Raw genomic sequence first — 71580 nt, 5'->3', positions numbered from 1 at the left:
CCCACTGCTGGGTTTTTTTTGTTTGTTTGTTTTTAATCTTCCCAGTTTCATATAAACAAAAAAGAATGTTTCCTCAAAGAACCTTGTTTTTTATAAGAACAGAGATTTTCAAGAGAAGGTCGTGAATAAATGCGAACCTTTTGCCCATATAGGAAAAGGGGAATGGGAAAAGGACAGGGTTGGCAGCCGGGAGACCCGAGTTGAATCAGGTTTCTTGCACTTAACCACTTCTGCAATCTCATCAAGTAGCAACGTCTTGGAGGCTTGTTTCCTTGTCTAAACAATTCAGATAGGGGCGCCTGGGTGGCCCAGTGGGTGAAGCGTCTGACTCTTGGTTTCAGCTCAGGTCATGACCTCACCGTTCCGGAGTTCGAGCCCCAAGTGGGGCAGCGCGGGGCCTGCTTGGGATCGTGTCTCTCCCTCTGTCTGCCCCGCCCCTGCTTGTGTTCTCTCTCTCTCTCTCAATAAATGAATAAACTTAAAAAAATTCAGATGATAATTCATCTTGGAGTGGTTCTAGAGTTCAAAGAAAGTGATATAGGTAAAAAGGCTTTTCAAATTGAAATCGCTATGCAAATAAAAGTAAAGCATTATTATTATCTTTTGTATACATTTGCATAAATTACATCTTCTCTGGGCCTCCGTGAAATGGGGATAATAATAGTTATTACCTCCTGCCAGGATTACGGCAATACCCTCCTAACCGGTCTTCCTATTTCTATTTTTGCACTCTTAAAAGACATTCTTCACACAGCAGCTGGGCAATCTTTTTAATATGCAAATTAGGCCATGTGCCTCTCCTGTTTAAAATCCTCCAATGGCTTCATATTGCTCTGAAAATAAAATCCAGGGGCGTCTGGGTGGCTCAGTCGGTTGAGCGGCCGACTTCGGCTCAGGTCACGATCTCCAGGTTCGTGGGTTTGAGCCCCGCATCGGGCTCTGTGCTGACAGCCCAGAGCCTGGAGCCCGCTTCGGATTCTGGGTCTCCCTCTCTCTCTGCCCCTCCCCTGCTCACACTCCGTCTCTCAAAAATAAATAAACATTAAAATACAATTCCGTATCACCGTATCGGAGTCTACAAGGCCCTGCACTATCTGCCCCTTGCCTACAGCTCTGACCTTGGCTCATCTCCCTCCACTACAAACTCCCTGTGTTCTAGCCACACGGCCTTCTCTAGGTTCTTCTAAGCTCTTCACAATCCCAGGACATTTGCACTTACGTGGCTTATGGTTCCGGTCTCCGTTTGCGTGCCAGCCCCTGGCAGAGGTCTTCTCTGACCACTCTTCCTGAAGTGGTCCTCAACTCGTTATTCACATCACCCAATTCTAATGTATGGGCGGTGCTAATTATTTTCTAAAGTGATATCGTTTCGGGTTAACTTAGGCGTTCTCGGTCTCCTGCCACTAAAACGCAAGTGGCCGGAGAGCGGGGGCCTTGAATGCCCAGCATCGCACCTGACTCGCGCTTGGCCTCAATAAATAGCTGTTGAGGAACGGGTGAGTGAGAATTTCCGAGCCCCCTCCACCCGCCCCCGCCATGGCCTAGAAAGTTCACATCTGCTTATTGTTCTGTGGAGAAAACCCCGCGGGAGAAGGGAGTGTGGCGATGATTGCCTGAGATAGCGTTATCTGAACCAGATGTGAGAGCTTCCGGCCTAAACGCCACCCCCACGCTCTGTGGCAGGACCGCTCTCGTTGGCTGGGAGCACCCTTATCAGTGATCACGGCATCTAGCAGAAGTTTTTCAGCAACGCCCAAGCCTTCTCGGGGCTTCGGTGGCGATGGCCAATCTGCCACCGGCTTGTGAGTGGAACATGTGGCCGACTTAACGTTCTGGCCTCTGCCCAAGGCCAGAATTTCTTGCCCTTGTTCTAGCGCAGCGTACCCCTCAGAGTAATCTCTCCCGTGGATTTTTCCATGACATCCTTACAGTGGGGACAGGGCCCTGCTCCTCAGGACTTTGCTCGCCGAGGAGAAAATGGGTCAGAGAGGGAAGCGAATGTGCGTGGAGGGAGCGGGAGACTTTAATGCTCACACCCACCTGTAACTTCGGATACTCGTCAGCCTACACAGCTCAGGTGTCCAAAAACACATGGCCCGGAGCAGGGGTAATGCTACTTATCCGGGGGCCTGGTTCCCTTGTACAAAACCCTCGAGTATTGTCCTCAATCTCATGAAGCAGGTGGGGGAGGTGAAGGGCTAGCGTGTCCCTTTAAGGACAAAACTCAGAAATTGCTCTCCATTGGGGCACCTGGGTGGCTCAGTCGGTTAAGCTTCCGATTTTAGCTCATGATCTCAGGGTCCGTGAGTTCGAGCCCCGCGTCAGGCTCTGTGCTGACAGCTCAGAGCCTGGAGCCTGCTTCGGATTCTGTGTCTCCCTCTCTTGCTCTCTCTGCCCCTCCCCTGCTCGCGCTCTGTCTCTGTCTCAAAAATAAATAAACGTTAAAAAAAAAACCATTTTTAAAAAAAGAAATGGCTCTATATCCTCTCTGTTCTCATCCCTTTCGTGCAAACGTTATCAAAGGGCCGTACGTCATTGCAAGGAAGGTAGAGAAATGCCATCTCTAGATCGAGGGCTCTGAGCCCTGACAATGCCCAGGGGACTCCGTCATCAAGAGAAGGGCATGACTAAAAAAAATAAAAAAATAAAAAATAAAAAATAAAAAATAAAAAATAAAAGAGAAGGGCATGACTGTCGAAGGTCGATTACAGTCCCTACCGCACTCTCAGACGGTAGCTGCCCAGCCTTACAACGCCAAACTTCAAAGTCCCTGGTGCTGTTTTCAAACATACAGAGACTTTCATGAGTCAAGAAACCAAAGAAAAAGATAGGAGCGACTTTTAGAAAACAGACACAGTCAAGGTTTTTCGATGAAACTTCTCAAGACCACACAATACTTTTAAATACATATATATTTTCCTACCATGACAATTTCATTTCTCACTGCAATCCAGTCCATGCACAGGACCACAACCTTTTAAAAGGTTATCCTTTTTGGATTGAATTCTTACATTTTGGATTTTAGTCCCGAGGCATTTCTTTCTTTTTTTTTTTTTTTTTCTTTTTTTTTGTTAAGATAGAAAGTTTGAACAAGCGCCATTTGGCAGTTTCTAAAGCAGAGAAATAAAAATCTCTCTTACGTAACCATATTTTGGGATTTCTCCGGTTAACTCAAGAGCCGCCGCGTTGTTATGAATGTTTGAGGCACGGGGATGGGCGTGAGAGCGTGTGGCTCATGTTATGCAAACCCTCCCTACTAAGAATTTCTGAACAAAAGCCCCATCATTCTAAGAAACAACCGGGCATCATTTCAAACAGGAGGTCTCGCTGTTTCATTTAGCAGATGGGAGGGTGGCACGAAATGCCGGGAGCGTGCATCTGCATATGCCATGCCGTGTGCCATGCCCCGTGTAAACCGCCGTCTGCTCACACTTGGGGTGCTTTGCCCTCCCCTTTTTGGGGCCTCGGTTTCTGACTCTGTGCAATAAGGTTAGTAGCAACCAGTCCGGATGGCATAAACAGCTGCTGCTTGCATGACCTGGCAGAGCTCATTTTTCACCTTCGTAGTAGTGAGGGGAGGTCAGGCTGCATCAGAGGCTGCCGGACTATACTTTGGGGGTCCCCAGAGTTCCGTGGAGGTCCCCCAGTTCCGTCTGGTTAGCTGCGGGTCTGGGCCGGGGTGGGGGGGAAGGAGGATGGGGGCTCGAGCTTCACCTGAAACGGTTTGGCTTGTTGCCTCCTTAAGATCGTTTCCAATTCTGAAATTACAAGAGTCAGAAGGGTCAGGGAGGTGAGCCCGGCAAAGGTGATGTCTGCCGACAGCTCTGAAGTTCTCAAGGTGAGCAGGGAAAGTAACAGGCTGGGGACGGAGGGTGTGGGTGACGTGTGGATGGGAAGGTGGTGTCCTACAAGGAGCCGGGGGAGAGCAAATCATACGAGGCGGCCCTCCGGGCTCGTTTGAGAAGACACGGGCCCGGCATTAGAAGAACCTAGCCGGTCTTCCATGTGCCACGTGATCCCCAGTGAGCAGCTCGCTCCCTCAGTCTGGATTTCTCCCTCTGTGAGAGTTGAAGTCTGGAGACAGGGCTACTAGATGAGTCTGTCATACCCTATGCAGAGTTCTGAAATCCCCGAAACCAAGCCTTTCTCCATTTAGCACAAACTCATTTGGTGGTGAAATCTGACCTGAGCACACTTGAGGTTTTATACACACACACACACACGTATGTATATATATATATGCATACGTATATATATATACGTATGCATATATATATATACACGTATATATATGCATACGTATATATGTACGTACGTGTGTGTATATATATACATACATATATATACGTGTATATATGTACGTATATATGTACATACGTATATATTTGTATATGTATATATATATATGTACATAATATGTACATATATATATATACGTACATATATGTACGTACGTGTATATATATATTCTTTCTTTACTCCTCTTAATGCAAATACGTATCTCTATTGAGGTATCCAGCTGCTTACGTACGCTGTTCTGTTTCATTTCAGAAATGTTTGATGATGGGAGCTATCGCGGCCCTCTGGGTGTGTTAGATAGTATGTATATTCTTTTTAAAGCCTGAGGAATTCTGAAGTCCAAATGCATCTGTCCCCAGTAGTTAGGAAAAGGGACTACGTGCCTGGGACACTTCCCGATCTTCCCTTTACGATCACGTGGGCCCCTAGCCAGAGTGCATTTTGTGACCTGTGACCCTTCGCTGGCACAAAGGGCGGCCCTCCCCGGGCCTGCCGTGGTCGCTGTACCACGGCGAGTACCACAGACTGCACGGTTTAAGCCACAGAATTTTCTGGAAGCGCAAGTCTGAGATCAAGGCATTGGCAGGGCTGGTTCCTCCTGAGGCCTGTCCTCGCCGTGCGGATGGCCGCCTTCTCCCTGCATCCTCGCATGGTCTTCCTCCTGTGGGTCTTTGTCCGATTTGTCTCTTTTTATACGGACCAAGTCAGATCAGAGCCCACCTTCATGATCTCGTTTAACCTTGGTCACCGTTTTAAAGGCCCCCAGCTTCAAGGGCACCCGGGTGGTTCAGTCGGTTAAGCGTCTGACTCTTGGTTCCAGCTCAGGTCATGGTCTCACTGCTAGTGGGTATGAGCCCCGAATCAGGCTCTGTGCTGATGGTGTGGAACCTGCTTGGGATTCTCTCCCTCCCTCTCTCTCTCCTCTCTGCCCCTCCCCTGCTCATGCCTTTTCTCAAAAATAAACAAATAAACTTAAAAAAAAATGTATTAAAGGCCCTCGCTTCAAATATTCTCACGTTCTGAGGTCCTGGGGTGAGGACTTCGACGTAGGAATTTGGGACGCGGGGGACACGACTCGGCCCATCACGGTCACCCTTTAGGCCATCTCAACAGCCAGTGCGCTCCTGGCCTGTGTCTGAATCTGTGACTTTCCCCATTTCACGCGTAAAAACACACCCGAATCCGAGACTGAATTATAAACAGAGATGGGGATGCCCGCGTGGCCTGTCCCCCCTTCTCCTCACCCTACTTGTGCGATTGACCTGCCGGCGAGCTTCTGGACGTTTGCAGTGTCTCATCAGAAGAACTGGCTCCCGGTGAGAGAAGTTCTAGTAAATAATTAGAAGCACATCTGTTGACTCTGTGAAACTGTAGCCTGGGCCCCCTGCCAGGCCAGCGTGAAACTGGAGGCCAATAATCCGACACCCACATGGCGTTTCCCTTTGTCCATCCTGCCTCGGGTCAGGGGAGGGAGAGGGGAGAGGAGGGGAGCCCCGTCCCTGTTGCCCCGGCAGCCTGTTGGAGGCCGCTTACCCTGTCCCGCACCTCCAATGAAGGCACAGCTGGGAAGGGGCCGACCACATGGAGGGTGCTGTCGCTCCCCGGACAGACCATCCGTCTCCATTTATTGTCTCATGTTTTCTGACGGGGCCACGGGGGGGAGGGGAGGGCTCACCAGCAGGGACAGGCCTCCAAGGGTTTCTGTAATAAATAAGGCAAGAGTGGAGGCTGTCCGTCGACAACTATCTATTGACCTCCTGCGGCCACAGGGCCCTGGGCCGTACTCCGGAGGAGATACTCTGCGGCACTCACTGTTCATCATGACGAACCCCGAGATGGGGGAGGCCCTCGAGAAGTCCTTCCCTCACCTCCATCCAGGACGGGCGACGAGGCAAAACCACATCACAAGGTGGCTCCTTTCTTGGGCCTTCCGGGGGCTTCAGCTGTGCTGGGGCAGAAACCATGACTGATGAGTCACTTTAACATGTGTCTGGGGGCCTGGCACGGACCCTGGTTTGCCACAGCTATGCAAGAAACGAGCCAGCGCTTGTCAGCTGGCGGACGCCCCCTCTGCCTCTAAACCAGCCTTCGAGTCAGCAGATATTTCAAATGCTATACCCTCTCTTGGGGGCATGGGGCTTGTTAACAGCATCAAAACGCCCTGCTGGGGGGGCGGGGGGTCACGGCCAGAGCTCTTCGCGGGATCTCGGGCATGAGCACGAGGAATACTTTTCCCCCCGTCAGGGTTTTGCAGGCCCCGAGACACTATCACAGGCACTTAGATTGTTTTTCTTCCTAAGGTGTGGACTTCAGCGGTGCATTAGGGGAAGAAAGGATCTCTCAGCCCTGAGATAATTGCACACCGCCAGCTGCTTTCGGGGTGGCCGAGAGAGATAAGGAAGGCCTGGGGGAGAACAAGTCGCCTTCCCTTCACCTCGGCCACCCACCGCCCGGAATCGCGGCTTCTGGTTCCCCGAGCGATGCACTTTCCAGACAAAGGAAGGTGCTCTGTGAACGGACAGCTGGATACTCTTGGCTGCTCTGTGTCCTCACCCAGCCACCCTGGGAAAGTGAGCAGCTGTGGGGTTGTTGAAGACAAGCTCGGGAGGAAAGAAGAGCAACTTTCTGCCTTCCGAGAGTTTGGAGCCAGGGATGGAAAACTCGTGGCAGGTTTCAAGCTCTCGTCCCAAGGATCCAGCAGGAGACAGGGGAGCTTAGCAGCCCTGAAGCAGCACCACCCTGCCTTGTTGGGGCTCCTCTGGTTTCCTTAGTGCTGGGGGTACAGTCTCCAGGCCCCAGCTCCTGGGCAGCACGGCCACTGTCCTTCAGGTTGCTTTGTTGACTGGGATACCTCCTGTCTTCTCTTTGTCTGCGGGGACTTCCTCGTCCTGGGGAATAAGCACCACTGTCAGCTTCCCTGGGAGGACACCGGCTCTTCCCCCGGGGTTTCCAGGGAGCGGGAGTCAACCGTATAGACGGGAGGCGTGCGTGGCAGGATAAGAGGGAGGCTTGTGGCTGGGACCCAGACCCCACACCAGACAACTGGGCTTAAAGGGGAACTCCACAGTGTCCTAGCAGCGGCCCCACCCTGTATTGTCCCAGCGTCCCTTGGGACATAGACCACCTCCGCCGTCCCTCAACCATTACACAAAGCGGCCACTCGGGGACGCCTCTCGGGACTCATTTTCCTACTCAGGTCCTTACCATCCTGCCCGCCTTGCTTTATAATTCAAAGTCCAGCAGTAAACCCTCAACCAGGAAGTGCACATTCCATCCAACGGTTCTCACTCCAGCGATTGCTGATTAGTTTCCTGAAGCCCCAGATCTCACCTGCAGAAGTACGAGCAGCTGAGTCCTAAGTTGAGTCCTAAGTTGAGTCCTAACTCAACGGAGATCATACAGGCAAAACTACTTCTTGACTATAAAAATCCCTGGTCAGGTGTAACGTCAGAAGACCAACGTTAGCTCTCACTGCGGTCTCCCTAGCCTAACTCAGAAGTTGGGGAAAGCGTGAAAAGTCAAATGAGTTGTAAATCTCCCAAGAGGCATAATTCAGGTAAGAAACAAAGGGCAGACAAATTTCCCTGTCCTCAGGAACTTAAAACCTCAATAAGGACATTAGACACACACAGAGGAAAGATTTCCAGGAATGCCTGCGAAGCGTGGGTGGAGACAGCAGGCTACGACATACCCAGAGGGAAAGAGGACATTTAGAACCCAAGTGGTCAGCCGCGCTACCTGACGGAGGTTGGTGTTTGAAAGGGACCTTGAAGCATGAGACATCAGTGCCCAGAAGTCCCTATTTCTTTTAACTCTTAACTCTTAAGGTCCCAACACGTTTCCCATTTTTTGCGGGGGTGGATTCCGTTTCTTAGGCCAAAGCCCAAAGTATAAAACCACAAATTGATGTTTTAGGGGCATACACTTATGCTACTTGAAATTTATTAATCCCAGGGGCGCCTGGGTGGCTCAGTCGGTTAAGTGGCCGACTTCGGCTCAGGTCATGATCTCGCGGTTCGTGAGTTCGAGACCCACGTTGGGCTCTGTGCTGACAGCTCAGAGCCTGGAGCCTGTTTCAGATTCTGTGTCTCCCTCTCTCTCTCTCTCTGACCCTCCCCCATTCGTGCTCTCTCTCTGTCTCAAAAATAAATAAACGTTAAAAAAAAATTTTTTTTTAATTTGTTAATTCCAGATTCAATCGGCAAGTATCGTTAGGATCATTTTATTTAACAAACAGTTCAGAAATACTAAAAAAAAAAAAAAAAAGTCCAGAAATGCTAATAACAGCCCCACCAACTGATATATTACTATATATTGTTTTTAGTTTCAGAATATTGAGAAAGTTTTAAAGTTTGTTTGTTTTTGACAGAGAGAGAGAGAGAGAGAGAGAGAGAGAGAGCACAAGTGGGGGAGGGGCAGAGAAAGAGGGAGACACAGAATCCAAAGCAGCCTCCAGGCTCTGAGCTGTCAGCACAGAGCCTGACACAGGGCTCGAACTTGTGAACCGTGAGATCATGACCTGGGCCGAAGTCAGATACCCAACCAACTGAGCCACCCAGGCACCCCTCATTTTTAAATAATTTATTTTGCAGCTTCAGAGTGTTCTTTCATCAAATTCATGTAGATTGGAGGTTGGTAGAATTTTTGTAAAATTCTGAACAGTAAATAATTTGGGATTTCTGGGCCATCCGACCTCTGTTACAACCACTTTGCTCTGCTCCGTATCTCAAAAGCAGCTATAGGCCACGTGTAAATATTTATCGACATGGAAATTTTCATTTCACATAATTTTCACGTCACAAGATAGTATTCTTCTTTTGATTTTTTTCCAGTCATTTAGAAAAGGAAAAACCCTCTTAGCTGATGAGCCATACAAAATGGGTGATTTGGCCTGCTGTCTGCTAACCTCTGATGTAGATACTCAAGAGAATAATAGAACATTTTTGTTCCAGAGTTGAATCGCCAATCAAAAAAAAGTTCTAGCTGACTGTTTCAAATCATTAAACTAGTAAATATACAATTTGAGGAAATCAAAGAATATTTTTCCAAGTCTTACGAAAATATTTTTCTAACGATCCTTGAAACGTTTTGAATATTATACAGCGTCCTTTAAAAAAAAAAGTCTTCGATACCCCAATACCCATCTCTGGGAAATATTTAAGCAACGTTTTAAAAGAGTCGAATTTATTTAATTTTGCAGATTGAGTTCAGACTTTTCTTTGTTTCCTCATTGCCAACAATTTTCTGCAGTTGGAATCATCATAATGTTGTAACCCTCATGGCCTGAACTGAATTTTTTCCATTTCTTAAAAATATCAGCAAAACATGCAAACTAGAGCAACCACGTTATATCTGGCAGTGTTTAGCTGCGTAGAGTTTCTACATCAGTAAAAACAACACAGTTTATGTATATACGTATACACACACATATACACATATAATATATATGTGATTTTGTGTCTCATTTAAATATTCAGTATCATATCCTCTCTAGAGATAGACTTCAAACTTCATTAAGAAAAGTCAAGTTTTAGGGGCGCCTGGGTGGCTTGGTTGGTTGAGCGTCCGACTTCAGCTCAGGTCATGATCTCGAGGTCCGTGAGTTCGAGCCCCGCATCGGGCTCTGCGCCAACAGTTCCGAGCCTGGCGCCTGCTTCAGATTCTGTGTCTCCCTCTCTCTCTGCCCCTCCCCCGTTCATGCTCTGTCTCTCTCTGTCTCAAAAATAAATAAATGTTTAAAAAAAAAAAAAAAAGAAAGAAAAGTCAAGTTTTGGAGTGCCTGGGTGGCTTAGTCAGTTAAGTATCTGGCTCTTGATTTCAGCTCAGCCTATGATCTCACGGAGCCTGTTTGGGATTCTCTGTCTCTGCCCCTCCCCTACTCGCTCGTGCACACTCGAGTAGGTTGTCTCAAAATAAACAAGTAAACGTAAAAAAAAAAAAAAAAAGGCAAGTTCTTATATACCATTACAAATAACTGTTAGTAAAACTGACAACTTCTACATCATCATTCAATACCAGTTTGAAAGATCCCAGCAGAGTGTTTATCTACGCAACTTATGTCTGCAACACATTTCACCAAATCAGAGGTGCGTGAAATGTAAGCTAATGCCGTTGTCTTAAGCGCCACCAAGAAAGGAAAAACACTGCCACACAAAGACACAATGCTTTCTTATCTCTTGTAATTTAACTTTATAATTGTTAGTATTCTTTTTAACTTATTCATATTTTCATTTTTTTGAGAGAGAGAGAGAGAGAGAGCAAGTGAGCGAGGGGCAGAGAGAGAGAGAGAGAGAGAGAGAGAAGTGGGGCTTATGGGTTTTTTTTTTTTACCTGAATTAGGGCTCTAAGCTAACCCGAAGTGAGGTTCACACTCACGGAACTGTGAGCCGAAGTCAGATGCTTAGTGACTGAGCCACCCAGGTGCCCGCTTATTCATATGTTTAAAAAACACATAACACTCTTGCAGAAAACAAAAAGTATAAGTGGAACAAAATTGGTTATGATGACTGAGCCACCCAGGCGCCCGCTTATTCATACATTTAAAAAACACATAACATTCTGTCAGAAAACAAAAAATATAAGTGGAACAAAATTGGTTATGATGACTGAGCCACCCAGGCGCCCGCTTATTCATATGTTTAAAAAACACATAACATTCTTTCAGAAAACAAAAAATATAAGTGGAACAAAATTGGCTATGATGTGTATGAAGATTCACAAAGTTAGACCCCTCATTGTGTTTCTTGCAGAACGTTTTCAGAGCTGCCTGGATATGGGCGACTCAGCTCCGAAAAGGATGCTCCTCTCCTGTCCTCGAGACGTGGCAACACTGAGCTTTGTTGTGTAAGGGTGAGCAATGACAACTACCACCGGGCAGCAACCTGGCCCATGGGGATGGTAAAGTGCAAGCCCGCTTCACAGGTCTTAAAATGCGGAGAGGACACACAACCCAAGCCAGTAAAGTACAAGATGGCCATTTGGCTCCTCCTGGCCTGCCACACTGTGGTCACAGATGTCGCTGTGTGTTTTCTAATTTACCTCATGGTGTATTAAAAACCTACCTGAACGAGGGGTGCCTGGGTGACTCAGTCGGTTGGGCTCCCGACTTCAGTTCAGGTTTACGGGTTTACGGGTTCGAGCCCCTCGTCGGGCTCTGTGCTGACAGCTGGGAGCCTGAAGCCTGCTTCGGATTCTGTGTCTCCCTCTCTCTCTGCCCCTCCCCCCTCACGCTCTGTCTTCCTCTCCTTCAAAAATAAGTAACAAAACATCAAAAAAAAAAAAAAAATTAAAAACCTACCTGAACAGAATGGTTTCTTTGTGGCAGTTGTAAATGTGAGGTTTTACCTAAGACAACCCTTGCAAATATAAGTAAAATGAAGAAACCCGGAATGTGGGCACTCTTACCCAGCTGGCTGCACAATGCCCCTGACCTCACACTTTGTCCTCAGCCATCGAGTCAGGGCAAAGCTTCCCGGATCTGTCTCTGGGCTCTGTTACCAGATGGTGGCACGAATCCCGTTTCCCAAAGCCTGTTCGTTTTACACGCTTTATGTCAAGTGTCCCCATATGAGGAATGGTTTCCTCGCCTATTTTATCACTTCAGTCTCTTACGAGGAATAGAGGTAACTTCTTCTGCACATCCCTATATGTGTATTTTATCTTCTCATTTCATTTGTTTTTATATTTTTTTCAGTAACATTCAACTTGCACTGAAATAAGATGAAAACCATAGTTTCTCGTTTATCCTTCTCTATTTTCAGAAGATCTTAATTTGGCAGGAACAGCGTGAGCATACTAAGGGCACGAGAAGATCTTGTCGCAATAAGCGATGAACCTTGACAGCGGCTCCTTAGGACATCACCTTCTGAAACTGACTTCACCCTTCACCCTTCCTGACCTCCAGAGTTGTCAGTGTGGGTGGCACGGGGTGAGACACTGATTGGGAGATTGCCATGATGCCATTTTACCGCAGGCGTAGCTGATCTCTTTGCCCGTACCATGAAGTTCTTTTCTTAAGTTTTCATTTTTAACGAGTAGTCAAGTTCTGGTTTTTCTACTTGGCCTAAGGGGGGGGGGGGGGGGGAAGAAGCATTTATAGATGAAAAGGTAACACAAAACACATGCAAAACTCACAATAACCACAAAAACCACAGCCACGCCTTAACAGGACCATGTGCCTGGCAGACACATACTACAACGACAATAGCTGACAGTAATCACAGTCATTGCTTCCTAGGCCTTACTACGGGCCAACGCTGCCCGAAGTCTTTGCACGAACCGGCCCAGCTGGCCCTCACAACTACGCTACCTGGTGTCCATTTCACAGGCCAAGAAACCGAGGCAAGAAAGGTGAAGCGAGGTTGCAGAGAAAGGGGATAAAAGCACTGGGACCCACCCAATGACCTGGGCTTGGAGTCCAGGACTCTTGCTGTCCCTGCCACCTTTGTCCAGTGCTACAGACACCTTGAGTAGTTGTCCCAGACAGAGCCTTCCTCACCGTAGGCTCCTGTGGACTGAGCCCAAGTAAGCATGCAGAGGAGAGAGCTTAACTTAGAAGCTGGCACAATGGGGCGCCTGGGTGGCACAGTCGGTTAAGCGTCCGACTTCAGCCAGGTCACGATCTCGCGGTCCGTGAGTTCGAGCCCCGCGTCAGGCTCTGGGCTGACGGCTCGGAGCCTGGAGCCTGTTTCCGATTCTGTGTCTCCCTCTCTCTCTGCCCCTCCCCCGTTCATGCTCTGTCTCTCTCTGTCCCAAAAATAAATTAAAAACGTTGAAAAAAAAAAAATTAAAAAAAAAAAAAAAGAAGCTGGCACAGAACTAATCTACTAAGTGTGTGTACATTTTGTATATAGCCAGCCTGGGTGTGTGCTCCTTTTCATAATTAAAATACATATTAAATATATATATATATGTATATGTGTGTATATGTGTGCGTGTAAACCTGTGTGTGTATTTTTTTTTAAAGTTTATTTCTTTTGAGAGAGAACAGAGGGAGGAAGAGAGAATCCCAAGCAGGCTCCACGCCGGTGACTGGTGACTCGGGGCTCGATCTCACAAACCATCATGATTATGACCTGAGCCAAAATCAAGAGTGGGACGAGGGGCGCCTGGGTGGCTCAGTCGGTTGAGCGCCTGACTTCAGCTCAGGTCACGATCTCACGGTTGGTGGGATGGAGCCCCGCATCGGGCTCTGCCCTGACAGCTCGGAGCCTGGAGCCTGCTTCGGATTCTGAGTCTCCTTCTCTCTCTCTGCCCCTCCTCCACTCGCACTCTGTGTCTCTCTCTGTCTCTTGAAAATAAATAAATGTTAAAAAAAAATTTAAAAAAAAGAGTGGGATGATTAACCAACTGAACCGCCCACACACCCCACCTGTGTGCTATTTATCTGGATCCACACATTGAAATCTAAAGTTCTCTGAAATCAACATTTATAAAATCTGTTTGATGGATACGTGAATGTTTGCTGTATTTGTACTTTGCTATCTGGTTGAAGTATTTTCTTTAAAGATATCTTATAAAACACGAAATGCAAGGGGCGCGTGGGTGGCTCAATCAGTCGAGCGTCTGACTTCAGCTCAAGTCGTGACCTCGCGGTCCGTGAGTTCGAGCCCCGCGTCAGGCTCTGCGCTGACAGCTCGGAGCCTGGAGCCTGCTTCGGAGTCTGTGTCTCCCTCTCTCTCTGCCCCTCCCCTGCTTGCACTCTGTCTGTCTGTCTCTTTCCCTTAAAAATAAATAAACATTAAAAAAAAAAAAAAGAAATGCAAATCCCATGCTGGCAGGACCTGGGAAACCCTGCAGGGCCTGAGGTCACTCCCCCAGGAGCCCGGGATCCAGATGTGGGGAACAAAATGGACTGCCTGGAGGCCCCCTTTCCCTGGGCATCTCCCCACATCACTTCCTGGTGAGCTTCTCAACCCCAGGCCCCAGCTCCTGAAAGGCTCTGCCCACTGTGTTTCCTCCTTCCCTCCCGACCATGGTCCTCAACGTGTCCCATGTTTATTTACTCATCCACTGTGCTCTCTTCCGTGACAGGCCCCTGTGAGCCCACGTCCGGCCTGACAGCAGGGACCCCTTCCATACAAGCTTAGTGAATAAACCAATAAACGCGAACACAGCTGTCCCATCTTGGGGGCGTTCCTTCAGGTTCTGACAGGGGTCTCTGATTTCCCTTGACTTGCTCCTAAACCTTTGAGAATAGCTCGGCCAAGCTTGTTTTCTCCCCTCATGGTAAGAGGCTCTCGCTGAGGAGCGCCTGCTGGAGGTTCCCAGAGGACATGGTGATGTGGCACGGTGAGGTCCCTCCTGTTTGACTGAAGACCTAATTCCACCGGGCTCAGCACCAGGCAGGCGTGTGAACCAGTACTCAAGAGAGCAAGACACCCAGACCCAACCAACAAAGGGCAGGGCCTCAGCAGGGCAGTGATAAGGCCAGTGAAAGTGCTTAGAAAAGATAAGAAGGAAGCTTGTCACTTAAGGGACAAATAGTATCACGGTAGTGAACACATTCATGCCAAGAAGACAGAAGTTACAAAGAGCAGGGTTATGAAAGTGAATGTGGCCAAATGATTCTCAAGGCACCGGGAGAGTAGAAATAGGGTGACCAGGGGGGTCACCTGAGTACAGTGGAGGCCAGGCTAGGAGTGGTCTGTTCTAGATCGTTGAGACTCTAATACCTTAACATTTGAAAAGCACAAAGTATTTCCATGTTGCCTTATTTAATCCTGGCAGTGACCTTGTGGGGAGCGTCACTGCCCCCATTTTACAGATACTAAGGTCTAGACAAGCTAAGCTCAAATTCACATGAATCTGAATGGAAGATAAGTATTTTAACTCCAGGACCACTAGAGAAACATTCCTTCTCCTTTTGGTCTCAAATGACATTTTATAGCCCATCCCTTTCTCCTGTGAGGAGGGAATTCACTTTTGGACTTGGGTTGGGCACAGTCTTGATTCAACACAGTGACAAACTGTGACTCGGGAATCGGAGACTCTCTCAAATCAGAGACTCAAGAGTTGGCTCTGGCTATCGGACAGCTGGGGATGCCAGCCAGGTCGCCATTCAGCCTGAGACGAAACTTATGGGAAGTGCAGTCTGCTGAAAGTTTACATGCCCCCGGGTCCCACGGCAAGCAAAAGGTAAGTGTGAGCTGGGACAGAGTGTTTGTACCCCTCACAGTCTCCTCAGCCTTCTCCATCTGTCTGTGCTTGTCTCCCCCCACTTCCACCTTGGGGAGCACTGACCCCGACAGCGCTCATCCCTGATGGACAGTCAGAGGTCATGGCTCACCACCACATGAACTCTGCCTCTTTGGGGGGTGCCCCTGGTCAAGAGAGGTGCTGTGTATCAATACCGTTTAGTTTGGAAGTAAGGAGCCCTGGGCTGTGAATTCGCAGCCTCCACATGTGTGTACTTGGAAGGCATCTGACCCCCAAGATGTCGAGCTGTGCCTGGACAAAGTTAGTGAAGTCTGGAGGACCTGCCCCCATCATTCTCTCTGGTCCAGGAGAGCCTCAACATTCGCACAAGGAGGAGCTTACAAAGAATGAGGCCATGTTTAAGGAGCCAGTTCAGGTGGGGGCTGATGGCGGCCATCTTTTGCTTCCAGGCCGGAAGACCCTTAAGGTGGCATACGAGGCGGAAGGGAGAAATGATGCCAGTTCTACACAGGCATTCAGAAGGGGGTCTTTTCCTGCAGCCTCTGAAGAGACAGGTGCAAAAACCCCAGGAGTTGGGACGACATCGGAACTGTTGGGAGTGGTCACGCCTTGACACTTCTGCTGCTCTTGGACTCGGCAAGCACTGCAAGACTTCTCTATGGGATCCCAGTCAAGTGAACACCCTTCAGTTGAAAAATGGGGCAGGAGAATTGGGCTCAACTTCCTTCTTGCCTCATGACCTTTGCCGTGTCATTGTATGGCTTTCTATTTATAAAAAGGTAATTCACGGTGTCTTCTCGCTGTCTCCCATGCCTTCACTGGAGGCGAAGGCCTCCCCTCCTCCCCGAGTCGCCCCCTCCCTCACAGACCAGAGACCTCAGGGCGGGCAGAGGTTTCAGCAGACCCTTGCAGGATTTGGGCAGGGGGGTGGGAACCCACACCACTAGCTGGGAAGATTGGGGGTGTTGCACCACGGATCTCTAGTCATACATTTAAACATGTCTGAGGCTCCTTTTGAACAACCAATTTGCTGTCTCTACTCCTCACTGCCTATACCTTCCAAAACTTACCTTCCCCAATTTTAATCTTATGTGAAAAACATACCATTTTAAGACTTTTGGAATCGTCCTCCTTTAATTAAACAAGAGGAATATCTTCCTAGCTATCCACAAATGCAATTCCGGCAATTAATATATTTATATGAATTGTTTGCAAATATTACTCAACATTCAGTCCTTAGAAATCCCTACGTACCTGTTTTTTTTCCTTTCTTTTTTTCTTTCTTTTTTTTTTTTTTTTTGTTTCCTACCCACTTTCCTTTTGTTTTCAAACAGAGTTGAAAGTTTCAAGGACTTTTCCACTCTAACTCCTAAATCCCTTTTCCTGCTTATCTTAAGTAGGATTTAGATAATGTGTGGCTAAGTAGGCCCAAATACTTAGAAAAGAAAGGGGGAGGGGAGAGGAGGGAGAAAGGAGCAGGGAAGGTAAGGAACAAATCTACTAGACGTGAAAAACACCAACGCCCATCGTAAGAAAGTGAAGACACACATGCGCCCACAGAGCTCTCTTCCAAGGGTGGAAGGTGACGTGTGTTCTGCGTGTCTCTGAAAGATTCAACCAAGTCAAGCTCTTTCACAGGAATCTGAAGAGGGAGATCTCAGCCCCGGCATTTTACAGGACCCCTCTTTGAAGCAGGCTGGCTGCTGTCGTTAATCTCCACACACTTTGCCGAGAATACATAGTTTTTAGAAATAATGAAATTTTTGACGTCATGGTGAGTGAGTGATTGGGACTTCACCAGCTAACACTTTTTTTTTTTTTCATATAAACACTTAATAAAGCCATAAGAAACAAACCGTCCTCTCCAGAAGTTGTCACGCTTCCTCCCAGCTAGCCCCATCATGCCACCTTTCTATATGCAGGGCTCCTGGCAGGGTCTGTGGGAGCTTACCCAGGATGAGAAGGATCCAAGTAAGCAGTAGTACCCAAGGGTCTGCTTGACTCATTGAGTGGGGATGGGTAGGACTTTGTCCAAGTCCCCAGGTTCTGGGGCGAGCTCAAAGATCCCCTCGTCCCAAGAGTCTCCCTTCCCTTGTTGTCCACATTAGAATTCATTGCTTCCTCGGAGGGATTGCCATAGACCTATTTGTAATCTTTTTATTACACCTTCCTCTTTTTTTTTTAATATTTATTTATTTTTGAGACAAAGAGAGAGACATGGCATGAGTGGGGGAGGGGCAGAGCCAGAGGGCGACACAGAATCCGAAGCAGCTCCAGGCTCTGAGCTGTCAGCACAGAGCCCGACGCGGGGCTCGAACTCACCTGAGCCGAAGTGGGATGCTCAGCCGACTGAGCCAGCCAGGTGCCCCCTCTTGTTCCTCTTTCCGACTGCTTAGGATTGTGTACAGAGCAGACACCTAATACATGTTTGCTGTATTGCAAAGCCTATGTCTAACTTCTTCAATATCATAGGAATCTGAACTTGGCATTAGACCTGGGCAATTCCTACTAGCTACAGGGGTGGCCCTCCCACCAACCTGTTCTTAGCCTGTGACCTTTCTACAGCACTGCTGACACCCGGGGCCCTGTGCTTAGAAGGGCCCCACTCTTGGTTTGATGCTCTGCTATCACCACTTGAAACCCTTAATATTTCATGAACAAGAGACCCACAGCTTCATTTTGCATTTCTGTCTACAAACTATGTAGCCCGTCCTGATGTCTCCATTTATAAGTGGAAGGGTGTGCCGACTTCCCTAATTGTACTAATGGCAGGAAAGGACACATTTCAGCACAGGAGAGTTTTTTAAAAAGATGTGGCCATGTTAAAAAGATCATTTTGTACTCTTAAGGAAGTGATTCCAAAGAGCGGTCCTTAGGAAGCTGGTCATAATAGATTAAAAAGAAGGCTTGGCAGGGCGCCTGGGTGGCTCAGTTGAACATCTGACTCTTGATTTGGGCTCAGGTTATGATCTCACGGTTCGTGAATTTGAGCCCCGCATCCAGCTCTGTGCTGACAGCTGAGAGCCAGCTTGGGATTCTCTCTCTCCCTCTCTCTGCTCCTCCCCGGCTTGTGATCATGAGCGCAGTTTCTCTCTCTCTCTCTCTCTCTCTCTCTCTCTCTCTCTGTCTGTCTTTCTCTCTCCCAAAATAAATAGAACATTAATAAAAAGGAGGGTTGGCAATAACAAGAAGATAGAACGCTCACAGAGCGTGGTGGTGTTATATTGAATATTTTATTTTTCCTGCTTGCACACCTATGATACACTGCCTATAAACAATGCTATTTTTATTTGCATAACTTTGCAGTTTACAAAGGTTGTTTACTTTCATGGTTTTGCTGCATCCTTACACCTTTGAGAAGCATGCACCTTCTATGATTTCCACTTAACAGATGAGAAAAGCAGAGTTAAGAAACCAGTGGCCTCAGGGGCACCTGGGTGGCTCAGTAGGTTAAGCATCTGACTTCAAGTTAGGTCATGATCTTCTGGTTTGTGGGTTCAAGCTCCACATCGGGCTCTATGCTGACAGCTCAGCGCCTGGAACCTGCTTTAGATTCCGTGTCTCCCTCTCTCTCTCTCTCTCTCTCTCTGCCCCTCCCCCACTTGCATTGTATCTCTCTCTCTCCCTCCCTCCCTCAAAAATAAGCATTTAAAAAAACAGGAAAGAAACCAGTGGCCTCAGGGGAAAACGTCTTGATATAACCAAGAGGTGAACCTACCCACTTTGGGTTCTAAATTTGGGACTCTTCCCCATTTCACGGTATTCACCAACGTACAGTTTGCCAAGGATCAGAGACATCAATCCGAGTCCTGTACGAGTTACATTTCAAACTGTTTAAATAAACATCAATAAGATCTGACTATCGTTAACTCGCGAGCAAAAGCGCAAACTCACTTGAGGGGAACAAGCCGTGAGTCCCACCTACAGTCGGTCCTGTTTCGTGGAGGGAAAAGGAAAAAAGGGCTCAAAGTTGCTCTGAGTTAGATGCCTTGTGCAGTAAGCCTAGATAACCCGGAGAGGAAACAAAGCTCTGAAACCACTCTCAAATGAGCTCAGGCTGTTTCACTCGTGTGATCGCACCACATACGTAAGCTGGCCGCCTTATTTATGTGATAACCCACCAAACAAATGAAAGAGAGCTGTCCAGCGTGCTCGGTCAGAGCAAAGGGAAAGTGCGAGGTGCCTCGTTCCCACTAGCGAGGTCTGAACTTTCCCACATCCAACGCGGCCCCCTCCGTAGAAGGAAGACTGAAGTGCATTCATCGAACTGACCCAGTTGGGGCGGCCAGTTCAGGCAGAGTGTAAGAGAATACCGTGTCAGGGACTGAACACCCCGTTTCTGTCTGCACGAAGGCCAAGCCCGGACGTTGTCCGCAGTGGCCACAGATACCTGTGAGAATCCTGTGGGCATCTAAGGACAAGACCGGGATCTTGGCAGTCGGTGGTGTGAGGTGCTGGTCTGAGCTGCTGATTAAGACAAAAGCCTAAGCATTGATATGGCGGCATTCTCTTTGCGTTTATTTTATTGAACAAACACATGGCGCTTTCTACAGCCACCACACCGTGCCTGTAGGGGCTTCCTGGGAGGCAGCCCCCTAGGCCCCACTGCGAAGAGTGCCATGACTCTGCCTTCGTGCCAGTTCTCCCTCTGAAGAGGCACGCTGAGACACTAGCCAGGCTCGTTGGGTCTTTCCTCACAGGTACGCAGGACAATTCTCTTTGCTTTTGCCTGACTCTGGTTTTACACGTAAGGTCTAAGTTTTGAGGGGCGCCCGGGCAGCTCCCTCGGGGACGCGTCCGACTTCGGCTCAGGTCGTGATCTCATGGCTCGTGAGTTCGATCCCCGCATAGGGTTCTGTGCTGACGGCTCAGAGCCTGGAGCCCGTTTTGGATTCTGCGTCTCCTTCGCTCTCTCTGCCCCTCCCCCACTCACGCTCTGTCTCTCTGTCTCTCTGTCTCTCAAAAATAAATAAATAAATAAATAAACCTTAAAAAGAATTAAAGAGACAGAGATAAGAAGTAAAAGGGGCCCAGTGGTCAATCTACAAAAAAGATGAGCTATCCGAAGTTCCGGAATTATCCATCCCTCTGCATGGTTTTTATACCGTAAATGTGCACTTCATACGTATACACTCATCGATACTCTTATTTGCATGGCTTTAAACTTTAAGTAAACAGTATCATATTTCATTTATCCTTTTATAACTTGATTGCCTATGTAAAATCATGTTTTGCAATTTATCCCTGTTCATGCAATTGAGTTCTTTTTAATGCCACAATATAATTTAATATAATTTAATGCCACAATAACAGTTTCTAGTATCCACATAGAAAAGAAGAAACGAGTAATAATAAGTTTAATGACATTTTATGTAACCCAGTATAGCCAAAATATTATTTCCACATTTGAGCAATATACAATTGTTAACGAGCTAGTTTACATTCTTCTTCTGCTAGGAGTCTTTGGAGCTCAGTGTGTGTGTCCTCTGTATAGCACATTTCAGTTCAGGCTGGCCCTAGCTCAAATGCTCAAAAGCCTCAGGGTCTCATGGCTCTGCATGGGACCGCACAGCCGTGAACTATTCTATTGCCTAAATCCACCAGAATTCGTATCAAAGGGAAACGTTGACGGGCTAAAGTTAAAGAGGTTGTTTATTTTTACAGCAGGACTTGTCAGAGCTCTTAATGGCATAAAGTGCATTATGAATCTCCAGGACAGTGGGGAGATGCACACAGAATTCGACAAATTTATTCGGTCACGGAACACTTCTTCACGGAGCGCTTTGCAAGATGGGGGTTCCGCAAACTCTACTTCTGGAGTGGAAAGAGCCTGAGTTTTAACATTACATCCAGCTAAGCCAGAGCCTGCTCTCACACTTACTAAACACTTGGACATTCAGGGCCTTCCTTTCCACATCGCTAAGTGGATACCACAATGCTGCCCGTTTGGGATCTTATTTTAAAAAGAATGTGTTTCAAGCATCCAGTACATAGCAGGTGCTTAACAAATGTTAGGTTCCTCTGGCTCTTCTCTTTTCTTTGCCCCCTCTCTCCTAATTCAAGAAAACTATCCCTTAATTGGGAAAGACGTGATTGGCCAATTCACATAAAATTAGCAATTACCGAATGAATAGATAGGAAACTGTATGCCAAATCAGTGAGTTGTAAACAAACAAACAAACAAAAATACGTCTCTACCCGAAAGATGAGGCCATAGTTGAAACCCCCTCTCCTCGGGGTTGGTGTCTTCAAGTACCATCTACAGGCAGGTCCCCCTCATTGTCTACACCACGGTGCCCAACTGCCTTTTGCAGCAACTCCTAAAGGCTGTAGTTGTCTGTTGCCTTTGTGTTTACTTGTGTGTTGTCCTTCTCGGCCCTGGACACATCCTCTCCAGGGGCAGGGCCAGGTCTGGTGTTGGCCACCCCACACCCAGTGATCAAGACAGTGTCCCGTGCATAGCAGGCGCTCAGCAAGTATTTGCTGAATGAAAATGATTGAACGAACCTTGTGTACACAAATGGATAAGAATTGGAAGAAGCTGAGACAAAACAAAAATAGTTGGATGCGTGCCTCGCTGTGAAAAAAAATGTCATGCTATGCCATATAGTTGCATAAAAAATGAAAATTGTTCTTTAAAGTCATGTACCTCTGAGAAGGACCACAAATTTGGTGCGCTTAGTCATTAATAACTTGGCGGAAATTACTCAGCAAGAGTTTTCCAGTGGCACAGCTGGTGGAGAGCCAGCTCCAGTCGGTGGCAGAGGGGAGGCTGTGGGGTGTTGATGGAGGGAAGGGGGAGAGGGTGGCCCGTTTCAAGGGAGAGCTTGGCTCCCTCGGGCTCTGCTTTGCACCTAGCTTGCCTGGCCCCGGGTTGATCTGCCTCCAGCTCGAATTTACTAGTTAGCTACACTGAGCTGTGCTTCGGGCTCTGACACAGTGTGCCCATAGCCAAGGCCATCCACCGTGACCTTGTGGGGATAGTGCTGTCACCCCTCAATGGACATTGGACCACATCTCTGGGATGCAAGATATGCCACTTAACCCAAATCCCCAGAGAAGGCTCTTGGTGGGGCTTCAATTCCCAACTGACTCCGAGGGCTCCTGTCCCCAGTGGTAAGCTTCCTTCTTCTGAAAGGTTGGTTGTATTAGTGCGACTTTCTTTTGAGGGCCTAAAAGTGGGTTCACGTCTAGATCTTGCTAGAGCCCATTAGCTTTCTGATAAAGTGGTAGCAGGAGCTCAGACAGGGGCCTCTGGCTCCCACCGGGGGGACCAGTGTGAGTAAAGCCGCAGAAGAGAGAAAATCTCTAACCTATACGTGATCACTAGAAAGAGGCTCAAGGTGGGTACCAGCCTCCTTAATGGCAGAAGAGCCAACATCCTGTCCCTGCAGGTGGATGGAGATGGAGAGACAACTTTTCTCCATGAAGATTGTTCTCTGTGATTTAACGCAACTTTTATTTATCACCTTCAAAAACCTTTATTGCTGTGGTCAACACTGATACTGCAGGCCAGGGAGCAATGACCCTTTCAGTTCATTGGTTTCTCTCAACTGGCTTTGTCTGAAAGAAATTTGCAATACACTGAGGGCTTCCCAAGAACTTTTACCTGCGTTTCCTCATCAAACTTGACATCCACCCTCCCAAGTGGGTGTTACCGGCTTTCTTTATAACATTGATGGAGATGAAGCGTTTGATTACGGAAGAAACTTTTCCTTGTTTGTTAAGAAAGTACCGAGGAAAATAACCGTTTTCAAGCAAGAGGAAAATCTGAAGTTCCAGAAATTTTATCCAATGCCTGGCGACTGGTGACAGGAGGAATGGTGGGGGGCGGCGGTTATCCTTCTTCTGCTTCTGGAGCCCGCCTTCTCTCCCCAACACCTCACTGCCTCCCACATCCTTGCCTAGAAACAGCAATCACCTCGATGATCACAGCCACGCAGGGAGGTGCCAGGAAAAGTAGAAATACACAGAGTCTTCTAAACGTCTTTTAAGTAAAACTTCTCTAATAATGATAGTAGCCACTACTCGATGCACTTAATTTTCAGACACCTAGAAATAAAACTTGGCCAGAGGTATCACTTCCCCCATTTCACAGATGAAGGAAATAAATGATTTGCCCAAGGGTTCAAGTCAGTAAGAAGCAAAAGCTGGGATGCAAATCTAGGCCTTCAGTGCCCGACGCCAGCCCCTTGAGACCTGGGACACTCTAGTCGTTGGCTCTCGTCTGGAGCTGTCACTAGCCTACCTGGAGGAACTGGTGAGAAGGGGTCCTCTCCCAGCACCACCACTGGCGAGGTGGGGATCTTACCCACTCCTGCCCTGAGGGCTGGGAAGTCTAAGGGCCAGAGAGGTCGTTCCAGGGGTAAGGGCCAGAGGCAGCAAGAAAAGGACACGCAGGGCCTGCCTAGACACTTCTCACCCAGCACGCTGACTCTCCCAGGACTGACGCCCTGGCTAAGGTGCACCCCCACCCCCCTACCTCCCCGCCACCTTCCCGCTCCCTCCTGCTCTTCCCCCCACCTTTGCCCTTGGCAGTCTGGTGCTCTTAGCTCCTGCCGTCTTTTTCAATTTTCCTGGCGATCTGGTTTGTCAGGTGGCAGCGCTTTGCTGAGACCCTTAGGCGATCCCAGATCTTGAGTCTGTTTCATGAAGACCTGGCCTCGCCAGCCCAGCCAGCCGGGCAGGAAGGTGGGCAGCGCTGCACTGTGCCCTGAATCCTGTATCAGCTTACAGGTTGTCGGGAGCAGTTGCAGGGCCAAGGACCCGAGTCCAGGCTTGTTCAGAGTCGGCTTCCCACTCATGATCCATGACCCCTCTCTTGCATTGTCACACCTTTTTTATCCTTGTAATTTCTGCACCAGCCTCTCATTATCTTCGCCTCAAGGCTTTTGGAAGAGGTGTCGCGAACATCGTCATCCCCTAAGTTCTGAAACTACGTGAATTTCTCAATTTGTGAAAATGCCTCTCGTAGACTGCCCCGGTGCTGGTAGTTCCTTTCCATTGCTTTCTTTGTTACCTTCAAAATGTCCTTTCCCCTCTGATCGGTCTCCAGTGAGCCCCAGCCACTTTAGTCTGGCTGTCCCACCCAGTAAAGCTCACGGAGGGTCAAGAACGCCAGAGCAAGCTCGGCTTCTGCAGGGCTGAATCCAGAGCGAAAGTTTTCCACCCTCTTCTCAGGCCACCTATCAGGAATGGAGCCCTGAGAGTGTGCCCTTGTTTGTTTTCTTTTTTTAACTTGTTATTATACAAACATATATAAAATTTAATTTTATTTAATTTAATTTTTTTTAAACATATATAAAATTTTAATGGTCAATAACCCAATCTATCCATTACCGGGCATCAACAATTATCAACATGTTTCCATCTATGCACTCGGCCACTGCTGCCTACACTCATATCATTTGGAAGCAAATACCAGATAGTATAACATTGGATGTGTATTTCAATCATTATAGTTGGCCTTTGAACAACATGGGGGTGAGGGGTGCTAACCACCACCCCCCCCCCAGTCGAAAATCCACATGTAACTTTTGGTTTTGCTTTGTTTTTTATCATTTAAATCTTTTTTTTTTTTTTTTAAGTTTATTTATTCGGAGAAAGAGAGAGGGCAGGCGGGAAAGTGCGAGTGGAGGAGGGGCAGAGCGAGAGAGGGAGAGAGAGAATCCCAAGCAGGCTCCGTGCTGTCAGCTCGGAGCCAGACACAAGGCTCAAACTGACGAACCGCAAGATCACGACCTGAGCCAAAATCAACCAACTGAACCACCCAGACACCCCTACATATAACTTCTGACTCATAAAAACTTGACCACTAACAGCCTACTGTTGACCAGAAGCCTTACTGATATCACATTCAGTTAACACATATTTTGTATGTTATGTGTATTCTATACTGTATTCTTACAATAAAGGAAGCTAGAGAAAAGAAAATATTAGTAAGAAAATTGTAAGGAAGAGAAAATACATTTACATACTGTACTGGATTTACTGAAAAAACAAAACAAAACAAAAAAACCCTCTGCGTGTAAGTGAACCAATGCAGTTGAAACCCATGTTGTTCAAGGTCAACTGTATATCTATCTAAAAGATAAAGACTGTTCTGAAAGGTATATGATCATAGTAACATGACCGTTACATCTTTGAAAAATTAAAGTGAATCCTTAATTTCATCATACATCCAGCCAGTGTTTACATTGGCCTATCATTTCTTTATACTTCATTTACTTGACCTAGGTTTCAAAAAAAAAAAAAAAAGATCCATATGCTGAGATTGGTTGATATGTATCTGAAGTCTTTCTTTTTTTTAATTTTTTTAATGTTTATTTATTTATTTTGAGACAGAAAGAGACAGAGTGTGAGCAGGGGAGGGGCAGAGAGAGAGGGAGACACAGAATCTGAAACGGGCTCCAGGCTCTGAGCTGTCAGCACAGAGCCCGATGTGGGGCTCGAACTCACGGACTGTGAGATCATGACCTGAGCTGAAGACGGACACTTAGCTGACTGAACCACCCAGGTGCCCCTGAAGTCTTTTCTAATCAGTACCTTCTACCCTCCCCATTTCCGTCCATTTTCTGTGCACATTGCCGTTGTTGAAGAATAAACCAGACCATTTGTCTTGTAGAGTTTCCCATAGTCTGGATTTCCTGGTGATTCTCGTGGTGTCGTTTAACATGTTCCTCTGACCCTTGTTTGTTTAATGAAGTAAATAGATCCAGAGGGCCTAGATCACACTTAGGGTTGATTTTCTTTTTCTGAATATATATTTGCATCCATCCATCCTAATCCTGAATCTTAAGACCCTTGAATGGAAAATAATCCAGATAACTACTGACTCCATTTGTAATGGGGTACTGGGTGGGAATTTTACCTCCAACTTAAAAAAAATTTTTTTTAATGTTTATTTATTTGTGAGAGAGAGAGAGAGAGAGAGAGAGAGAGAGAGAGAGCATGAGTGGGGGAGGGGCAGAGAGCGAGGGAGACAGAATCCGAAGCAGGCTCCAGGCTCTGAGCTGTCAATACAGGGCCCGACTCGGGGCTCGAACTCACGGACCGCGAGATCATGACCTGGGCCAAAGTTGGATGCTTAACCGACTGAGCCACCCAGGTGCCCCTACCTCCAATTTTTAAAAGGTGAAGCCCCAGGGAAAAGGAGGACGATAGAAGGGGTATTAAAAGATTTAAATTCGGTCCATTTCTGATGCTGATTACTGTGACAATCACCATATCGGAGTCACCGTGAGGTCAATCACATAACGTACTTTAGCTTAAGGTACAAGATGGTTTTAGGACAGAAAAGCACTGTCCGTCCAGGCAACAGGAGGCCAGCTTCATCCATACGGTGACTTTGCTACAAAGCTAGCAATATGCCAGCCGAGATGCAAAGAACATAATGATTTGATTTATTTGAGGCCCATTCTACATGGGAATGTGACATTCACAGATACTCCAACAGGAATTGTCACCACCAACTGCTGGGGCAGGAGGTCCTCCCGGAGCCACGTTCTTCTAGAAAAACAACACTGTGGACCACCTACCAGGGATTCGGGAGGGGGTTATTTCTAAAAGTGTTGGAGTCGCCTAGATACGCTAAGTGGCAAATGTAATTACCACCAGGGGAATTGTCAAATCACTTCAAAAGACTAATTTTGTTCATTCAAAATCCTGCTTGAGTGGGGAAAAGTTGGGTCCTGGGAGAGAAGCCAGATGTCAAGGACAGGCCTCCAGGTCAGTGGAGGAATATTTTTGGAGTCCACTGCCTCTCCCAGGCTCTGGAACAAAACCTGCATTGTAGCTGCTGCCTGGGACCCCACTCCGGGAGGAGGAGGGGCTCCTGGGCTGGCTGATGATCTGATGATCGCTGGGAGAAGGAGGGAGGGGCCAGGGGGAAGCTTGGATAGCCTGGAACCAGGACTTGATCCATTCGTCCTGATGGAATCTTCCCTCCTGATAGGATTTCTTCGAGAAAAACAAAAGGAAAATTGAGAGCATCTTTGCCAAAGCATCCAGCGGAAGGAAAGCTGGAGCAAAGTTAATCATTATTTTCTTCCTGGCTCTCCAGGCCGGAGATAACCGGCGATGAGAACAGGAACACTTGCCATCGCCTGCTCGGTCTACCCAGAGATAGGAGCCCTTTCCTTGCAGACAAGCAACACAGAGACTCTGTCCAGCTGTGCCGAAGTGCCTGGGTACAGCCAGAGACCGCGGCGTGCTCTTCTCCACAGACCCAGAGAGGCACCTAATCTTACCCTGACTCACCGACGTCCTCAAGCCCCAGCAACACCCCTACAAAGCCCCTCTTTGGGGGAAGGAAATGCCGGGGTGAGAGAATCCGCTGCAAATACGGTGGGTTAGTCCAGGGAGAGGCCAGGAGTCCCCTGGAGAGGGACACATCGCCCTGCTCTTGAGAAGAAGGCCACACTGTGTTGCACTTCCATATTAGTGAGGCAGGATTTCTAGGCGGCTGGTCTGTTCCACCGGCAGGAAATGATCCACGAGCTACGACTTTTGGTTTGGAATCTGCTACTCCCAACCGATCAGAAGCTGGTCCATTCCCTGACCCTCCGGAAGCTTCGGTTTTCTCGTGTGTGAGGTGGGGAGAATCACAGGGTGGTGGCGGGCACGGGAGCCGAGGGAAGGGTCTTCCGCCGCCTTTGGCAAGATTGCAGGCCATCCTAAGTCCGTATCTCAGCGGTCTGGTCCGCTCCCTAGAACATTCCGGTGAACACAGCTTTCTAGCAGCGACAGCCTCAGAAAGAGACGGCCAGGGCCAGTCACCGGCCTTCAGCAGGGAGGGCAGCTGACAATGTTGGAGCGCTACGACAGCCACGGGTACAGATGCACGGCCTGCCGGGTCCACGCGGGCTCTGATATCGTGGGAGGCTGATACGGCATCCAGGCAGCCTGGTCCTCCGGGAGGACAACAGAGGATTCCTGGTATCTCTTTCTCAAAAGGGCAGAGTGTGCACGCTGGGTCTGTGGCTTCTCTCACATCCTGGTGACGCCGGGGCCAGTCCTGGGACCAGGAGCCACCGTCAGTGTCTATATGTACGTAAGAAATGCAGGGCTGGGCCAAGAGAAACACCACAGGGCCGGGAGGCATGCCTCTCAGGCTCACTTCCTGCTGGGATACATGAAGGCACATTCGAGAAGAGAAGAAAACCCAAGACTGAGTAACCATGGCTGAAGGGAAGCAAGTAAAAACGAGCTAAGATGCCATGGCTGACTTCTCACGGCTTCTCTCTCATCCCTGCTTTCGATGGCTTGTCCCCCGGGACTTTGGCGGAAGAAATGGTGTCGGGCTTTTTTCTGTGAATAATTGCCTGCCACCTCGAGCAACGATAGGCACATAACTCCTCACCCACTGGGCTGTTTCTTTGTTGTTTTCTGAAACCAAAGCCGCCCAGAGAATCTTCGGGATGTCTCATCCCCACCCCCCACCCCCACCCCCGTCTGAAAATAATGGCGTTTTCCCCAAGAAAGATGCTTTTTAAAATTTCCCCTTTGATGGGAACAGGTTAGCCCAAAATAACTGACCCTTCACCTGGGCCAGCCTTGGAGGAAGAGGTTGCAGCCATCCGAAATGGCAATTAACTCGTTAGCCTGTTAGACGCTTGTTTATTTGCACAGAAATAGCCCGACCTGTACAATCTCAACACCAGCTCTAGGAAACTGGCGGGCCTGCTTTTATTTTTAAACTTCAAAGTTTGTCTTGGAGATAAAGTCCTGTTTCCCCCTGACTTTCCCAGGGTTCTGCACGGGTGTGAAGGAATCACGGAGGTCGCGGACAATTGCTTGCAACCTTCGAGGCACTGGAGCGCCTGATGGCCTTGTCTTTGTTCTTCTTGAGACAAGCTGCTTCCTTCCACAGGGCGACATATCAACCAGGATTTATTTCACCCTTCTGTTTGTTTGTTTATTTTTTGCAAAGGTACCCCACTTTGTGATCTAGTTGAGTTCAATAATATAATATTTATATTATATTATTTATATTGACTACTAGGCTCTTGGACGAATGTGACATATAAAAGAGGAGTAAGACAGGTCCTTTAGAAAGTGAAATAGAGGGGCGCCTGGGTGGCTCAGTCGGTTAAACGTCCGACTTCGGCTCAGGTCACGATCTCACAGTCTGTGAGTTCGAGCCCCGCGTCGGGCTCTGGGCTGATGGCTCAGAGCCTGGAGCCTGCTTCCGATTCTGTGTCTCCCTCCCTCTCTGCCCCTCCCCCGTTCATACTCTGTCTCTCTCTGTCTCAAAAATAAATAAAAACGTCAAAAAAAAATTAAAAAAAAAAAGAAAGTGAAATAGAAAGTTCATCTGCAAAGCTTGTTTGGGGCTGAAGGAAAGCTGCCCACTGTGTGTTTACGCTAGCCTGGTCTGAATTTTCCAGAACCATCTGTCCATTGCCATCCTCCACCTCCCCCCCCCCCCCCAGAGTCCCTCACTCATTCAGGCTGGGGAGCCAAGTGCCCACTGGGGTCCAGCCGCTGTGCTCGGACTTGGGGTAGACCCTCCTGGCATGCATCGCCACCCACCTCCCTCCCCCCCGCCACAGTCTTTTCTTTTTGTTTCCTTTTTTTTTTTTTTTAACATTTATCTATTATTAAGAAACAGAGAGACAGAGCATGAGCAGGGGAGGGGCAGAGAGAAGAGGAAGACACAGAACCCGAAGCAGGCTCCAGGCTCCGAGAAGCGAGCACAGAGCCCGACGCCGGGCTTGAACTCACAAACTGCGAGATCGCGACCTGAGTCGAAGTCGGACACTCAACCGACTGAGCCACCCAGGCGCCTCCCCCACCCCCACTGTCTTTTCTGTCACAGCCCGCAATTCCCTTTCCAAGTCCTCCGGCCTGCCCCCCTCCCCTCACCCCAGATCCTGTCCTGGCCCTCTTGCAGAGAGCTCTGTTTGCCTGATGGATACTCCACTCCCTGTAAGTTATTATGTTTCTGGATCCAAACACACAGGGGACTCTACTTCTAGGAGCATGTGCTACATCAGAATGGCTTTCAAACTTTCATGCTGGTGACCTACAACTTGGTGCACGTGCGCACACACACACACACACACACACACACCTGAGTCAAAAATCTTGCAAAGCAACACTTCCTGTTACTACATACCGTGCCTTCTGTTATTTTCCTATTCTATTCTCTCTACCCTACCCCACCCCCACATTTACAACATCCTGGTTGAAATCCACTAAAGTGGTTTCCCAATCCCCTAATGGTTTATGGTCAGCGGTTTGGAAAACACTGGCTGAAATCCTAATGAAAGGGCATCGAGGGTGTCCCGCAACTCAGTGTTCCCACGGACACTTCTTCTCCTGCCCTTTGCCCCACATCCCACCTGCCCCTTGTGATGAAATAACAGTTTAACATCTCTAAATGCCCCTTTCACTCAAGGACTAACTCAATTAGGACTGAGCTAGTGGGAGCCTGAAGCCGATTAAGGGAAAACAAAGGAAGCTTTGGGGTTTACCTTCAGCTTTTATGTTTCCAGGAGTTTTTCTCTCTTCCCAAGCTTAGTCCTAGGCATCAAAGGGAAGGAGGGAGAGGGGAGGGAGGTGGGGAGGTAGGGAAGGGGGAGGGAGACAGGGAGGGAAGTGGGGAGGGGAGGGAGGGAGAGAGTGAAGGAGGGAAAGGGAAGGGAGGGGTGGAGGGAGGAAGGAAGGGGGGAAGTAGGGAGGGAGGGAGGAGGACCCCACCACACACATGCCCCTTCACCTGCTGAGGGCAACCAGTGCCAAGACTGGTCGCCCACACCTCGCCCGGTCCATCTGTCCAAGGCGAGCCGCAGCTCTCCAGGGGGAGCTGTGCAACTTTGTTCCCTCCCCACTCCCTCCCGTTTCTCTTCCTCCCCTCTCACAATTCTCTATCAGACTGTCTATCCAGTCAGCAAATGACCGTGGGATTTCTGCTATGTGCTGTCTCTCCCAACAGAGGAGACGACCCAGAAGAAGACAGACAGGTCCCTGAAATCTTGGAGCTCTCTGGGCCTGCCAGTCACCGCATGGGAAGGATGAGGGTGTTCAGTGGAGGAGAAAGGAGGGCGCGGTGCTCTCGGGGCTTATGGTCAGAGCTGATCCCCGACTTGGTCCACGGGCTTCTGTGACATGTCCACAAATGTTGCGGGTGCCTTGGATGCCCCCCGTCATGCCATTTCTAGGGCACAGCCCACGAGTGGACATTCTTAAGAAGATGTTGGTGGCATGGATGCTGCTCTCCAAGCCCCTAACCACAGGGCGGGGCAGCTCCCTGCTCTGACAGTCAGAGCTCGTCACCTCCCTTCCCATCCTCCCCCCGCAGCTCAGCCAAGGCATCCGTGGGGCCAAAAGAGCTGAGTGGCCCTTCGGCTTCCCCGCCTTGCCTGACACAGACACGCACAGCATGCTTGGTGGACATTTGCCGAATCCGCTGAAATGGTCCATTTAGGCCTCTCTACAAATCTGGTCCCTCCTAGACCAGGGCCATCCGACAGAACGTCAATGTGGGCCACACCAAAGCGAAAAGGAGCAGGTGAAATTAGTTTTAGTACGACTGCATGTTTCACGTGACTCCATATACCACAAACATTAGCATCTCAACATACGATTATTAAACTTATCGATAAGATACGCGTAAGGGGTGCCTGGGTGACCTAGACCTATTTCGGCCTAGGTCATGATCTCACAGTTCGTGAGCTCGAGCCCCGCCTCGGGCTCTGGTGCTGATAGTTTGGAGCCTGGAGCCTGCTTCGGATCTGTGTCTCCCATTCTCTCTCTCTCTCTCTCTCTGCCCCTCCCCTGCTCACACTGTTCCTCTCTGTCTCAAAAACCAAACGTGAAAACGATTTTTAATAAGATGTATGTGACTTATTATATAAAGTTGTTAGTTAGAGTTTATGTTCTTTTTGTTTGCTTTTGGTACTGGATCTTTGAAATCCAATATGTGTTTTACGTCGCTGCACATGTCAATTTGGAACTGCCACATCTAAAGTGCTCCACAGCCACATGTGGCTTGTGGCTGCTGTCCTGAGCAGCAGCTCTAGACTCCCCCGCCCCCAGACCTCGGGGTGTCTAGGGTAGAGGTCGGACGCGGTTCAGAAGGAAGGCAGTGAGTAGAGCTGTGGTATCACAGGCTACAAAGCAAGCTGCTTCCAGAAACCTTACCCCCGCAGCCCCGCGACGACCCCCGTCCCCCCTTCCCTACAATCCTCCTCATTTGCCTTCCCCACCCAGCCCCGTCTCTTGGGTGGGGACAATGGCAGCGGAAGAAATAAAAGGACTTGATGTGTGAACAGCTGTCACGGACCATCTGGCTGCCCCTGGTGAGGAGCCTCAGCTGACCCCACACCCGGCCTAACCCCGTTACCTGGAGAGAGCCAGCCTAGAAGCACTCCCCAGCAACACGCACATCCCTGCTGGCTGCATTTGGCTCAAGGGTAGTGACAGCTGAGTTCGATGACCGTGTCCGTGGTGTGGCTTCTGAAGACTCGTAGCCTCCAATCAATTTAGGTCGCCTTTTCTGGGATGGTGGAGACACGCACAGACTGGCAATTCGACGTGAGCTCCTTTTATTAGAAATAATCAGCCAGATGGCCCTTTGCGACACGTCGATGTGCCCTTTGTATAGTCAGCGCTGTTCAGCCTACTTGGTTTTGAGCCGGATCCCGGCGCTGTTCTCCCCGACAAGAATCCATTTCCCTCCCGTAAGTGCGTCAGCCTTTCCATAGGGACAACTTGGAGCAGAGCACAACGCCAGCTTGTCATATGCTAGACTGCTAGCACCTCGGTTCCAGAACGTTGCAGCTGGGATGGTCTTACTTCTCCCCTGGGCCTGGGGATTTGAATGTTCCCTTGTAAGTACAACACTTTCTTTCAGATGAAAGCTTATGGGGGCCCTTGTTGAAGATAGATTCTTCTGCAGGAGCCAGCAGATGGGCACAGAGCCTCCCCCCTTCCTCCTCCCCTGCCATTCCTCGAGGATCTCTGTGTGACCAGAGCTGGCTAGAAAACCGATGATTCTAGGCAAGCCACTCATCGTACACATCAGATAAGCAAGGCCCAGGGGCGCCTGGGTGGCTCTGTCAGTTGAGCGTCCGACATCAGCTCGGGTCCTGATCTTGTGGCTCATGAGTTCGAGCCCCACCTCGGGCTCACTGCTGTCAGTGCAGAGCCTGTCTCAGATCCTCTGTGCCCCTCTCTCTGCCCCTCCTCCGCTTGAGCTCTCTCAAAAAAGAAATAAAACATTTCAAAAAATTAAAAAAAAAAAAAAAAAAGATAAGCAAGGCCCAGGGCAGTTGTGGGCGCCACGGTCGCACCATGCTGTGACAGATCAGAACCCGCCCTAAATTCCAAGACCTCTAGTTTAGTGCTAGTGCTCTGTGCTTCCAGAAGGTTCTGTGGAAGATCTTTCTCAACAGAGAAGTGAGCTCTTTCTTAGAAATAAATTATGGAGACGACGGTTAGGATTTATAGTATCGAGAGCTGTATGGGAGGCTTTGTGCAGTGGATTTCACGTACATTTTCTTGGCTCCTCACGACAACTTAAGTATTTGATTATTGTCTTCATTTTACAGAAGAGGGGACTGAGGTTTGGCTATGCCACCCACGCAAGGCCATGAAGCCCGCTGGCAATAATGGTTGGGTTTGAACTTGGCCTGTTCCAAATCCAAGCCTTAACAGCTCAGATACTGCCTCCCACACATCCCAGGGCTCTGGGCATGGGTCACGTGAATGGAACACATAGCATATTTCCTCCCAGAAAAGGCATCATCAGTGGTAGTTAGGTTCCACGCCAGCCCACAGATTCAAAATCAAAATGGTTCTACTGCCTTAGTCCAAACGTGGTCACCCCCACCGGTCCTCGGGACCTGGGAGCTGCTGGGACCTGAGTCCTACGTCCCCAGAAGCACGGGCACCATGGGCTGCCAGCTGCCTTGAGTCCCTCGCCCCTCTGAGGCCCTGAGTCTGTGGAGCCTGGCCCTTGGAGAAGATTGGCTAGAAAAGAAACTGGACCTCAGCCACTGTGAGGTTGGAGGAAGCTTTGATGCAAACAGGAAAGGGGGAAGCCCCATGAGGGTTCTGGGGGTAACTTAGAAAGAGAACAGGAGGATTCTAGATAGGGGTGCGGATGTCAGTAAAGACTCGGCCTGGGGTAGGAAGGCCAAATCCAGCAGATGAGAGTGGAGACAGCTCTCATGGGTCAGGTCCATGGGTCAGGGTGGCCTTTCTGTGTCTGACTGTATCTGGAGGACTGTACGTGACAGGTGAGGAACGGGCCGTTCGGCTGGTCCACGGGCAAAAGCCTGGAGTCAGGCCCTGGGTGCAGGCATGACATCTGCTCAGGGAGACCCTCAGGGATGTGCCCACTCCCCAGTCTGCCCCGTGACCTGCTCAGAATGTCTCTGACCAGCTGCCACCACTGTCCTAGTCCACCAAGAGCAATGGCCAACGTCAAAGACCACAGAGGTGCCAAGAGGTCTGACAGGGGATCTGCAGGGAGTCACTGAGGTCCTGAGAAAGGTGCCGGAGCTCCCCAGGAGGCTGGCCTTGCCTTTAACAAGAGCTCCGGACTGGACTGTCGCTGTCGCTCTAATCAGGAGACCCACCCTGAGAGCCTGTTGGACCAGGCGGCCGAAGCCCAGACAAACACTGCATGAGCTCACTGGTCTGCGATTGCAGCTTGGATGTGTTATCTGACATGTGGACTTTGGACCGAGGTTTTAACCAGAAAAAAATACGCATGAAATCTCGAAACAAAAGAAAATGTTAACTTGAAACATTCCACTTTATCTTACAGCTGTTCGGATCCAAACACCACTTAATGGCGAAGCCAAATTCTGTAATGGGCCCTCTGGGAAAGAAGTAGAATGAGGGGATTTCCAGAAATGGATAAGGAGGTTAGAGTCTGCAGGACACGAAAATTTTAAAAAGAAGGTGAAAGACCAGCCCCAGAGTTTGGTGGGAACTTTGACACAGGGCATCAGAGCACACAGCCCACCTTCGCTTCCACTGCCTCAGTTTTCCAGGACAAGGTTCGGGCCTTGTTTTGCGGGTGGATGTATATAATCACCTGCAGATCTGTGGATGCTTTAAAGCACGAGGGAGACGAGATCTCCACGCGGGAGCTTCGTGGATGCTCTTCCACGGACGTGGGTGGAATTAAAGCTGTGGACGGAGATGCGCCTGCTTAGGCGAGACGGTAGGGACACGAGGGGGTCTAAAATGGAGCCTTCATGTTAACCTTTAAAAGTTGGATAGAGAAGGAAGACCCAGCAAGCAAAACCGAGGAAGCCTATGGCGTGTGACCCATTAACTACTGTATTCCCCAGAACCAAACCCCGTGCGTTGCACAGAGTGAGTAATCAATAAGTAAGTATTTATTAAATTAATCAATATGTTACCTTAGCTCTCTTTTCCTAGGGAGGGAAACCAGGCTTGTGTTGATCAGCCATTGCTGTCATGGTGCTGTGTAACAAATGACCCCAAAGCTCAGTGACTCTCCAGCGTCATACCCAGTTCCAGTCTGTTCCACGTGTCCCATTTTGAGGCTGAGGCCGAGGGACAGTGGCTTCCTTAGGCATATGCCCTCACAGCAAGCACTTTCAGAGCCATTGCCCACAACACACCCACCCCAATTCTCTCAGCAAGTCACGGCCATGTCTGAAACCCAGAGGCAGGTAGTAGATGAGAAAGGGCATAAGCGTTAAGTTTTAGAGACTGAGGGATCTGGGTTCTGGGTTCAAATCCCAGTGGTGCCACTAGTAAATACATGAACTCAGCCAAATTAACCTATCCAAGCCTCGCTCTCCTCACCTTTAAAATGGGTAAAATAGTAGATACTTTCAGGAGCTTTGGAGAATAAACATTATACGCACAAAGCACCCAACGCATTACCTGGCACATAGTAGGTACCCAATGGTCAGTCGCTACCGTGGTCTGTGACCTCATCTCCTAACCTTAGTACGGAATATTAAAAGCTCAGCCGTGTTGATCAGAGCTACATGCTCACATCTCAGGCACAGCTGTGCCTCTATCCCCCAGCAGCCCTGTGGTAAAGCCCACTCTAACGGCAGCCTCTGGGATGTGCCCAGAGATAGGGGAAAAGGCAGGGAAGATAATCCACAAGTCTAAGGCAGACTGAAGCTAGTATCTTTCAAGTTTCCAACCCAGCCCCTGATCAAACGCCTCCCAGGTTTACTGGAGCCGCTGCTTAGTTTTCATCCAGTCCGGGCCCACACTTTTGCCTAGAGACATTCGTACAAGAACTCCTCCTGCTTCCTAGGCCCAGGCTTGAATTCTGCCTGTGTCTTGAGTAAAAGACCAAAATGTTAATGAGGAATAGTATTCTGCAGGCAGATAGCTTTTCCAAATGATACTTTTCCCAGATTGCCTCTGAACTAGACCTTGGCCTGAAATGTAATATCCAGAGCTTTTTTTTTTTTTTTTTTTTTTTTTATAGCTTGTGAGGCTTTTTTTCCATGAATGCTCATGTAAAGATGAAGAATTCATACGATCCAATGAAACGTCTGGCATCCGTCCCAGGTTTATTCACTGAAGGCGATACTCTGTTGTTCTCATCCACTATTTGGTAAATTACCAGCAACGCTATCAGAGAAATTGATGAGTAGAGCTGGTGTTGTCACCCTGATCACATTGACCATTTAGTACGCTTGTCTTTATAGCTCTTAAGAAATGTATTTCCGTAACTCAGCATTCTTTCTCAAATCTTCAGCAACAGATTGTATTCGACATTAATGCATTCACTCCACAGTATTTATTGAGCACCTATACGTGTCCCATGCTAGGGGCTGGGAATTTATAGTAAATAAATACTCAGCCACTGCCTTTGGGGAAAAAAATTAGATGAAGGAACACAAACCCAAAGAGTATAAAATTTGGATAAAACCACACCGCACATTCGAGCCGAGATGGGGAGTCGTATATCCTAACAGGACCAGCTACATCATTTGCAAACGTAGTAAATGACATTAGGAGGCCCCTGTCCAAAAATTGTTAAGAATCTCAAGACACCGACAGCAGAGAACCAAGCCAAATGCAGCATCCTTCTGTCTCCCGCCCATGCAACCGGCCCTCTTCTCTGGGTCATATTTTTTAAATCAGTTTCTACTAATTCCATAATTAAATGAGTACGAAAGAAAGAGGGAGTGCTGTCGAATATAGATGGAACCACCCATGAGGCCGAAGATAAAAAACAAAACAAGCAGGAAATTCACATACGGTATTTCTGTTTGCTGGCCTGTTGTCAAAGTGAAGTGTTTAGTTAGAGTCTTGCCTTGATAAGTTCCTAGCAGAACACCACAGTTTGAATTTCTGAGTGCTTTCATCCCACACAAAGGAGTTAGAATTTTCCAACACGCTTATCTGTGCACAGACTCTGAGGAAAAAGATCTTACGTACACGGCCAAGCCGGCCACTGTACTGTGTGCGTTGGAATACAGAGCAAGCTACGTCTGTGGCGTTTCTGGTTTCTCTCTTTTCAAAGGGAAACATCGGCTGCCAAAGGAAGGGAGGTCAGAACAACCATACCCTTCAGTAGGGGAGACTAGTTGTCCCAGGAGATTTCCTTCCCTTCTTCTGATCCCCTGTGGGGCTGGGTCCCCCAAGGTGCAGAAGTCCTGCCAGAAGCCCCCGGGCCAGGTTTCAGCATCAGCTGGGGACATGGGATCTGGCGGCACTGGGAGCCGTTCCCCACTGGGCCCAGATGTCCTCTTAATGGTTTACATACCCTCTCTGTATCTGTTTCTAGTTTTCAGGCCACAGAGCCAAGTGTGACATCAAACATCCCTCGAACTCGTCGTCTTGCAGAGCCAGGTTGGGGGAAAAGGAGTCAGCTGTGAAGAGCGGTCTTCTTCTCTTGCCCCTTCTCCTGTCTCATGTTCTCGTCGCAATTCTTCAGTCTAAAATTCATTTTCAGGGGCGCCTGCGTGGCTCTGTTGGTTAAGCGTCCGGCTTCGGCTCAGGTCATGATCTCACGGTTCGTGGGTTCGAGGCCCGCGTCAGGCTCTGTGCTGATGGCTCGGAGCCTGGAGCCTGCTTCCGATTCTGGGTCTCCCTCTCTCTCCACCCCTCTCCCGCTCGCACCGTCTGTCTGTCTCTCTCTGTCTCTCAAAAGTAAACATTTAAAAAAATTCTTTTAAATAAAAAAATAAAAATAAAATAAAATAAAATAAGATAAAATAAAATTCATTTTCAAAAGCCCCCAAGTCGTTTCTCAGCAGCAGACTAGGCACTGAAGAGAGGGATGATGGGAAGGTGGGGCCCACCTGCCTGGCTTCCCCTCCACGCCTCCATTGCCACATTCTCAGAATTCCATGCCCAAGTGTTAAAGAGGAGGGCCCTGAACACCATCCTGGGCCACAGCAAGAGTTTAAGTAGCTTGGACTCAGGTAGCCCTGGAACAAACAGGAATCCCCCAAGCTCTGTTCTTCCTCCAGCTTTGCTATTAATTGGCTGTCCAATCCCAAGCAGAGAGTTAACTCCAGAGCCAACAAAGGGATGGGTGGGTATGGGATGGCCTGCTCCACAGGGGGTTGTAAAGGGTTTCAGAAGGAATTCATCAAATTTGAAGCTCCTTGGAAGGAATAATGAGGCCAGGTCCCTGAATGTATTACAGTAGGAGGTAAAGGGGGTGGCTCCTTTGAAGGGAAGAGAGGTAGACACTTCTGTGCCACTTTAGGGAAAGAAAAAGAATCAATCTCCCTCTGCCTTCTCTGTAGCACGTGCACACACACACACACACACACACAGGTAAAACAAAATAAAATAAAATTAATAGTAATAACAATAAAATAGAAATTTCCATCACATTGATAAGTTAGCCGTAGAGGATTTAAAATGGCTTTGGGTGAAGTTTCCCAGGAAAAGGAGAAGCATCCTTCACCATAGTTTGTTCATTGTTGTTTTCTAGAAGCACTCTGGGCCCCTTTACAACCACCCTCCTTACGCATCTCAATGAAGGCCTCAGCATGAAGTCTGGTCAGGCACTGAATCCGGAGGACAAGGCCCTTGCAGAAAGTCTCAGGATGCGTGGCAACCTGCCCAAGGGCTCATGTGTTTATTCTCTGCATCCCATGGTAAATTGAAGAGGTTTCAACTGAAATAAAGACGATAGAATGTTAACACATCATGAAGGATTTTGTTAATATGATACAATTCATGTTAAAGTTTAAGGAGCCCCAGATAGCCAAACAATCTAGAAAAAGAACAAATGTGGAGCTCTCCTACTTCCTGATTGCAAAACTTACTGCAAAGCTCTAACAAGTGCAAGACAGTATGGCACTAACCTAGGGACAGACATATAGGTCAATGGAGTAGAACAGAGAGCCCAGAAATAAGCCCTTGCCTATACGGTCAGTGGATTCTCAGCAAAGTTTCCAAGGTCATTCAAATAATTCTAACTTGGTCAAAGACCTAAACGTGAACGCCAAAACTATAAAACACTTTCTAAAAACTTTTTCAAGTTTGGGGCGCCCTTCAGCTCGCATTCACAGCTCACGGTCTGTGAGTTCGAGCCCTGCATCAGGCTCTGTGCTGACAGCTTGGAGCCTGGAGCCTGCTTCAGATTCTGTCTCCCTCTCTCTCTGCCCCTCCCCCACTCATGCACGCACATGCGTGTGCGCTCGCTCTCGCTCTCTCTCAAGAATAAATAAACATTAAAATTAAAAAATTTTTTTTCAAGTTTATTTTCAGAGAGAGCCAGAGAGAGAGAGAGCGTGAGCAGGGAAGAGGCAGAGAGAGAGGGAGAGGGAGAGAGAATCCCAAAATCCCAAGCAGGCTCCTCGCCACCAGCGCAGAGCCCGACGTGAGGTTCCATCTCATCAATTATCAAACTGATAATGACCTGAACCAAAATCAAGAGTCAGACACTTAACTGGCTGAGCCACCCAGGCACCCCTAAAACTATAACACTCTTAGAAGGGAACATAGAAGGCAATCTTCATGACATTGGTTTTGGCAATGATTTCTTAGAAACGACATAAAAAGCACAAGCTTCAAAAGAAAACATATAAAAATAAGACTTCCTCAAAACTTTTGCAACAAAGGACACTATCACGAGAGGGAAACAAAAGCCCAAAGAATGGGAGAAAACGTTTGGAAATCATGTATCTGATAAGGGATTACTATCCAGAATATATAAAGAAATCTTGGGACTCAACAGCAAACAACCCAATCTAAAAATGGGTGAAGGACTTGAACAAACATTTCTCCAGTAAGCCTGTGAAAAGATACTCAACATCACTAGCCATTAGGAAAGTGCAAATCAAACCACAATGAAATACCCGCTCACATTTGTTAGGATGGCCATTATGTAAAAAGAAAAGATGGGAAGGGAGGGGAGGGGAGGGGAGGGGAGGGGAGGGGAGGGGAGGGGAGGGGAGGGAAGGGAAGGGAAGGGAAGGGAAGGGAAGGGAAGGGAAAGGAAGAAAGAAAAATAACAAGTGATACATGATACCTGTTGATGAGCATGTGGAGAAAATGGAACCCTCTTGCATTGCTTATGGGAATGTAAAATGGTGCAGCCCCTGTGGAAACCAGTTGGGCAGTTCCTGGAAAAGGTGAACATAAACCTTCCATGTGATCCAGCACTTCGACTCCTAAAATTCAAAAGAATCGAAACCAGGGGCTCAAACAGTTCTTTGTCCATCCATGTTCACAGCAACGTAATTCACGGTAGCCCAAAGGTGGAAATGACCCAATTGCCCATCGAGCAATGGAATGGATGAACAAAATGTGATATACACACCGGGTGGGGCATTATTCAGCTTTAAGAAAAAAGGAGACCCTGACACGTGCCTCAACACGGAAGAACCTTGAAGACGTTATGCCGAGCGAAGTAAGCCGGCCACAAAAGGACAAATACGGCAATAATTACACCCACACGAGGTACCCCGAATAGTCACTTCCATAGAAACGGAAGGTAGAACGGAGCTTACCCGAGTCTGGGTGGGGGGAGAATGGAAAGTTCTAGTCTAATGTGTGCAGAAGGACACCCTACTCTTATCTCACCAGATCGTGAACATTTTAAGTTAATTCTACCTAAAAGTCAGCCTCTTCCATCGCTACTGCTGACAGGGCTGGACAGCCCAGCACAGGCCCACCGGGTGCCGACGTCACATGCTCCCTTTGTGCGTGTGTCACAGGGGGGCCTCCCGAGCCCACCCAGCCCCTCACGGAAGGCAGGCCAGGGGTTTCCAGGCCAAGGTTGCACACAAGGTCCAGATGCCGGCCTCTGCACCCCGGTTGCTGGCTGCCATTTCTGCCTGGGGTCTGGCTGGCTCCGGGCTGGACTTCAGCAGAAGGGGTTCTCGGGGGCCCCAAACTCTCTTGTCCCTCCTCCTCCTTTTTTTCTCCTCTTCTCCTTTCTCTTGGTGCTCCTCTTCCTCTTCCTGGTCCTCCTCGCCCCCCCCAAAGCCCAGGGGTAGCTGTCCAGGGTGAGGGACCCCACTCTCCCTCTCCATTTTTACCAGCCATGTTTTGTTTATACCCACGGATCCTCTCCCTTTCTGAGGCCTCGGCGTTCGGAAAGAAGAATCAGAAGGCTTTAAGCCCGCATCTTCTTCCTCCCCTTCGGTGCCGCACTGAGGGCACAGGGCTCGCAGCCCGGTCGTTCCTGGAGTGGGGGTGGGGGGGGATGGGGGGAGGAACCTTCGCGCAAGTCGGGATCTGAAAATGTCACCCGTGCGCCACAGCCGCCTCGCACCGGTGGTAAACTGACACCTGGCGAGGTTGAACGATGCGCCCAGGCCCATCGGCCGGTCGGGGTCACCGTGCAAGGCTGCCCATCTGTCGGTGCCAAGGCTGGGTGCCTTCCACCGCAGCCACCGGCCTGGGGCTGAGGACGGTCTGCCTGGGACCCATCCTGGTCCTCGTCCCCATGCTTCAAGCCTGGGAACGCACAGCACTCTCTCCCCTGCCTTTCCAGCCCCGCGGGCTGCTGTCCTGCAGCTGTGTGGGGTGGGCCTGCCCAGCCCTGCTAATTGGACACAGCTGTCCCACCAGCATCCCTGGACTTGGCCGTGAGGCTGTTCCAGCAACACATGTGGTTTCCCGCTGAACTTAGAGTGAAAGTCTCTCCAGCTGGGGGGCCGGATCAGCAGGTGGCACAGTGGGGCGGGTTCCTGCCCCCCTCCCGGGGGGCAGAGGTTCCGGTTTGCTGCTTCTCATGGAGACCAAAGCCGGCAGAGATGGTCCCGGCAGAGCACGCACCCTCCCGCCGTTTCGTCTTGCCTCTGCAGAGACCGAGGCCACCCGAAAAACAAGCAGAAACAGAACCAAGCCTTCCCCCCATCATCCAAGTACAGCGTGTTCCCCGTTGACCTTCGGAAAAGATGGGTACGTAGAAAGAAGCAGAAAAGATCGCCTGGCCCTGCCGGGCGGCCCTCTGGCAGCATCTGTGTGTGCTCCCTGCTGACTTCTGCACATGTTTTCTGCTCCCTCCCACCGCCTGCTCGGGCCAGGCCCAGGCCTTCTTTGAGATACAGTAAGGCCAACAGATCAGGAGATGACCGCCAGGGAGAGGAGAGTTTGGGGCTCACGGGACGGGTTTCGGGAGAAAGGGGCACATCGCGTCATGGGCGGCGGAGCACGCAGGGAGGCATCAGGGTGGGTCGGGAGGGAGACGGAACCAGAGGACACGTGGGCAAGAGCCTTTCCTGTGGTTTCTGCAGAAACAGGGCACACAGGCTGAGGGCTGGCTAGCTCGAAGGCTTTCAGGGTCCTACGGCATGTCCCCTGTTGGACAGAACGTCCCTTGTTGTCCGGTACCTGGCCCTGGGCAGGGAGGGCAGGTGGATAGTGGTCCAGAGCAAGGGAGGGATCTAGGGGGGTGGGTCTGGGATGAGCTCTGCATTGGTCGCTCTGCATTTGAAGAGCAGGAGCTCTGGGTCAGGTGTTGACCATCTTTGGGAATCGGTGAGCCCTGAGAGGTGTAGTCTTTCCGGGGTCCACAAGGGCCCCAGATGTCAAAGCATCAGAAAACAAAAAATAACAGCCACAGTTATTTCAGGACAGAAGCCACCTAGATGGGGGACAGTACTCCCCAGGACAGTGCTGGTCCCATTAGGTGCCCTGCCCTTCTTCCCGGAGCCCTCTGCGGGAGAGGGCAAAGTAGGGGGGCCCACCTGCTCCCTTCTCGTCTGTGCTCAGATGGAAACGCACTTGGCCCATCCCACCCACCACCCCATGGAGCTCCGAGTGCAAAGCTCTCTCCTGGGTGTTCCCAGCTGGCACTCTCAGGACACAGATGGAAATCCACGAGGACAGGGTCAAAGCAAAGGTCCACACCCCTTCCTCCAGGCCCTTGTCACTGGCCATGCACAGCTCTCTTCCTTCCGGCCGACTGCCCTCCCAGGATGCTTTTCAGTGCTCAGTCCGCCCACAAGGTCACCAGACTCTCAGAGACAAATGCGATCCCAACACTGGACACCCCGTACCTCCCCCCCACCCCCCCCACACACCCAGGACCGTTGTGGCCACAGAGTTCACGTCTTAAACATTTCCTATGTCATTAAGAACTCTTCGCAAAACCATTTACCTATTTGCATAATTGTCCACCTTTGATCATGTCCTCATTTCCTGCAAGGCTCCCCCACCCCTCACCAGACCTGGGAGGGAAAAGAGGCTTCTGTCAAGGGCTCCTAATGCTTGCTCCCTCCTTCCTGACGCTACGCATGCTCACACACAGTGACAACGGAAGAAATTAATGAGGAGGCACCTTGTAACCACGCCAGGCTGATCGTGCAAGCCTCTCGCCCTTTCCAAGGCTGGCTCTCAGCCAAGACTGTGTCCTGTTGCTCAGCGGAATGGGCAAGGGCACAAAGCTATCCTTTGTGTCTTGTTTTCTTCTGTGGAAATGAAGCCGAGTTCTCTGAACCAGCCTCCCAGTATGCCAGGGCTGGTATTATTACTCCCAGAACGCCAGGGATCTCGTTACTTTTGTGTCCTGCCAGGTGCCCCGCTCAGGGCCAGGCAGGCACCTCGCTGCATCTCCTTGAGAGAAGACTGCATTTTATGGGGACGTAAACTCAAATATCAAGAATAAAATCTGCTTAGTGAGAGCCAAGCAGAAAAGCCTAGAGCGAGGACCTGCCCGGATCCACACCCTCATTGCCCTGGGCTCACGCAAGAAGGGCGAGCGTTTAAGGTCTCCGACCTACCTGAAACAGAATCCAGACAGAGCCCCTGGGGTTAATTTGAACGTGGGGATCTCAACTTGGTAGAGAAGGGTGGAAGATGTTAAGTTCCACGAGTAGTTAAATAAACAAGCTTTGGCTTACCGAACCCTGCCAAGTAATTCTTACTGCGCATCAAATTCATCTTATGGGCAGTGAATGAGGAAAGGGGACTGAAGGAAGAGGAAGAGAGATTCAGGGAGAGGAAGCCTCAGACGGGACAGAAAGAGAAATGCAGAGCAGAGAGAGCTGGTGAGAGGCGAGCAGAGGCAACCTTGAGGAGGAAGCCAGGAGGCGGAGGCCCGGAGAAAGAGGCCAGTGATCCCGACTTCTGTTCTCTCTATCACTGAGAAAGCCGAAGGCTGCCAAAGTGACTCAAAACGGGTAGGCTCAGCTGACCCCAGAGAGGAAGGCATCTTCAGGGCAGGTGGTGACAGAGCAAACCAGAGGTCAGCTCTGAGGTGCAGGCCAGGTCGGAGTTGTCAGCCCTACAGGGTGTCAGAAACACCTTGGGCCTCCTGAAAACTGAGATGCCAGGGGCTCCCTGGCTCAACCAAACGTATTCTGCCTTCATATTATTAGTAATTCCATATCCAAGGGCTTGGGATTAAACCTGATTGGGTCCCTTCGCGCATCACCCCTACTCCTGATCCGGGCCCCACATCCCCTACATATTCTGTATCTCCCACCTCCAGGGCCCTCCCCGCCTACTGAAGAAGGCATACCTGAATAAATCATTGTTAACACCCAGCAAAGGGCATAACTATCACATATGGGGCATTTGAGGTGTCAAAAAGTCTACCAGAGACCTTGGGTTGAGGCCCTAAAAATCCCTACGCAACTATAAACGGGGAAGCAGCCTAGTACCTGGGGTTTGATTTGCCCTCCACAGCTTTCTGAGCATGCTTCCCTGGTCACCCCACGATCCAATGCGTCACAGCGGAAAAGGCAGGTGCGAGTCAGAGATCTGGGTTTGATGCCTGACCCTGCCCTTTATGAGCTCCGTGGACTTGGGCAGTTCATTCAACCTCTCCCAGCTTCTGTGTTGAGTTTTAAAATGGTACCAAACCACTGCCTAAGCCAAGCAGTATGACAGGGATAAAGGGCTTTAAGCTATAATTCTCTATAAATGTACTAGAAATCTCAGTTGAGAGGGCACCTCTCCCAAAGGATGGTCAGGATAGATACGATTATTTCAGCTGAGTGGTCAGCGGTGATCCTTGAGGTCAGTCATGTTGGAAGGGCAGTTACCGGGCTGACCAATGACACGAAGAGCTGGGAAGCAGAGAAGGGAACCATGGCCCAGCCACGAGGCTTTGGGCATGGGGCCGTGGAGAAGAAACACAGGGACCACCGGGGATTCTGCCGGGACCCTGAGGAAGAAAGAGTGAGAGAGCATCAAGGCCCTGGGTGAGGCTGGCGTCTGTGGTAGCAGGAGGACTTCCTCCAAATGCTGATGGCTTTCTGCGGGACACCCAACTCCACGAGGGCCAGGCTAGACCACGCAGCCCATCTCATTTATCACCTCACCTTTCGGCACGAGCAAGGCATGTGACACATGGTCGTTTCTTCGAGTGATTCAATGCATCAGTCAATGAATCCACAGAAGAAGGCCGTTCCAGGATACCTTTTCTTTCCTCTTCCCTTTCCAAATTACACAAAACCTGGAAGTAAATTTGATGTGGACCCACACGTAGAAGAGACGGTGTTTTCAGTATTTTAAGTGTGCTAAATAAAGAGGCTTAGAAAAAGGAAAACAGAGAGAAAGGGATTTTTAAAGACTGTGTGTGTATGTGGGTGCGTGTATGTGTGAGAGATGGACAGACAGACAAGCCAACTGGCAGACTGACAGAAGCACCCAGATAGGTGTTCCCAAGGATCCTGGCTCCATAAGGGGCAGGGAATTTAAAATCTGGGAGTTGGCCTTTTTCTGCCTCTCCTCTGGCATCTCTTCGTGATTTTCTAGAGAGATCGGCTTAGCGAGCACCGGCTGGCCGCAAAGTGCCATGCGAGACGAGCCTGTGGGAAGCCGTGATGAATGGAGTCCACACTTCATCTGTCACCGGGAAATTGATTTCAGCAAGGCCACTGCTGTTTGAGACCTGGCTATGGCCTGTGGGTCTTGAGTTTCTTCTGCCAGCCCTAAAGCGGATGTACTCGAAGGGTGAGACAGAAGCCTGGGAGCCCCCCGAGGGCTTGCAAAGCCGAGGACCAACGACCCAGCGGGTTCAGTCTTAAGTGGGAATTGGGTAAATGTCCGTGAGAAGACTTGCGAGCATCCAACAACCGGAGGGACACCACCACCCCACACCCAGCCACACTCTTTCCTTGGCTCACAAGCCCTCTTCGTGAAAAGAACGTCGAAAGTGAGGCTGGGTTGGGGGAAGTGGTGCTCTGTGGGGCGTGCAGACTTGCTTTTGACATCATTTTGCAACATTGGAGGCATGCCACGGGCCTGACCATCCAGATCTTGTGACCTCGCCCTTAGGCCATCCAGCCTTCGCTCCGTAACAAAGCCACTGGGTGCTCACGGCGTTCTCATCTGGTGCTGGGGCCCCACCTAATCTCGCTGCCCTTCAGATGGGGTGGAGGGGAGGGGAAAGGCCACCACATTCCTCTAATCTGTGTCATAGTAGGAGACTGTCTTGTCCCTGCTGCACCCAGTTTGTGGCCTCACTGTGTGCCTTATCTTCTAAGTCTTCCTTGGAAGAACACGATCTTCAGCATGTCTCTGCTTTCTCCGAGCTGAACCCTACTGTGACCATGTTCTTCAAGGCAGAAAGACCCAGAGCGATGGTCTGACAACACTGAGCCTGTTGTCATGGGAGCCTGGAGGGGGTGGCCCTGCGTTCTGACTCACTTTCATAAACACACGTACGAGACACACGTGCACAGAGCGGGCAAGCCTTACCTACCTCTTCTTTTGTTTACTTTTTTATTTTATTTTATTTTTCTTTTAATGTTTTTTAATGTTTATTTGTTTTTGAGACAGAGAGAGACAGAGCATGAGTGGGGGAAGGGCACAGAGAGAGGGAGACACAGAATCTGAAGCAGGCTCCAGGCTCTGAGCCATCAGCACAGAGCCTGATGCGGGGCTCGAACCCACAAGCTGTGAGATCACGACCTGAGCCAACTGGGCCACCCAGGCGCCCCCCCCCCTTTTTTTTTTAAATTTTTAATGTTTATTTAATTTTGAGAGAGACAGACAGAGTGTGAGCAGAGGAGGGGCAGAGAGAAAAGGAGACACAGAATCTGAAGCAGAGTCCAGGCTCTGAGCTGTCAGCACAGAGCCCGACGCGGGGCTGTGAGATCATGACCTGAGCCACAAGTCGGCCGCTTAACCGACTGAGCCACCCAGGCACCCCCTTGCCTACCTCCTTAATGCCACAGAAAGACTCGAGAATTTCTTACATAGATAAGTATAGTTTCGATCACAACCCTTTCCAATCAACAGCTGCAGTACCAAATGGGAGTCTGGTGGCACTTGTGGTCAGAACTCCGAAAGACGGATTTGGTGGAGATGTTGGCCCAAGGCTTCTGGCAAGGACTTATGTTAGACTTCCTGTGCTTTCCCAATGCTTCTGTTTGGAGATTTCTTCCTCGGCAAAACGGTCCTCAGCCACAGGTCGGCTCTGCCTTAACCGAGTCTGCTCTGGCTGGTGGGATCCAAGGACACCCACCTCTTCCAAATCCCCTATCCGGGCAGAGATTCTCTCCCGTGGGTCACCAGCCTCGTCTCCACAACCGTCCTGAAGGCCGGTAGTGCATGGCCTCCGTCACTTGCCGGAGGTAGCGAAGTGACCCTAGCACTTTTCATCTCTTAAGAGTTTGATGATTTACATTAAAAGATTTTTTTTTTTTTTTTTGACATAGGTATCAGGAGCAAAACCTCAGAATGTTTTGGATTTTTGGAAACATATGGTTTCGTGTTATGTTTGTTTTTAGTTGTGTGTGGGTGATGGGGGTGGGCGTGCTTAGGACTCCCAGCATGCCGCTCTTAAGAGTCCAAGCGTCACGGTGAGACGCCCCCAGCTCTCCCTGCACCAGGTCTGCTCCCACGCTCTGCCCACGATGCCTTTTCAGTCCATGCATAAGGAAAGGGGGGCCCCCCCCAGAGGTTTAGGGACCGACTCTCAGACCCCGCAACAGGTGAGCGGCAGAGCCAGGTTTCAGGCCGTGGCAGGCAAGCGGGAGAGGCCAGATACCCTGACCTCCCTTTCTGAGAGCGTCCCTTGGGCACCGTCCCCGTCCGTCCTCCTGCGAGTCATGCACAGTTGCACCCGTGTGCACGGGACCCTGCACTGGCTTCCCCACCGCGCCCCAGCAGGACAGTGGCAGGATTTACGCCACGGCCCAGTACACCACCCTACCAGGACGTGCCGCACCCCTTCGGCCAGCCTGGGCCCCATAAGAGACCAGCTTCAGTTCTCTGAGGTTCCAATTCCCCGGTTACGAAACAGGGATATCGTACCGATCCCGCCTACTGTCAGAACTTCAATTAGGCTTTAATGAAAGGGAGGAGAAAACACTGGCAAAGTCACTCCCGGGTCTAGAATGTTCCACCAGGTCCTTATTAAGGTGGTCCGGTCAGCCCATTTTGGAGCTCTAGTGGGCGGGAGATCCCAGAGCAGCAGGCGGGAAAGTGTGGCCCACTGTCCTCCACCCCCTGGATTAACAGATCCAAAGAGCTCTCACCACGTGAAAGCTCACCTCTAGGGAGGCAGTGACTTCCAGGCAGTGAATGGGTTTTCCCGCGTGCACAGGCCGAGGCCTCAGTCCTGGGGGCCTGCACGGGGCCTGGAACGGCATGGCCTCTACACGTGGCATTTTCACCGGGAGCGGCCTCACCCTTTTATAAATAATGCCATCTTCTGTGGGTCCTGTGGCCTGAAAGATTGCGAGTAGGAGCTCTGGGCAGAGGCTGGACTTCAACGCAGAGCAGAAGCCAGAACCTCGGGGCTGGCATTCTGCAGAGTCAAATCCTGGGCCTAGAGGCGAGCGTCTAGACCATCGCGGCACAAACTGGTAGCTTAGGGAAACTGTCTGGTCCTCTCCCTGCCGCGTCCTCATTCTCTCACCCACCCAGACGTCCCCAGATACAGATAGTATTTGAAATGTGCACAGGATGTATTCTCAAGTCTATGTAAACATTGTTAGCGACATTGCTGTGTCATTGTTAGGGGTGGGCACGCTTTTCCTGCCATAAGTATTTTTAGGCTGATGTATACAGGTCACAGTCTCTGTCACAACTACTCAAATCTGCCCCTGTCGCCCCAAAGCAGCTATAAACAATAGGTAAATGGATGGGCATGGGGCCGTGTTCCAATAAAACTTTATTTACAAAGGCACGTGGTGGGCCAGATTTGGCTCAGTGTCAGGTTTGTTGCCTCGATGCTCTAGAATATAGCATCTGAGTAAAAGCAGGGTGGTTGGTCTACAGACACAGGTGTAGGACAATTCTAGTACCTTCCCCCCTTCCCCCCCCCCCCCCGCCCCACCACGACAAATTCCTGTCTCCAAGTCCCTTTTATGCAAAATTCCTGGGGCTACCCTTAGTGCTGCGGAAGCTTTTTCCTGATACGAGTCAAGGCCTCTGTACACGATACTAATTCAGCAAACCCACCTGCCCGTGGGGCGGAAGGAGCCAGAAGTCTAAATTAGTCCTAAAGATCGTCAACAAAGCAGAGAGGAGCTCAGCACTCTTTGCTGTTCAGATAGGAAATGATTTTTCTGGGCTTTCTCCAAAGAACCACGCTGATAATAAACAGATTGATGCCAATTAAAACAAGAAGAGAACACTGACTGTTACCAGGGAGAGAGCCGATGGCAGGCATGTCCCGACTGGAAAACGCTTTGCTGCTTTCTTCTTCCTGCCAGGCAGTGAGGAGAGAGGCGGGAAGTGAGGCCACCAGGACTGAGCAGACAGGCCAGGGACTCACGCGTGGCAGGGAAAGAGGGCTGGTCCCCTCACGTGCCAGGAAGGGCTGCCTCCAGGACAGGACGCCGGGTTCAAAACACAATCGGAGGGATTTAGTTGAAAGATGCTGGGTTTCTGGAAAAGGTCTGTACAATCTCGCTTCCTTGAGATTTCTAAGAAAAGAGGAAGTTTTTTTACTGCTTAGAAGAGGTGGAGACAAGATTTCCTAAGGACAGAGAAGACAAGACTTCTTACAGTTTCTCCCAGTACTATGGTGATAATCATCACGGTGTGGATAAAGGTTATTTTTCTTTAAAAAAATTTTTTTAATGTTTATTTTATTTTTGAGACAGAGAGAGACAGAACATGAGCTGGGGAGGGGCAGAGAGAGAGGGAGACGGAGAATCCGAAGCAGGCTCCAGGCTCCGAGCTGTCAGCACAGAGCCCGATGTGGGGCTCGAACCCACAAACAGTGAGATCATGACCTGAGCTGAAGTCGGACGCTCAACTGACTGAGCCACCCAGGCGCCCCAAGGTTATTTTTCTAATTTATTAAGAGTTTCCTAAGTAGTGCCAGGCACTGTGCTAAATGCGTAATCTCCACTTTACAGAGAAGGAAGCAAAGGTTTGGGATATCTTGTCAAAATCTCACAGTGAGAGAGAGGGAGAGAGATTATCTTAAGGAATTGGCTGACATGGCTGTGGAGACTTGGTAAAGTCCAAAATCTGCAGGGCAGGCCAGTAGCTAGAGACCCAGGAAAGAGTTGCAGTTCGAGTCCAAAGGCCATGCTGGCAGAAATCCCTCTTTTTAGGGGGAGGTCAGTTTTTGTTCTCTTAAGGCCTTCAACTGATTGGATCAGGCCCACCTACACTATGGAGCGGCATCTGCTTTCCTCAAAGTCTACCGATTTAAATAGCAATCTCATCTGAAAAATGCCCTTGCGGAAACATCCGGGGTAGTGTTTGACCCACTACCTGAGTACAGGGCCCAGCCAAGTTGGCACATAAAATCACAGATCCCATCACAGCGTGTACAGCCCCGAGAGCTTGTTAGAAATCCCACATTAGGCTCCATCAGACCTAGTGAGTCAGAATCTGCATGACGAGTTTGAGAAGCATCGAGGAAGACCACTACTCTAAGACTTCCTACTCGCTCCCCTTTAACACCTACAACAGTTCACTTACTGACTTCTCCTCACTACCTCTCCCAGTGCCCTGCCTGCGCCACAGGGAGGGAGAGTACAATCTGGATGTCCCAGGGAGGGCCGAGCCGGAATTCCTGTCCCCTGCTGTAGATCTCACTGGTCCCCTCCTCCCAAGCCCCCTGAGCTCCTCCAGGCCCGACGCCCTGGGATCCTGGGACAGGGCCCCTCTCCTGGTCCACAGGTGCTCAGACACCTACCCCTTCCCCTCCTCCCCCATTGGGACAGACGTCACTGTGAGATGGGAAGACCCCTGGGCTGTGACTCGGGAGAGCTGGACTCTGTTTCTGAGACTTCCAACCCCCTGTGTGACTCCAGCTCCGTTGGAGTCTTTTGGATTCTTTTTGGTAAGTGAACTATGCATTAAGAGACAACTGGAGTCTCTGAGAATAAAGGGGAGGGGAGGGGCAGCCTCGGCTGAGCCCTACAGCACCCCCCCTTCCCCCCGTCACACCTGCAGGCAGCTCCGGAACGCAAGGCGGTAGACAGCACCCTGGGACCCTGCCAGGACCGAGGAGCCTGAGGTCTCTTTCGGCCCCTCCGTTCTGCTACCGAGTCTGAGGCCCTCGCCCGGCCCAGGCAGCATGCAGGGTCGGGGAGCGCGCACTTGACAAGCGAGCAGTGGGAACTCCTACCCCCGGTTACCCAAACTCAAGTACAGTCTCATTCTGATGTGTCGGTGTTAGGACTTCGGCACAGGAACTGGGGAGGGGGGTGGGGGGCACATGTCACAACAGCCCCCTCCGGCACCGGCAGAGGAGTGAAGGGGACAGAGTGCTTCAGGGCTCAGGGCTCACCTCCAGCCCGCTCCCTCAGGCACTTCTCCTTTGTTACCTTCCACCCCCCCCCCCGCCGCCGAGGTTCCCCATCGCCTGTGCCCATCTGAGGAGGGGCAGAGGGAGAAGGACTGAGCCTGACCTGCAGGGAGGGGGTGGACAATGACAGGTGGGCGGGGGACGGGGTTCTGTGGCCTCTGAAGACTCAGGCTGCTTGAGCAGGGCCACCCCTGCAGGTGCCCGGCAGGGCCAAAGCCGCTGATCCTCGAAGCTCAGGCGGGTGGTCGGCAGCCGGGAGGAGCGTCCACAGCTCTACTAGGCCATCTGGAATAGAAGCCAAGGTAGAAGGCCAGTCCCCCGACTCGGGATGTGTGGGGACAAGGGGCTAATGCAGACTCAGTAGCTGAAAGACACGAGCACCGGAAACAGCGCAGGAGCCCAGGACTCGATGTTCTGGGCTCGTTGTTCGCCTCATCCCAGGAGGACTGCTGTGGCGAAGACTGCCGGCTATCTCCCAGTACCCATTCTCGTATTCTTTCTTTCGGCCGGGGTTTGAGCAGGGCACAGGGCTGCCCAGCTACAGACTAGATTTCCTGGTCTCCCTAGAGTCGGCGTGTGGCAGTGTCGCCTAAGCCCCGGTCACTGGGTTGTGAGCAGGAGTGCTACGTGCAACTTCTCGGTGACATGGCTTCAAAGAGAAGCTGGTGGCCTTGCTGCCCCGCCCCCCCCCCCCCCCCCCCCCCCCCCCGCCCAACCCCTCTTCTCACAGGCTACAATGCAGATGTGACCCTGTGGCCAGATGTGACCACAGCCAGGGGACAGCAGAGCAGCAAGAGAAGGAACCCGGGTCTAGGGATGGCCTCAGTAAGCGAGCCCGCTCGCCCGGACGCTCCCACCTCTGGACTGCTACGTGAGAGAGAAACCGAAGTCCATTCTGTCTTGCCTCCTGGGTCCGGCTAATTCCGAGGACAGGAAAGAAGGATGGGCTTAAGACTGTTTCCACACTTCCTTCCTGCCTGACTAGCTGGGACAGGAGCTGGAGATTCAGGAGGGGAAGGCAGGGGAGGGAGAGAGAGGAAGGGAGGACCGTCCTGCTCGTCAGCACCCCACAGATGCTCTAAGATGCCCACGAGCCCTCGGGGAGCCCCCTGGCTTCATTCCTCCTGGAGGCCTCTGTCCCCATGGGCCTGTCCTATTCCTGTCCCCCTCCCCTCTCCCACTGACACTTTCCGGACCCCAGACTCCCAAAGGCTTCAAGGTGTCCAACATCTGGTTCGATAAACTCATCCGTGCCAATGACAAAGGGTCCAGGGAAAGAAGGTCCTTTCTATTTCAAGTTTGCCAATAGTTATTCACAAGGCACTGATGTTGAATGTTGTCTATTGTTTCTGTGTATGTTAAGAAAATGATTTATTTTTCTACTTCCATCTATTAATAAAATAAATAATATAAATTCATTTTTATGAATATCAAAGTTACTTTCTTTTCCTTGGTCTCAAGGTATTTAAGAAAAAAGGAGGGGAGGGGCGCCTGGGTGGCGCAGTCGGTTAAGCGTCCGACTTCAGCCGGGTCACGATCTCACGGTCCGTGAGTTCAAGCCCCGAGTCAGGCTCTGGGCTGATGGCTCGGAGCCTGGAGCCTGTTTCCGATTCTGTGTCTCCCTCTCTCTCTGCCCCTCCCCCGTTCATGCTCTGTCTCTCTCTGTCCCAAAAATAAATAAAAAACGTTGGGAAAAAAAAAAAAAAAAAGAAAGAAAAAAGAAAAAAGGAGGGGAGTGGGGGGATGGGGAAGGCCCAAGGCCAAAGCTCAGATCTTCAACCCTGGGCAGTGGAGTTTCTACGCTCTGATAGCACGAAAGGCCAAGAGGAAGGCTGTAGGCATATTAAGAATGAATTTTTATACAGTTGGGACTAGTTAACAATTTTCCAAGATAGATCACCTGGGTCCAAGAGGTAGTTTCCTCAAGGGCAAGCAAAATCCTATCTGATAAGATTCTGTGCTGTCCCCTTTGTGTGAGAATTTGTTGTTTACCACGGGGGCTTTTGTGAACAAGACACACATCGTTTACTGGGGTGAGACACAGGAGACTGTTCAGTTTACAAAAATAAAAAAGAAGCCAAGGTCTTAGCTGATTGTTTTCTGGACAAGAGGGCACAACAAAATGCCCAGAGACCTGTGTCTCCAGAACACGAACAAGTCGGGAGACAATGCTTCTGGGCAAGGGCGGTCCGTAAATGTGTGCCTGTCTCTATCTGAGGATCTCTGCTCTTTTAATCAGAGGACTCCACGAAGCCTTGAAATAGAGGTCAGGGTCATCTGTTTGTATGTTTAAGTCAAGGGAGGGCGTGGGAGGGCGTCCAGAGAATGTGGTGTGGCCCAGCTGAAAGACACTCGTCACCGTGTCATCCCTCTTCCTGGCCGGAAGAGCCCAGGAGTGAGGAAGAGGAGGCTGGCTGGCCTTCACCCCTTCCCTGATGCCAATGCCTGGCCAGGCTGAGCCAGGAAGGGCAGGAGGCAGCAGAGCCGGGCCTCAGGGGCCCACATGAGCCCACGGGGGTGGGGAACAGCCAGGCGCAGTGAGAGCAGAAATAAGGCCGCCGTGGAGGCCGCGGCACGTCTGAAAACAGCTTTGGATGGACCGTGGGGAGAGGCGATACACAGAACATTCTGGGGTTCGGCTCTGCCTTTTTTGCTGCCACCCAAGCTACGCAGCATATGGAAGAAATTTTATTTCTTCTCAAATGTTGATGCTAATTTTGAAATCTTTCTATTCTAACAAGACATCAAACTATATAATGGGAGAACACACAGATTGCTACCCATGTGACAGCTCTCCAAAGAAAAGCCCACATGCTCTGTGTTATGTTGTTCCAGACCCTGTGTGGGGTGGCATTACAGAGCTGCTCGGCTCGGCCCGCACCCTCCGCTCTGACAGTGAGGGAGGCTGCCCCACCTTGACCCTCCCCCGGCCCGACTTGTTCCCAAATGTTTTGTGTGGTGAAATGTCATTCTGCGGGGGGGTGGGGGTGGGGGGTGGGGGGGGGTGTGGAGCGGGGAAAACACCCACCAGCAGCGCCTTCTGAGAAGCAGGACCCTAATAAGGCTGTTCCTTGGCTGGCTCTCCAGAGAAATGCCTGTAAGAGTGCTGAGCCGCCGAACAGCAGTGCGAGAAGTGTTTAGCAAATGGGTCTTTAGAAAGAGTAAACACGAATTGAACTAGTATTTATACGAAGCATGTCAAAAGTCTAGCAGTTGAGGAGCGGCTCCGGCCTCCCGATCTCCCTCCTTCTCGGCTCCCTTCTCTCTTCCTTCCTCCTCCTAAGCATTATCTTAGTGGTCTTGAACTGCCAAGTTCAGCAGACACGGCTTCCAAATTTTCACCCACAAAAATGAAGTTTGTCCTTCAGGTCCAAGGTAGCTGTCTCACGGATCATAAAAAAGTCCCCCTGGCCCCGGCCAGCCTGCACTTGCCGTGTGCCACGGGTGGCCCTGAATGTTCTGGCCCACGGCGTGACCACAGAGCAGACAGCACTTCTCCCTGTGGCCAGGCCTCCAGCCCCACACTTCCCTTTCCAGTCAAACGTTCCCGCTGGGGCGTCCCCCACATGCCTGGTGCTCTGTGCCCAACTTGGGTAACTTCCTGTTGAGTTATTGGACAGGAGCGGCTTGATAGCAGTGGACATCCTCAAGAGAGTCATTCCGGAGGCGCCTGGGTTGGCATCCGACTCTTGATCTCAGCTCGGGTCTTGATCTCAGGGTCTGGGGTTCAAGCCCCGTGCTGGGCTCCACACTGGGCGTGGAGCCTCCTTAAAAAAGAAGAAAAGAGATAATCATCCTGGAAAAGCAGTTTTTGAAAGGATGGGAAACTTGCACGTCTGGACTCCAGAGGCTGAGCTAGGCGATCACTCTCCAGCCCCTGCCTCTTGGAGACACAGACTTACTCTGGGACGGACGCAAGCAGAGGAGACACCCTTCCCGGCTTCAGGCAGACGAAGCTTCTCTTGGTCTTGAGGGCGGGAGGTGGTTTCATATTTTCCTCACCCGTATTTTGTGCAGGCAGAAACTCACATCTTTCCAGCTTCTACTGATTGTCTAAGTAAGAACAATAATGATTATTAGAACTAAGGTTTGCTGATCCCTTACCATGTGCCTTGCCCTGTCCTGAGCGTTTTATGTGACTTACCTGATGAAATACTCACCGCCAATGCGATGACGTGGTTATGAATGTCCCCATCATATACAGGAGGAACTGAAGTACTTAAATAGAAGAAACTTCAAGAACTTGGATAAGACTGGGAAGGCCATAAGAAGTATTCCGAAGCCAAAGTCCTAGATCATTATACAATCCAGTTTCCTGAACTCTACATTGACAGCCACCCTCTAATGGAGAACCTATTAGCCTCCTGAGTTTCTGGGACTCCTGACCTCAAGGACATGTTCTTGGGTTTCCCTGGTGATGTTTTCGGCCACAAGGTGGGCCCTGGATGAAGAGTGTTCCAGAAGCTCTTCCCTAAACCAGAGAGACTGTTGTCTTTGTCTTCAGCCTCCTTCTGCTTTCTTGTCTGCTTTCTTGCCCGGGTCTCCATCCTTGGCCATTTCTGCCACCTGGGCACCCACCCAGTCGGTTCTGTAAATCTCTCTTCTGCACATCCCCGACCCAACCCTCTTCCTCATCGCTCTTGACTCCAAGGCTTTGCATGGGGTTTCTCTAGGTCCTACCCCAGTCTCAGCCTCAGAACAGTGGCCCCCCCCTCTGGTCTCATGTCTGCTCTGAGCCCAGCCTGGCCTTTGATGAACCGGGTTTGATGAAGCCTGACAGTCACTGGATTGTGGGAAGTGCTTTCTAATTTAGAGCACATTCATATCCAGGATCATTGTCCTTTCCTCCTCCCAACGGTCCTTTACGATTCTCCTTTATGGTGAAGACACAAAATCTCAGAGAAACTGAGTACCTTGCACTGGTCTTATAGCTCCCAGATGTCAGAGTTTGTCCTTGAGGCCAGGTCCTCTGGTTCAGTTGCGTTGTCCCCTTTGCCTAAACACTGGCCTCTTCGCTAGAAGTCAGGGTGAGGACAGGTGTTAAGAACCCACCGAGGCAGATTCAGAGAGATGCAGCCTCAGTAATGACACTGCCATATGCTCTGGGGTCCAAGAGATCAGACAGAGAAGCTCCTCACAGAGGTAAGTTGTACGCCAAGTGCTAGCACAACGGGGGACAAGGTGCATCAGAAAGAGGGGCGGGGGGAGCATGCATGCTGAAGAGGGGAGATGGGCAGGGAGGAGAGCCAGCCTCCAGGAAGCAGAAAGCACAGTAGCCTGGTTGAAGGGGGCAATTCCATGGGGTAGGGAGGAGTGAAGGGAGCACACGGCCCCCAAAGATCTGGAGATCAGGGAGGCCACCATTTGGGGCTGACCTTAAAGGCAGGAGGGAGGCAGGGGAAGGCTTTTGAGGAAGGAGACGGAGGAATGAGAATGTGTCAGAGGAACATTATGTGGCCGGTTGTATAAATAAACGCTGCAGAGGAGAAAAGCCTGGGGAAGGGAGAGCAGCCAGGAGGGAATTCATTCTAATAATTCAGCCTGCGCCTACGCCAAAGCTTTGGCCAGGTGGGTAAACACTCGCAAATCTTCTCTCTAGTTTGCCAACCCAAAGGGCAGGGCCCTAGGGGTGGGAGAAGCCAAAACCTCTTGCGTTGCCCCCCAGGCCAGTGTACTTAGCCCACTCCAGCTGCCGGGGTGGGGGTGGGGGTGGCTATTGCCTGCGGAGGGAACCTCAAGCTGCCGAGCTCTGTCTGCCTCTGCCAGCTGTTGCCAGGCGCTGGGAGGTTTTGCTCCTCTGAGGCTGACCCACAGACCAGTGACGTCAGGGTGTGGGGAACAGTTTTCTATTTTTAATTTTTATTACTTTCTTATATTAAATATAATTTATTGTCAACTTCGTTTCTACAACACCCAGTGTTCATCCCCACAGGTGCCCCCCTCAATGCCCACCACCCACTTTCCCCTCTCCCCCAGCCCCCATCAACCCTCAGTTTGTTCTCAGTATTTAAGAGTCTCTTATGGTTTGCCTCCTTCCCTCTCTCTAACTTTATTTTTTCCCCTTCCCCTCCCCCTGGTCTTCTGTTGAGTTTCTCAGGATCCACATATGAATGAAAACATATGGTATCTGTCTTTCTCTGCCTGACTTACTTCACTTGGCAGAACACCCTCCAGTTCCATCCACGTGGCTACAAATGGCCAGATTTCATTCTTTCTCCTTGCCAAGTAGTATTCCATTGTATATAGAAACCTCATTATCTTTATCCGTTTGTCCGTTGATGGGCATTTAGGCTCTTTCCATCATTTAGCTATTGTTGAAAATGCTGCTATAAACATCGGGGTACGAGTCCCCTGTGCATCAGCACTCCTGTATCCCTTGGGTAAATTTCTAGCAGTGCTGTTGCTGGGTCATAGGATGCATGTGGATTCCCAGGCCCAGCTCCAGCACTGCTGAATCAGAAGCCCTTCGGGTGGGTAAGTGAATGAGCTGTTTTGTTTATAGACTCCATTTTTCTAGAGCTGTTTGAGGTTCACAGCAAAACTGAGTGGAAAGTCAGAGCTCCCATTTGACCTCTTTCCCCCCTACATGCCCAGCCTCCCCTCCTCCATCAACATCCCCACCAACAGGGGACAGTTGTTAGAGTTGCCAGCTTTTGAATCTCACCATTCTCATAGGTGTGTGTAATCTGAACTTTTTTTTTAAGTTTATTTATTTTGAGAGAGAAAGAGAGCAGGCATGAGTGGGGGAGGGGTAGAGAGAGAGGGCGAGAGAGAATCCCAAGCAGACCCTGCACTGTTGACGCGGGGCTCAAACTCACAGACCAGGAGATCATGACCTGAGCTGAAATCAAGAGTCAGACGTTTACCTGACTTAGCCACCCAGGAGCCCCTAGATAATCTAAACTTTTAACAAGCTCCCCCAGGTATGTCTCATGCTTTCTAAGACTGACAGTGACTCTCCAGAGGTATGTCCACTGCCTGAGAGGTTGGGGGTGGCCATACTGCAGAAGGAGATAGGACTTCAGAAAAGCACCCCCAGGATCTCTGGGATGTCAGCTGAGGCCCCAAGTACCCAGAAAGAACTGAGGGGTCTGCACTCAGCGTTCCTGCACAGGATTAACAACCGCTGAGTAATGCATCAGCCTGGGAGTTTTAGAAGCTCCTAGAACCTACCGGAAGTTTTGTGAAGAATCCTCAGGTAATGGTGCGGTTTTGCTGTTTTTGATTGGCTTTGTTTTTGAAGGGGCCAGATTCAAGCCTCCAGATGTGTATTCCAAGTGCTGCGATCCCCCAGTAGGCTGATTCTGGCTTGAGTCCCTGTTAGTCATTGCTGGTACACAGAGAAGCGATCATCCATGACAGTAGCATCCTCCAGCGCTCTGAGCTTGCCAGGACCAGGATCCCTGGACCACCCCCAGGGCTCAATGACGCACAAGGCTCATGTCAACAGTCTCCAGCACTGATGAGGCATCAGCCCTTGAGTTAACCCAGGGACGCCTGGTGGTCAGGCTACCCCCTGGGACACACCCCTCAGGGCCTCCTGCTTATCGTCCCAGGCTTTCCTGCCACCAGGATTTGTTTTATGAACCTTGCTGAGCGTGCTGAGCGCCCAGCTTCCTCAGCGAGGACAGAGGAAGTTGAAGCAACTTCAAGTCAGCAGCCCCAGGATGTCTCGATGTTCACATCAACTGCTCTCCATGACAAGGGCCCTTTGTTGGGTGGGTTTAGGAAACTGGGCATCTAGGGCAAGGTGGCTTCATTTCAGAATGAATCCCTGCAGCCCCAGCCTGCATCCGCTTTCTGCTGGGGAGGTAGATCACCCCTGGGTACTCTGGAGAACAAGGTCAAACCAATCCCTCTCCTTTGGGTTCAACTTTCTTATTCTTGGGGACTCAGCACACCTCTATGGATTTGTAGGGTCACCTTTGCCACAAATCATCGCTCATCAGATTTAATCCAAGACAAAGCCTTAATGGGGAACAAGGTTTGAAGGAGAGCCACTAAACTACCCCTGAAGCATGGGGAAGAAGAAGCTTTTTCAAAGAATAGACCGCAAAATAGCATCCATAAGACTCATAGACCATCCCCAGATGTGAGCAGTAGAGTTGGAGGCTGGGCTTTGCCGAGGGTAGGGCATGCTTTGGTGAATTCATTACCTTGAATTCATCCTTCTGCCTTCTGCAAAGAATAATTGGGGCAGCCAAAATCCAACCAGGAGGTGTATACTCCTCTATAAAATGTGAGAGAACCTCTTAGGATCATGGCCATGGGGCTGTTGCTTTCATGGCTTAGGTCAGCTGGATGCGAAAAGAGCAGGGCCTTTGTAACGCAATCATGAGGTAACTTCAAGGTTTGTCTCGCCCTCTCCTGCAAACCCACCAATGGGGCTGGCTCTTCCAGGGCCTGGGCAAAGGGGAAAGGCCATAGCTCATGTCTTCACCCGTGAACAAGGGCTTTGCTGATAATCTGAGTTCCATGAATGACCGTAGTTCAGTTATTAACACATCCTTTGTGAATCTCATTCAAAGTGAAAACTCAGGCCTGTTGTAGGCAGGAAGCCTGCAGAGAGAGCAAGGACATGGTTTACTAGTCAGCTTGGGTGGCCATAACAAAGAACCATAGACTGAGTGGCTTAAATAATGGAAATCTATTGTTTCATGGTTCTGGAAGCTGGAAGTCCACAATCAAGGTGCTGGCAGGGTTGGTTCTTTCTGAGGCCTCTCTCCTTGGCTTGTGGTCAGCTGCTGTCCCTGGTCTTCCCTTAATCTAATGCCTTTTTATCAGCATACCAGGTTGGATTAGAGCCCACCCTAATGGACCCATTTTAACTCCATTGCCTCTTTAAAGACCCTATCCCCATCGATCTATGTGTCTATTTTTATGCCAGTACAATACTGTTTTGATGACTACAGCTTTGCAACCGTGATGCCTCCAGCTTTGTTTCTCCTTTTCAAGATTGCTTTGGCTATTCGGGGCCTTTTGTGGTTCCATACAAATTTTAGGATTGTTTGTTCTAGCTCCGTAAAAAATGCTGGTGGTATGTTGATAGGGGTTTCATTAAATGTTGTAGATTGCTTTGGGTAGTATAGAAATTTTAGCAATGTTTGTTTTTCCAATCCATGAGCATGGGATGTCTTTCCATTTCTTTACGTTGCCTTCAATTTCTTTCATCAGTGTTTTATAGTTTTCAAAGTACAGATCTTTTACCTCCTTGGTTATGTTTATTCCCAGATATTTTGTTGTTTTTGGTGCAATTATAAACGGGATTGTTTTCTTAATTTCTTTTTCTGAGGCTTCATTATTAGTGATAGGAATGCAACAGATTTCTGTATGTTGATTTTGTATCTAGTGACTTTAATGAACTCATTAATCAGCTCTAGTAGTTTTTTGGTGGAGATGTTAGGGTTTTCTATATACAGTATCAGGTCATCTGCAAATAGTGAAAGTTTTACTTCTTCCTTACCAATTTAGATGCCTTTTATTTCTTTTCATCTGATATCAGCCATAGCAATATTTTTCTAGATATGTCTCTTGAGGCAAGGGAAATAAACGCAAAAATAAACTATTGGGACTACATCAAAATAAAAAGTTTCTGCATAGCAAAGAAAACAATCAACAAAACTAAAAGGCAACCCATGGAAAGGGAAGAGATATTTGCAAATGACATACCTAATAAAGCATTAGTATCAAAAATATATAAAGAACGGATACAACTCAACACCCAAAAAACACAATGCAATTTAAAAATGGGCAGAAGACATGAACAGACATTTCTCCAAAGAAGACATACAGATGGTCAACAGACACATGATAATGTGCTCAACATCATTCATTGTGAGGGAAAGGCAAATCAAAACTTATAGAAGTGAGATATTACCTCACACCTGTCAGAATGGCTAACATCAAAAATACAAGAAACAGCAAGTATTGGCAAGGAATGCAAACCGGAACAACAGCATGGAGGTTCCTTGAAAAGTTAGAACTTCCTTATGATCCAGTAATTGCACTACTGAGTATATACCCCCAAAAAACAGAATCACTAATTCAAAAACGATACATGCACCCCTGTGTTTATCGCAGTATAATTTACAATAGCCAAATTATGGAAGCAGCCCAAGTGTCCACTGATAGACAAATGGATAAAGAAGATGTGCATACACAAAGGAATATTATTCCACCACAGAAAAAGAATGAAATCTTGCTACTTGCAACAATAAGGATGGAGAAAAATAAGTTAGAGAAAGACAAATACCGTATGATTTCACTCATAGGTGGAATTTAAGAAACAAAACAAATGAGCAAAAGGGAAAAAAAGAGAGAGATAACCAAGAAACAGACTCTTAGATATAGAGAACAAATTGATGGTCACCAGAGGGGAGGTGGGTGGGAGGGGTTGGGTGAAGTAGGTGAGGTGATAAGAGGGCCCTTATCATGATGAGCACAGTAATGTATAGAATTGTTGAATCACTATATTGTACAGCTGAAACTAATAGAACACTGTATGTTCAGTGTTCTGGAATTAAAATTAAAAATTTAATTAAAGGGCACCTGGGTGGCTCAGTCGGTTAGGCGTCCGACTTCAGCTCAGGTCATGATCTCCCAGTTCATGAGTTCGAGCCCCGCGTCGGGCTCTGTGCTGACAGCCCGGAGCCTGGAGCCTGCTTCGGATTCTGTGTCTCCTTCTCTCTCTGCCCCTTCCCTACTCACACTCTGTCTCTTTCTCTCTCTCTCGAAAATAAATAAACATTAAAAAAATTTTTTTTAATTTAATTAAAAAAAAAAGCTTTAAAAAAGATCCTATCTCCAAATACAGCCATCTTCTGAGGTGCTGGGGTTAGGACCTCAGCATATGCAACGTGACCAACACCACCTGCCAGGCCTTCTCTCTTCTCTCCAGTGTTCCTACCCCCCGACCTCTCCCTAGTTTTGACCTCTCCAGAGCTGAAGCTCGGGATAGAGGAGAGACAGAGCCTTAGCAGGGGGAGAAGGACTCTGTCTGTCTGGATGTGGAGCCCTGTGGCCACAACAGATATAAAAACCAGGCTTTCTCTTGGGAATGTCTTTTTGGGTCCTCTGGGGACCCAGTCCTGCGATTTCTGAGGACCTCTCACCTCCAGTTCTCTGGACGAGGGTGATACACTGCCCAGTTGGCCACGACAACTCCCTTCCAGTCCCCGGTTTTTGGAGGTTCATCTTCACAGACAGAGGCATTTTATTCTGGGGTATCAAGGGCAAAGAAGCCCAGGGCCTGGTCTCTCAGGTGAGAGACCCCTTCCATTGCACCCCTTGTCAGGACTAGCAACTTCCCACCTGCAGTCCTGGTCTCACCTCCTCCAGCCAGTTCGGCTAAGTGTCCCCCCTACATTCTCAGGCCGTTGTCAGACCTGGATCCCCTGGCCTGTGCCCAAATGTATCTACTCAAAGCCCCTCTCCCTAAACTGGGGGTGAGGGGGCACACCCCTACTCTTTCCCCACAGGAGGGGAAGGACTCACTGTATGTCCACAACGTAAGTTCTGTCTTTTGGACCCCTCACCTCTCTCCAACCTCTTTTATAGGCAGCAAGACACCATGTGCAGAGGCCTCCTTTGAAAGCCCTGCTGGGTGGGCTGGCTCCCATCTTTGGAATGTGAGCGTCCTGGCCACAGGAGAAACTGAGGCAGAGTCCAGTCTTAACGCTGCTTTGCAAAGTATAACACTAATTGGGGTGGCAGTTGGGTGGTTATGGGAAAGAAAGTAAGAGGAACATCCACCATCAGCTAAAAGTAGAATGAGCAGCTGGCAGGCCAGAGGCAGGGCTCTAGATCCAAGCAAGCCAACCCCTGGGGGCGTAGGGCTTCGTAGTCTAAATAACTTACTTCCAATAGGCAGTTAAACTGAGTTGTGCTTTTCTATGACATGTGCTCACCCTATTCAAAGACAGATCGATAAGACAGCAAAACATAATCATAACATGAATATAAAAATATTTTTAAAAATATGACAATTTAGGTACAGTTCAAAGAAACACAAACAGGTCTGAAGGCAGGAGAGAGCAGGGTGGAGGGAGGCATAGGAAGACGGTGGCATCCCGGCCCCCGGGTCGGTGGGAGCTGGGTGCCCCTGTGCCCTGGTAAGGGCTCCACAGTCAGGAGTTGGGGATTTAGCCTTAGGGGTCAATGGTTGGATATTTATATCACCGACCTCAAAGGGCCATGAATCTTTTTTGACCTTGCCTTCACAATACCAAATCTAAGTCTCACACAGCCGTGACGTTAAACGCTACTCAGTTTATGTAAACATTCCTGATGTTTGGAGCTAAAGATCCCTTGTAGGCTTGTTTGTTCTATTATAGGGGACACGTCTGTATATCTTTTCTAGTGCCAGAAAAAAATATCTTAGACTCTTTTCCCTGCACCATGGCTCAGAGTTTCTGGTTTCTTTTTTCTTTCCCTCTGAGGACAGAGGTACCACGGAACACAAGTTCCAGGGAGCACATGCGCACATCGCTCACACCTGGGTGCCTGCCCCTGGACTTTCTCTTGGCCATCTTCTCTTTTCCCTTGACTCTGCGCCCTGTCCACCTCAAAGCTGCCTCTATGTGTAATGCACCTTGAGTTGTGTGCTTTTCCTTTGGGGGGCTGAATTTGAATAAATTCAAGTTACTATGTCCTTAGTTGATGGCACAGTACTGCAGGCCGGCTGATACATGCAGACATCCATTTCTTCTGTGGGTCCCTTTATCTCTGCTCCTGGCCCCACCCTCCCATAACACAATCTCATATAATTACTGCATCCTCCCAGCCCTCCTCCCACACTTGATTTGTGAGTGTGTGTGTGTGTTACATTCATAAAAGGTATAGTATTGTTTTATATAATATTTGATTTACATAACTCATGTACTGTATGCTTCATTCTCAAACTTTCTTCATTCAGCATCATGGTTTGGAGTCCAATCCGTGTTGACAAATGGAAATCTAATTCATTCCTTTTATCACCCCCAAGACAAGTTAGACCTGAGACGTCCTTGGACCACACTCTGGGGGAGCTGGTGTGCAGGGACCACAACATTTTGGTAGAGCCAATGAGAGAGAGGGAGGCACTCCAGGCAGAGAATGACAAAAACAAGTGATCGGCGGGGGGGGGGGGGGGGGGGTCATAGCAGGGTACAGAGAAGAAAAAATAGCTCAGATTGTAGCACGAGAGACCAAGATTACCTATAAGAAAAAACTTCTTGGCATCAGGGTTGTGAAATTCTAGACTGTTGCTGAAAGCAGCTATGGAATTTTGTCTGAATGCATTTAAACAAAGAGCAGTCTTTCCTGAAGGTAGGAGACTAATTAGATGACTTTCGAGTTTCTCTACATCCCATGATTTTCTGACTAATTTTCTTTTCTTTTCTTTTCTTTCTTTCTTCCTTCCTTCCTTCCTTCCTTCCTTCCTTCCTTTCTTCCTTCCTTTCTTTTTCTCTTTCTTTCTTTCTTCCTTCCTTTCTTTCTTCTTTCTTTCTAATTTTCCATCACAGACAGTGAGAGAAAAAATTCAATGGGTCCAGCGTGAAGGAACAAATTCTGTGAGTGAAATAGTAGGAGAAATAGAAAGCACCTAGGTCTCCTTTGGCTGTCCCTGGGAGCCCAGCAGAGCAGGGTCTCCCTTGCAGATAGATGCCAGTGGGTGGGTTTCCACAGTCTCAGGGTACTCACCACCCCATGTGTTTTGACAGTTTCTCTCTGTGTCCGTCTCTATGACATGGTCTGTGCTTCAGAACCTGCCACAGAGCATGTCCTCAATGCATGTGCACTGAATAAACCTTGGATGGACTCTGTCTCCCATCCCATTTTTAGAGCCTAGACGTATTATCAGCCAGTATTTTTTTTTTTTTTTGCCCTTTGGTTATTCATTTACCTATTCATTCCCTCAACAAGGATTGACTGGGTCTGCCCAAGCTAGGAGCTGTGATAAGCCCAATGGATAGGACAGGTGCCTGCTCTTAGATAATTTATATATTATAAAGAAGACAGGCAATTAAATATGCAAGTAAAATATGGTCAGATGAGTAAAGTGGCAGAGGAAATACACTGGTGTGCAGGGCACTAATCTGATGGAGGGGGTCAGGGAAAACATCTCAGCAAGGGTGACATCCAAGCTGAAATAAGGAATGATAATGAGCAGGTCAAACAAAAGGGGATTGAAGAGAAAGTATCCAGGCAGAGGGAACAACAAATGTGGAGGCTTGAAAAGAGCTGGGGGAAGGATCTAAATGAAGGTGAGAATTACTCCCAGCTCTTAGTGGCCATGGCGGAGGGTAATGTAAGAAGAGACCAAGGCCTGTCAGAAGCCTTGTCAAGCACTGGATTTTACGAGGCCGATGAGAAGCTATTGCAAAGTTTTCAGCAGGAAAGTGACATCATGATCAGATATGTGTTCTTACTGTAGCAAGGAGAAGGATTGGAGAATGGCAAAAGCAGGAGACCATTAGGGAGCTGATCCAACAATCTGTTAAATCTGCAAACGTTTACGAAGGGTCTCGTATATGCCAGGCTCTCTAGAGATACTGGAAATAAAATGGGGAGCAGAAAGCAAGTCTTGCTTTCATGGAGCTTAAGGTCAAAAAGAGGGAATCAGAAAACCATCCATGGATGTGTAATTACAGAGATGTTTTCTAATGGAAAAGAATAGGGCTCTTTGCAAACAAGCAACAAGGGAAACTGTCCTCCAAATGACAAGTAAGGGTGGTCTGTACTGAGGAAGTTACAGAAGGGGAAAGAGGAGTGGAGGGTCTACAGCATACGTGGATGTGGAAGGGGGAAGAAGAGTGAAGAAAGAGACACCTAGCTTATGCACGCAGGGACAGTGGTGCCATTCTCAGTCAGAGGGGATCGCAGATCACAGGAGGAAGAGCCAGCTTCGGTGCTGGACACATTTGTGTAAGCCCCTGTGGACATTCAAAAGGAGCTGTCCCATTGGCAGGTAGATATGGTTCCAAAGTTCAGGTGTTGTGGGCTCACAGGCGGTCTTTATTTGAGCTCATTATGAGATCCTTAAAGGGGTGTTAAGCCCTATGGATATAAGGTTTTAGCAGCAAACACAGAAGTGGACCATTAAGCCCCGGTGTATTGGCTGAACAGTTGACTTGTTTTCATTCGAGTGTGGCAGAGACTGGTCAATGCTATTCCCTCTTAGTATTGCACAGTGAGGTAGGAGGTGGGGTTTCAAGATCGATGGGAAGCAATGTCAGCTTGTCTCTAAAAAAATTCCACATTGATACCCATGACTGGTGGAGCTTGTATTTGTTCTTCTAGTATCCTCCACAATACCCAGAAACATGAAACCACTTCATCACTACAGAAACAGACAATTTGGGGGGGGGGGCTCCTGGGTGGCTCAGTCGGTTGAGTGTCCGACTTCAGCTCAGGTCATGATCTCGCAGTTCGTGGGCTTGAGCCCCGCATCAGGCTCTGTGCTGACAGCTCAGAGCCTGGAGCCTGCTTTAGATTCTGTGTCTCCCTCTCTCTCTCTCACTGCCCTTCCCCTGCTCATGCTCTGTCTCTCAAAAATGAATAAACATTAGGGGCGCCTGGGTGGCTCAGTCAGTTAAGCCTCCGACTTCAGCTCAGGTCACGATCTCACGGTCCGTGAGTTCGAGCCCCGCGTCGGGCTCTGGGCTGATGGCTCAGAGCCTGGAGCCTGCTTCCGATTCTGTGTCTCCCTCTCTCTCTGTCCCTCCCCCATTCATGCTCTGTCTCTCTCTGTCTCAAAAACAAATAAACGTTAAAAAAAAATGAATAAACGTTAAAAAAAATTTTTTTTAAAAAAGAAAAAAGAAACAGACAATTTGGAGTAGAGTAATATAGGAAAATCTCACTCACCTGGACCCCAGGCTAGGCTCCCCAAGGAGCTTGGAATTTGCATTTGAATTGTCTATGAAAGAAAAGTTTTGCTAAAGACGTAGTAGGTCAAATTACACCACAAGGCTAAGGTTTACCTGATTAAAAGATTCAAGATTCTCTCTCTGCCCATCCATCATTTATGTGCACATGCACGTGCTCTCAATAAACTTAAAACTTTTTATGGGTTCTTCAGCTTTCTTCTCTGCAGAGTTTATGGTTTTGTGGTCCAGTGGTTTGCCATTGAAAGGTTCTTCTCTGATCAGGCGGAGTGTAGATAGAGAAATACCTTTAGGAACAGCCCATATTGTCAAAATGAGTTACTGACTCCTTGGCCAATCAACATGGCCATTCCTCAGGCCCTCCCTGTGTGCCATTTCTTCATCCTATCTCCCTCACCATTCTGATTTAGTCATCTGTTCAATTTGCTTGACTTCAAGCCACCTGCTTTCCTTACTATTTTTTTAAATTAGCACACTTTAATTTTTAGGGTAGGTTAAGTTCACAGAAAAATTCATCAGAAAATAGAGTTCCCATATACTTCCTCAGCCTTGCCCCCTCCCTGCCAACTTTCCTTTATTGTTAATGTGGTGCATTTGTGTGATGCATTTGTTATAATTGATGAGCCAATATTGATACATTTTTAACAATCACTCTGCGTTTTACATTCTCTGGGTTTCGTGGAGTCTGTACCACCTCCTAGGAGTGTCACAATGGAATTGTAAGACATCTAGTTGGTGTCCAGAGATTGGAATTGGTTAGTGTGGGGAAACCCCCATACTTTGGGGTCAGAAGCATTGTGAGGAGAGGGAAAAAAGAGTATAATGACATGTATCCGCCATTAGAGTATCATACAAAGTTCTTTGCTGCCCTGAAGACCCTCTGTGCTCTACCAATCCATCCCTCTCCCCCTTCACCAGCCCCTGGCAGCTACTGACCTTCTTACTGTCTCCACAGTTTTGCCTTTTCCAGAATGCGATACAGCTGGAATCATACAATATGAGTAAAGCCTTTTCAGGTTGGCTTCTTTCACTTAGTAAGATGAATTGCGGTCTCCCCCGTGTCTTTTCATGGCGGATAAGCTCACTGATACCCCATTTCTTTTCAGGACCGAATAATATTCCCTCGTCTGTGCGCCAAAGTTTATTTATCCATTCGTCTACCAAAAGACATGTTGGTTGCTTCCCAATGTTGGCAATTATGAATAAAAGTGCTATATATATCTGTGTGCAGGCTTTTGTGTGGACATAAGCCTTCAGCTCCTTTGGGTAGATACCAAGGAGGAGGACTGCTTGGATCATAGAGTGAAAGTATATGTAGTTTTGTGAGAAACTACCAAAGCGTCTTCTGAAATGGCTGTATCATTTTTCATTCCTACCAGCAATGAATAAGAGTTCCTGTTCTCCACATCCTTGTTACCATTAGATGTTGTTGTTCTGGATTTTGGCCACTCTGATAGATGTGTGGTGGTATCTCATCATTGTTTTAATTTTCTTTTCCCTGATGACATATGATGGGTTGCATCTTTTCATATGCTGATTTCCCTCTGTATATCTTTAGTGAGATGTCTGTTCAGGTATTTTGTCCATGTTTAAATCAGGTTGTCTGTTTACTTATGTTGACTTTTAGGAGTTCTTTGGGTTGTTTTTTTTGTTGTTTTTTTTTTTGGTTTTTTTTTTTTGTTTTTTTTACATATTTTGAATGCCAGATCTTTATCAGATGCGTGTTTTGCAAAGATTTTTTTCCCCAGTCTGTGGCTTAGCTTTTCATTCTCTTCATAGTGTTTCTTACAGAGAAGAAGTTTTTAATTTTAACAAACTTCAGCTACCAATTTTTTCTCGTGGAGGGTACTTTCGGTTTTAAATTTACAAAGTCATCACCAAATCCAAAGTCATCTAGATTTTCTCCTATGTTATCTTCCAGGAGTTTTATTGCATTTTACATCTAGATTTATAATCCAGTTTGAGTTTCTTTTTGTGAAAGACGTAAGATCTGTATTTAGGTTCGTATTCTTGCATTTGGATGCCCAATTGTTCTAGCACTATTATGTGAAGGACTAGTATCCTTTCTCCACTCAATTGCCTTTGATCTTTTGCCAAAGATGGATTGACTACATTTGTGTGGATCTATTTCTGGGCTCTCTTTTCTGTTCCATTGATCTATTTGTCTATTCCTTCACCAATATCACACTGTCTTGATTATTATAGTTTATAGTAAGTCTTGAAGCTGGGTAGTGTCAGTCCTCTGACTTTGTTCTTCTCCTTCAATACTACGTTAGCTATTCTGGATTTTTTTACCTTTCCACATAAACTTTAGAGTCAGTTTTTCTATATCCACAAAGTAACTTGCTGAGATTTTGAGTGACTGCATTGAATATATAGACAAAATTGAGAAGAACTGACATCCTGAGAACATTGACTCTCTCTTTTTTGTGTCCTTTCTAAAATGCACACGTTGAAGCCCTAACCCCCAGTATCTTAGAATGTCTTGCATACCTGGAATAAATCCCATTTTGTCAGGGTGTGTAATTCTATTTATTCATTGTTAGATACAATTTGCTAGTAATTTGTTGAGGATTTTTGCATCTGTGTTCATAAGAGATGTTGATCTGTGGTTTTCCTTTCTTGTAATGTTTTTTCTCTGGTTTTGGTATTAGGTAATGTTGACCTCATATAAGTTAAGAAGTATTCCTATTGCTTCTGTTTTCTGGAAAAGATTATAAAGAACTGGTATAGTTTCTTCCTGTAATATTTGGTAAAATTCATCAGTGAACCCAACTGGACTGGTGTTTTCTATTTTGGAAGGTTATTCATTATTAGTTCAATTTCTTTAATAAATATGGGTCTGTTCGGGATACATATTTTTCCTTCTGTGAGTTTTGTACGCATTTCAGTAAGTTGCAACTTTCAAGGAATGAATCCATTTAATCTAGGTTATCAAATTTGTGGGCATAGACTTGTGCACAGAATTCCCTTGTGATCCTTTTCATGCCCATAGGATCAGTAGCGTTGACCCCGCTTTCACTTCTGAGATTAGCGATTTGTGTCTTCGCCCTTCTTTTTCTTAGTTAACCTGGCTAGATGTTTATCAATTATATTGATCTTCTCAGAGAACCAGCTTTTGTTTCATTGCTTTTCTCTATTAATTCCCTGGTT

General features: G+C 48.9%; 1 long non-coding RNA gene across 1 annotated transcript; it reads right to left on the bottom strand.

The window, feature by feature from the left end:
- Positions 1-39270: 39270 nt before the first annotated feature.
- LOC122202779 lies at positions 39271-44097 on the bottom strand. The gene is made up of 3 exons (XR_006194878.1): positions 43991-44097; positions 40910-41051; positions 39271-39550 (listed from the first exon to the last, which is right to left on the bottom strand). It is a non-coding gene; the product is annotated as an uncharacterized LOC122202779 (long non-coding RNA).
- Positions 44098-71580: the final 27483 nt, after the last annotated feature.

Source organism: Panthera leo, chromosome D2 (assembly GCF_018350215.1).
Source record: "Panthera leo isolate Ple1 chromosome D2, P.leo_Ple1_pat1.1, whole genome shotgun sequence".
Classification (NCBI taxonomy): domain Eukaryota; kingdom Metazoa; phylum Chordata; class Mammalia; order Carnivora; family Felidae; genus Panthera; species Panthera leo.
This window is presented reverse-complemented; position numbering and strand designations above follow the sequence as displayed.